The 72,089-nt window shown below is 35.8% G+C and overlaps 2 protein-coding genes across 4 annotated transcripts; both read right to left on the minus strand.

The window, feature by feature from the left end:
- Positions 1-12,881: 12,881 nt before the first annotated feature.
- Positions 12,882-14,852, minus strand: LOC149837564 (small ribosomal subunit protein mS81 (rPPR8)-like). The gene has a single exon (XM_090008062.1). It carries the CDS (start codon positions 14,850-14,852, stop codon positions 12,882-12,884), a length of 1,971 nt encoding a protein of 656 aa, XP_089864188.1.
- A 5,307-nt stretch (positions 14,853-20,159) lies between these two features.
- On the minus strand, positions 20,160-32,056 carry LOC149837565 (zinc finger protein CONSTANS-LIKE 9-like). 3 transcript variants are annotated; one of them, XM_090007423.1, is made up of 5 exons: positions 31,944-32,056; positions 29,285-30,007; positions 24,247-24,474; positions 22,066-22,427; positions 20,160-21,125 (listed from the first exon to the last, which is right to left on the minus strand). In XM_090007423.1, the coding sequence occupies exons 2-5, from the start codon at positions 29,855-29,857 to the stop codon at positions 20,996-20,998; spliced, it is 1,293 nt and encodes a 430-aa protein (XP_089863549.1). In that variant the 5' UTR covers positions 29,858-30,007; positions 31,944-32,056; the 3' UTR covers positions 20,160-20,995. The 3 variants fall into 3 exon arrangements, with proteins under 3 accessions (XP_089863549.1, XP_089863551.1, XP_089863550.1); XM_090007425.1 differs by lacking the exon at positions 31,944-32,056 and adding an exon at positions 30,611-30,954; XM_090007424.1 differs by lacking the exon at positions 31,944-32,056 and adding an exon at positions 30,121-30,954.
- Positions 32,057-72,089: the final 40,033 nt, after the last annotated feature.

Consider the following 72,089-nt stretch of genomic DNA (forward strand, 5'->3'; position numbering starts at 1 on the left):
GCATGACAGATTTAGCAATGTAATGACTAGCTTAAATTTTCGTTCATGTTATACTGACACTGCGTTGTTTGTGAAAAGTGCAGGGTCCTCTGTAGTTATTCTACTACTATATGTTGATGATATGGTCATCATTGGAAGTGATGAGCAAGGAATCCATGATATTAAGAAAATTTTAAAAGAAAATTTTGACATGTCTAACCTTGGTTTCTTAAGATATTTTCTAGGTATTGAAGTTGCCTATTCTCCCCGAGGGTATATTCTCTCTCAGATGAAACTTGCCGCTGACATTTGTTCCAAGTCTGGAATTTCGGATGATAAGAAGACAGAAACCCCTGAGGTTATCAATGCAAAGCTAAGGCTGAAAGATGAGACACTTCTCGAGAATCCTACTCCGTACCGTCAACTCGTTGTGTCTCAGACATACTTATCCATCACTCGACCAGACATAGCTCATGCAGTTCACTCCATCAGTCAGTTTCAACATGCACCCACAACTGTGCACATGAGTGCAGTCTTAAGGATTGTCAGATATATTAAAGACACCATAACTAAGAGAGTTTTTCTTTCCTCTTCATCATCTCTTGATTTAATTGCTTATACAGATGCTGATTGGGGAGGAAATCCCAATGATAGAGTCTCAACCACTGGTTTTTGTGTTTTCTTAGGTGACTCTATGATTTCTTGGAGATGCAAGAAGCAGCACAAAGTGTCATTGTCCTCAACAGAAGCGGAGTATCGTGCAATGGCCACTACAACCATGGAGCTTGTGTAGCTTAGAAGTCTCCTCAGTGATATGGGCATCATCATCTCAGTTCCTTCGAAGATGTGTTGCGATAACAAGAGTGTTATCTATATTGCAAGCAATCACACCTTCCATGAGTGTACTAAACACATAGAGATGGATTGCCACTATGTTCGAGATGAATACCTAAAAGGCACCATAGCACTGCCCTACGTCACATCCGAGTACCAGTTGGCGGACTTCTTCACCAAAGCCCTTGTTGCTCCTCGTTTCATGTTTCTTCTCAACAAGCTTTCGGTTGTATCCCCATAAAGCTTGAGGGAGGGTGTTAAAATATATGTAATCAATATATTTATATATATATATATATGTTTATCACACACTACCCGATAAGAGGTAGTTTTGTAAACTCGCCCAATAGGGGCATTGTAGTCTTTTTTACTTTTCTTCTTTTTCCTTTTTCTTTTTCCTTTTTCTTTTTCCTTTTTTCTTATTTATTTTTTGTTTCTTTTTTTTGTTCTTTTTGTGCATTAAATGCACAACCATTGGGGGGGCCAACAAAGAGTCGTTGGGCCCCCAACGGTCACAATTGTGACCGTTGGGAGCCCAACGACTCCTTGTTGGGACTCCCAATGGTCCCTCTTTCTCTCTTTTCTCTAACTCTCCCTCACTTCTCTCTTGCCTATAAATAAGTGGGGTCTCCCCCTTTGTAAAGTGTGGCTTCTTCAAGCCTCTTTGTGCCTTTATAAGATTTTATGCTTTCTAGCCATTATTGGCTTTTGTGTATGTCCTCTTTTGGACTTGTTCTTTGATTTCTATGTGTGAATGTCCATTGTAGGACATACTTTCCTTTTCCGCATATTTCATTACATTCGTATCTACAATATATGTATATATATAATTTAACACTCCCTCAAACTTACGGCTGAGCAACCGAAAGTTTGCCTAAGAGAAAGTGAAATCTACGGGCAACGAGAGGTTTGGTGAAGAAATCCGTCAACTGATATTCTGAGGTAACATAGGGCAAATCGGTAGTGCCATATAGATACTTATCTCATACATAGTGACAGTCCATCTCAATATGTTTGGTACGCTTGTGAAAGGTCCGGGTGCTGGCAATATAAATGAAACTTTTGTTGTCATAACACATTCGTGATGCTCCATTTATCTAAACTCCTATATCAGCCAGCAATCTTATAAGTCAAACTACCTCCATAGTAGTAGTCATGGCTCGGTATTCAACTTCAATCGAAGAGAGAGACATTTTGTTGCTTCTTACACCGCCATGAGATCAACGATTCACCTAAAAAAATACAAAAACCCGTGGTTGAGTGTCTGTTATTAGGATCACCTCCTCAGTCAGCATCAGTATAAGCAGTTAAATCTAATGTGGAAAAAGCATATAAGAAAAGGTTTTGATAAATAAAAGTCCTAATATATCTAATAATACGCAAAATTTCATATTAACAGAAGTGGATGCATGCTGAAATTGGCTGATTGTGTGAACTTGCATGAGCTATATCAGGTCTCGTAATTGAAAGATAAGAAAGCGCTCAAATCGGATTTTCAAGTGATTCTCCATCATCAATTTTCATCTTAGCATTGGCAACCTCAGGAGTGTCAGCCTTCTTATCATCTGAGATTTCAGACCTAAAAACAATATCTAGAGCAAATTTAGACCGAGTGAATAGATAACCTTTAGGAGAATAAGCAACTTCAATTCCAAGAAAATATTTTAAAAAACTCAAATCAATCATTTCAAAATGTTTCTAGAGGAGTTTCTTAATGTTTTCAATTCCCTATTTGTCTCCTCCGGTGATAATCATATCATCTATATAGAAGAGAGTAATAATAATACATGAATCAAAAATCTTAACAAACAATGTTGTGTCAGTCGAACAAGATTGAAATCCAATATCTAGTATAACTTGAATAAACCTGTCATACCAAGCTTTCAGTACTTGTTTAAGACCATAAAGGGTTTTATCCAAACGAAGAGTTTTTTCTTTAAGAATAGTTACACCATGTGGTGCTTCCATATAAACTTCTTCAACCAAATTTTCATTAAGAAATGCATTATTAACATCCACCTGATATATAGGTCATCTTCTAACAGAGGCTAGGGCTACTAAGGTCCTAACTGTAGTCATTCTAGCAACTAGGGCAAAGGTTTCTTCATAATCTATGTCATATTCTTGGAAGTATCTATTAGCAACTAATCTGACTTTGTATCTTTCAAGAGTTTCATCACTCTTGGTTTTCACCTTATACACCTATCTACAACCTATAGGTTTCTTTTCTTGAGGAATGTCTTGAATAGTTCAAATATTGGCTCTTTCTAATGCTTCTAGCTCTACTCTCATGGCTTCTATCCATTCAGAGTGTTTTTTTGCTTGAGCATATGTTGAGAGTTCTATATAGAAATGTATTAATGCAATGTAAGCTTTGTACTTAGGTGAAAAAGAGTTATAAGACAAATTTCTCAAGGGTTTTTAAGATTCTAGATGACCTTCTAGTTTGTATTTCCAACTAGTTTTCAATATCAGAATATCTTTCAAGTGCACATGGACATTTAGAATCACTATGCGTAGAATATTGTATACAATTTTGATCCTTGCAGGATTGCTCTTCTCTAATCTCATCATCACGTGTTTTTTCTTCATTCACTACATTTTTAAGCTAATGAGTCATGACCTTCATCAAGATCAAAATCACAATCATCATATTTTGAAATTAAATCCAACAAAAAATAATATTCAGTTATTTCTTTAATTTTTTCAAATTCAAATAATTTTTTCTTTTCTAAGGACACATTTCTTGAAATATATAATTTTTTATTTCTAAAATCAAAACATCTATAGACTTTTTGGTTATTTACATACCCTAAAAATACTCAAGGAATAACACGAGGATAAAATTTATCATTCTTGTTAGTAAAGACAAAACATTTATGCCTAAAGACTCAATCTAGAATAATCAAGAATTAATTTGAAAAGTTTTTCAATTGATGACACATTTTGCAAAGAGAAGGATGGCATTTTGTTGATAAGATAAACAACACTGAAAGTAGCTTTAGCCCAAAAATCTTTTGGTACTTGGTTTGCTATAAGAGATTCCTAAAATATGTCTATGTTTCCTTTTGGCGAAACAATTTTGTTGTAGAGTGCAAGCACAAGATTTTTTATGTGTGATGTCATTCAGGTTTAAGTAATCTTTAAATTCTTTTGATAAAAAATCTTCTCCTGAATTAGTGTGAAAGATATAAATATCATTTTAAATTTATTTTTTGACCAAATTGTGAAATATTTAAAAATGTATGAAAACTTCATATTTATGTTTAAGAAAATAGATTCAAGTTTTTCTAGAAAAATCATGAACAAAAATTACATAGTAAGCAAATCCACTATTAGATATTACAAGCATTGAGCCCTAAACATATGAATCTATTAACTAAAGAGGTCTAGAAGAAACAAAAGTTCTTTCTTAAAATGGTAATCTCTTCATTTGCCAAGAATACAATCTTCACAAGGTTTTTAGAATTACAAATTTTTCTAACTTTGAAAAATACTGAATTTTGGATACATTAGGATGACCAAGCATTTTATGACACAAATTCAAATCTAATTTCTTAACATTACAACAAAAAGTATTTTTGGGTATTTCTAAAAAAAATCATATAGTATAATCCTTCTTCTCTATGACCTTCCCCAATCAACTTCCCTGATTGGTGATCCTGCACCCAACAACCATTAGAGGAGAAGGAAACATTATATCCATGGTCAGATATTTGACAACCAAACAAAAGATTTAAATTTAATTTAGGAATATACCTAATTTTTTTAGTATGAAAATCTTTAAACTTTGAGAAATATTTTTGAAATTTCTTATTTCTTTTATCTCAAGAGATATCACATAGGCAGTAAACACATTTGACTTGCTTGAGTTATGACATTCAGATAAAATATCATCATTTGGTGTCATGTAAAATGAAGCACCTAAGTCAAGAAGCCAAAGAGATTTACTTAGATAAGAGAATGATGAAACAACGGCTCCAGTTGATGAAGACGCTCTTTTAAAGAGAGGTTAAAGGGCCCCCACTAGTTGAGTCAAGGACATGTTCCCAATAGATGAATCTTGTATAGTTCTAACATCATTTGACTCTTGTAGAGGTCCAATCGAGGCAACCTTCTTCTCATATGTCCTTTTTAACTTAAGTCAATATGTTTTGATGTGACCTAATTCATGGCAATAATGACAACTAATATTTTTCTTCTCATACTCATTGTCTTGTTTTCCATAATACTCATTGCTTTGCTTTTCATAATGAGGTGGTTTGTAAGTACGAACATAGTTTTTCAGCCTAGATATAGCTAGAAACGAGTCATCATCACTCTTTGTAGTCCGCCTCTTAAGCCTATTTTCTTTCATGCTCAACTCCTCAATTGTGTCATCAATACAAGAAACTTTCCCTCTATGAAGAAAGGTTGATTTTGTGGACTCAAATTCTAGTCTTAGACCAATCACAAATTGATAGAAATGCTTTACATCCATTTGCTTTTGACCAGTTTTGTTAAAAGCATGCCTTGAGCCGCAAAAGGCGGGCCTCACCTTGAGGCGAGGCTCTCTGTGCCTCAAGGCATCGGCCTAAGGTGTGCTTCATCACTAAAGCATTTTTTAGTATTTATTTTAGATTTTCTATTTCTTATTACTTGCTACTTCATCAATAAAGCATTTTTTATTTATTTGTATTTTTAGATATTTTTTATAGTTTAATCCTTAATTTTTTTTTCCAAGTTATATAATCAGTTTCATGTTAATCTCTCATATTTTTAATATTTATTTTAGATTTTTATTATTTTATTTTAGATTTTCTATTTCTTATTGCTTGTTGCTTTATCAATAAAATATTTTATTTATTTATTTGTATTTTTAGATATTTTTTATGGTTTTTTTAAGTTTTCAAAAAAAAATGAGGCTTATGCTTTACGATCAATTTCTTAGTTACTTTTACATGTTAATCTCATATTTTTTAGTATTTATTTTAGATTTTCTATTTCTTATTGCTTTTGCTTCATCAATAAAGCATTTTTTTATTTATTTGTATTTCTAGATATGATTTTATATTTCTTTTAAGTTTTCAAAAGCAAATTTTAAGGCTTACACCTCACCTCAGTTTTTGGTGGAGTGCCTCGCTATGCCTACGCTTTTCACAACATTGCTTTTAACAGAGTTCTATATCCTTAGGGCAATGTCATCTTAGCTTAAGAAGAGCACCAAAGATCGAATAATTCACTATAAAATTCTCTAACGCTTCTATCCCCTTGAGTCATAGTCTGAACTCTATCTTGTAAGTTGCACACATGTGCAATATCCTTAAGATAATATATTTTCTTGAGGTATTCCCAAGTTTTATTTGCATACTCAAATTTTGCAAGACTAGAACATTTCTTGATATCAACACTATTAATGAGTCAATACATGATCTTTGCATGTCTCATCCTTCATTCCTTTCATTTTTTCTCATAAGTAGCAAGGGATTTAGTTTTTTCACCCTCCGTAAGAAGAAACTTCTCGTTCTCTACCTTAGTGAAAATTAATTTAGGCTCCGGGTCAGATCCATCCACTAGTCCCCACAACCCTTTCCCCCAAATATAGCGTTTCATGATTGAAGACCATGTTACATTGTTAGAATCATTAAGTTTCACATGCATAATAGTGACACTTTTTGTCATCCATTTTTGTAACATCTCATATTTTTCCATGATTTTAAAGTAAAAAAATATAAATTTTAAATTATATATTTATTTAAAACTGATAAAATCGTGGGAAAATGTTTAAAATTAAGGTGATATCAGTAGGATTTGGGTATGGCCCAGAGTCCACTGAAATGACCCAAATGAGTTGATTATAAGTTGTTAAATTTTTAGTTTTTCACTTTTAAATTCGAGCAAAATTCAGGTTAAATTCAAGCAAAATTCGGGTATGACCACCGTTAGATCCGCCTCAGAATGTAGATTACATTGGCGACCTGTTTTTCCAAAAATCAAACTACGGTTGGCCCGAAAAATGCATTTTTAAGAAATGACCGACCTCTATTTTGGAACTTTTTCTGGATTGGATCGGATTAGATCCGCTCCATTTGATCTAAGTTAATATAGATCTGGACCCAATCTAGGATCCATATTGACTAGGATTTGGTCTAGGTTGGATCCATTTAGATTTGGATATGAATTTGGATCTCGGATCCAAATCTGGATCCAAAATCCATCCATGGCAATTTTAAAGCTACTTTGAATTTAAAGTTAAAAAAAACTTTTAATTAAAGTAAGGATGAGGTAAAGTTCAAACTAGGGTAGAACTCTACCCCATGGGGACTTCAAGAAGGGGACATCCCCCTCTAGAATATTCCTTAAGGATATTAAATAATATAAATGATAATATCTAAAAAGATAAGGGAGTAGAGTTCTACACTGGAACTCTACTCAGGTGAGAGGTCTCTAGAGGGGACGTCACCCTCCCTTTAGAACCATTAGGAAAATAATATAAAAAGAGGTTTTAAGAGCCTCTCTCTAGAACTCGAGTTCTAGAGAGAGAAAGTGTGATAGATAGAGAGAGTTGAGGTGAGAGGAAAACAAGAAAAGCTAAAAAAAATCATGTGAGGGTTAGAAAGAAAGAAATAAAAGAAGAAGGAGAAGAAGAAAAGAAAAACATCATCATACATCGATTTTTTTATCTTTTTCATGCTATGAATCAAGGTACGGGGTTCTCTCTAATTTCTCATGGGAATGAATACCCATAAATCAACTTTGGTATAAGTTTAGAGGGAAAAAGGAAAATCGAATTTCATATATATATATATATATATATATATATATATATATATATATATATATATATATATATATATATATATTTTTTTTTTTTTTTTTTTTACTTTATGTGATTGTCGATTTTTCCTGTGTATAGAAACTGAAATATATATATGAACATATTTCAGATTTGTCGATTTTAATTATTTTACACATGAGAAAATGCATGTAGTTAGATTATCAATTTTTCATGCTCATGCATTTGAGAATATACATGTAAATCAGATTATCGATTTTCTTGATCATGCATCTAATTATGTGCACATAGTTTATGTTATTAGATATATTTAAGCCCGTCCCTGAAAATAAATGTGTTTTAGATTTGCTTATTTCCCTATGCTCATGCCTATTGTGTGTGTGTGTGTGTGTGTATATATATATATATATGTTCAGGCCTGTCGACTTTTTTAGGCATGCATATAAACTGTATGCATGGTCTAGATTTAGTTTATTCCGAGGTTTATGCATTCGAAAATAAAGAAACCTTTATTTTCAAATTGGACGACCTCCTTGAGCATGCACCCGAATATATATATTTTTCTTGTTTCAGACCTATCGAGTTTGAAAAGCATGCGCCTGAATATATCGTGTTTTCTAACTGGTTGATTTAAGTACTCATGCATCTAAAATTTTATATGCAGCTCATGTTTGTTTTCCCTGCTCATGTACTTAAATTATACATGGGTTTCAAATGGTTGTTTTCATTGTTCATCAAGATATAAGTATTTTTTTCAGCCTGTTGTTCATTATAGAAATGAGTAAATCATGTCCTCAGCTGTTACAGTGTATACATAGGTTTGGCCGACCCATGTACATGATTATGATCATGTACATGGATCAGCCAGCATGTTGTATATGTTACATGTTTACTTTTCAGTCTGGCCGACCCATGTACATGATTTTGATCATATACATGGATCAGCCAGCATGTTGTACATGTTGGTACAGGTCTGGCCGACCCATGTACATGGACCAGCCAGCATCTTGTATGCATACTTGCACAAGTTTGGCCGACCCATATACATGATTATGATCATATTACATGGATCAGCCAGCATGTTGTCAACATGTATATTTCAGCCTGGCCGTATCATGTACATGATTTTGATATGAAGATGGATTAGTCTCACCTTTTGGCTTGATAATCAGACCAATTATGATAAGTTTATTGTTGAGTGGTCGATTCATGTACATGAATCTGATCGATGGATTGCATAATAATTGTTGATACATGTACATAATTCTGAGTATGTACATGAATCAGACCAGATGTGAATGGTTTTGTGATGACAGATGTGTATGAAGATGTCCATGTACCTGATTATGATTGAAATATGTATTTTCTTAGTTGATGCATAAATTTGATCCTGAATTGATCAATTTGCAATTGTACATATCATACACATAAATCTTAAAATAATTTGATGTTTGCATGACTATGATCATATGCATATTTGGTTGGTTATATGCATGGAACTGATCATAGTGTATTCTGCAAGCATCGTATTCGCATGCGTATATACTTGGCTTAATATGCAATCATATTTTGTGTTTTGAATATGCATTGTGAATATGTTTGAAAACTGTGTGTATTTGTTGCATGTTCACTGAAATTTTGCAAATTACATAAATTACTTTTGAGATATGTTGGTGGTCAGATGTGAACTACTATGGGTTGTGTAGACTACGAGCATGTGTTGCTCCAACTGTTGTAGATTTTATTTATTCATTGCAAAATTTATTTCTAAAAAATTATTGATTTTTCAAACTTAATTACATTGTTAAATTGTGAGGGTCGGGTCCCGAAATTGTTTGTTTTGCATATGGATTTACAAAACAGTTATTGTATAAAAAACTTGAAATTTGTTTTGAAATGGTAAAAGAGACCAAACTGTGTAATTAATCTCTTCCTTGATGTCCCTTCCGCAGTATGGAATCTTGAATAGCGGTCATGGAAGATCGTGGGGATACTAAAACTCTGTGTGTGATTGTGCTCCTGAACTCGATATGGTGGTTCACCTTCCAGCCAAGATTCTAGGGAGATTTCAGTCACTTTACCTAGAAGTGGTGGTGTTGACTCAGCTGTAGTTATTGGTATACCAAAAAAGTGACATCAATGATTGAGGATTTCCATTGATGTTCCGACATTAAATGAGGATTCCTAATATTCAGATAGAATGTGAGGATTCCTGATATCGGTCAAGAAACAAGTGTAGAACCCAGTAATAAAATACAAATTGTGTGTTAATCTACGACTGAGAACCTAACTTAAACTTCGAAAATTGTAATCGTTTTGAATATTCATGGATTTAAGAAAAAGTGAAAATTAAACTTATATGCATTTAATAGGGACATGCAGGCAAAAGCAACTCTAAGTTATTTATGCATGTTTATTGAATCATGAATATTTTACTGTTCAGCATTAGTTCATGCATTTATGCATATTTGGCTTTGCATAATATTTGTTTCTGCATGATATTTAGTTGAATGCTTGAATGGTAAAGTATTTGTGGTAAGTTATTGCTTGTGATTCCTTTGAAATTTATGCATGAATTTTGTTTATGCTATTTCCTTTACTGTTTGAATTTTTAGAGGAATTCGTATGAGGACTTCGGTTCTTACCCGTTTTCTTAAAATTGTTTTACAGGCACAGATGCTCAGTGATGTCTCAGACTGGCAAGCTAAAGATTACGAGAGTTGGGACTGTGTTTTGGGTTCTGACAGGATGACTTGATTTGATATAGTCGACTATTATGTTCTTAGACTATTTGACTTTTTGATATAAATGAATAAAGTTTGATTATTACTTCAAGTTGATTCAATGCACGGTATGGTTTGTGATTTGGTATATTAAATCTATGATGTGCCTCGAATTCTTGAGAGTGTCTTTTGTAATTGTTTTTAAAAAAATAAAATAAAATTTTTACTATTTTTACAAGGATCAGTTGGGATCATTACAATTTCATAAGGGTGAGAGAGAGAGAGAGATATAAAGAGAATGACTGAGAAAAGATATAGAGAGGGAATAACAAAATGAAACAAGCACAATCACTCCAAAAAAAATTGAAGTAGAGGCAACACTGGTCTAGCACCACCAATGGATCACACGAACACTTGGATTTGAGTCTACAAGTGTGCAACCACGATCCCACAAACATCAACAAGAAGCTTAGAACCATCAAGTTTTGATATCATGAAAGGAAATGAGGGCCTCCAACAAAGTCCACCAAATCACCAAAGTGGAAACACGAAAGAACCACAAAAGGACTCATTAACAAAACCCACAACAGATGCTCACAAAATGTAAAAAATAATATTTTATTGATGTTCAAAATATGCAAGAAGCATTACATAGAGAAGGGTTCACCCTTATTTATATACAGTATGGGAACACCATAGAAACGTTGGGGTTGGTCCAACGGACCTAAATAGAGTTGTTGGACCTGCTCCAACGTCTCTATTGACTAATCAACTTTAAGTTCACTTGTTCAGTAAGAACTAAAAAGAAAGAAAAAAGAAAACTAAATCAAAACTTATGTCACATAGGTGCGGGTGTAGATGCGGATGCGGATACGGTTGCGGATGTGGGGAGGGTATATATATATATATATATATATATATATATATATATATATATATATATATATATATATAACTGGACTTGGTTAGGGTTAATTGAATCTACTTCTGGACAGAAATGGACCTCAGTGTGGTTGACTTCACCTGACACAAAGAAAGCCGTGTCCAAGTGTCACACTCCATGTGTGGTGCCCCGTTATTTAGACTAAAACTATAGTTACAATAATATATATATATAGTACACATGTCTATTTACATATGTATATATGTACATAATACATATACATACATACCTATCTACAATATATGTATATATACAATTTAATAACCGGAAGTACCCAAGTATCAATGCTAATAGGACATGGGTACAAGGGGCTGGTAGAAGTACCCATGTTACATAGCTTCCAAGAAAAGAGAAGGAAGCAGCAAGATCCACAACTTTCAGTTTTATGATACATTAACATTCAACTGTTTACTAGGTTGTTTGGACAGATATTGCTCCAACTAGGCACAAGGGGTTGGTAGAAGTACCCATGTTACATAGCTTCTAAGAAAAGAGAAGGAAGCAGAAAGATCCACAACTTTCAGTTTTATGATACATCAACATGCAACTGTTTTCTAGGCTGTTTGGACAGATATTGCTCCAACTAGGCACAAGGGGCTGGTAGATGTACCCATGTTACATGGCTTCGAAGAAAAGAGGAGAAGGAAGCAGAAAGATCCACAACTTTCAGTTTTATGATACATCAACATTCAACTGTTTTCTAGGCTGTTTGGACAGATATTGCTCCAACTAGGTTCAAAGTGTCGGTTCTCTTGGTGCCTGTTGTGCCACTTCCAGTCTCCTACAACATAACATGCCAGGTGATGACATGTCTGAAATGTAGAGAAAATGGCAAACTTGCTATTTTGGATAAGGCATGAGGATTATCAGCGATAAAAATTGCATTTATTGATATAAAGTCACAAAAATGTAAATTCATAACAGATTACTAGAAACGCAACTTAGCATCTTTGTTTAATTTATCATAATTTTAACAAGTAGAGATTTTGCCAAAAAGAAAAAAGAAATATCCAAAGATACATTTGGTGAATACGGAAATAATCTGCGCAAGTCCTACAAGAACTTTAGTATTTACTCATTATATGTAAATAAGACTTTTTGTGCTTGATGCTTTTGATCCTTCAAAAACTAAACGTCTTTTGGATTAAATAAATTTCATGTGGTTACTACATCAACCTGTAATTATACACTATTAATTAGAATCGTCTCTAGGAAAGAAAGAAAATCAGTCCCACCGAGCACATATTTCATTAAGAGATTACACGAAGGGTATATTTCTCCTTGAGCACTAATATCTTCAAGTACTAAAATCAGAGGGTCCCTGACTTTAACTTCAATTACATCAAGATGTTACCATATCACCAGATAGATAATAGAAGATCATGTATAAAGAAAAATAGGTGGAAGGCTCCTTCCCACTGTTCAGTAACTAATCATGACAAAGTTATTTACTATCCTTCTGGAAAGAGCCGAAAACCACAACATTACATTAAATTCAAACGCTGATCACCTTGGACATTCAGACAAGCAAGAATCCGTTTGAGCCTAGTGCAAGTGAACATATAGTGCCAGAGAAACATTAGTTCCTCACAGAAAGGAAAGAACATTGACCTGCAGTAAGTCTAATCTAAGCAGCTGCAAGCTCATGCTTCATAGAAGAAAAGAGATCCAAAACATCTGCGTGATTACGTATATAACTTGGAGATTTGTAAAGCAAGTCCTGAGCCACTTGGTGCCTGCCTGCATCAGAAAAAGCTTTGAACATGTGTAGAAACACTGAATTAGCAGGGTAGTCTTTCACTGTCATTGCTTTCAAAATGCCTAACGCATCATCTGCTGTCCCAGACTTGGAAACATATTCAACAAGCGGATCCAAGAAAGGTGGAAAACCCTGGCTCTTCATCAAGATCAGTACCTTTGATGCCTCTTCCAGATTTCCTTGACAAGCTAACCTTTGTATGAGGACTTTAAACGTATTATGGTTTGGTCTCAGTTTTCCCTTGTTCACAACCTCAGAAACATATGGCAACACGTCAACAGCCTTACCCTTGACACAAAACCCATTCACTAATACTTCTAAAGCATCAGGATACATGACTCCATTTCTTTCCATCATGTTCTGAAAAATGGATGATGCCTTATTTAGTTTGCCAGAAAGGCAGTATTTTTGGATAGCAGATTTCAATGTTATCAAATCAGGTGTGCAACCCAAATCCACCAATTCATCAAACAATTTACATGCTTCATCCAACTTACCAGCCTCACAAAGAGCAGAAATAGCTCTACCGCATAAACTACTACCAAGTACCAATCCACCCTCTTCCATGGACTTTATTACTTGATCTGTCTCACCCAATTTTCCAGCGCTGGTCAAGGACTTCAGAATGCCATCAAACGCTGTCTTCGTCAGTGACAGCCCGGATGAACTCATAATCTTCACAACTCTAGAGAACAAATCCCAATCCGGTATATTGGAGACAACAATTCTCCGCAAAAGAAAGATGCTGTCTTGAACAGGAGGTTTGCGTGGACCCGCAACCATGATGTCGTACAGATCAACAGCTTCCTTCAACATTTTTCTCCTCTGGAACCGCCTCGAAAGGTTCTCATAGGTGGCAAGCTCCATCTCAAACCCTGAATCCCTCATTTCTTTCACAATAACCCAAAACCAATCAATGCAGTCTCTTCGGCCCAATACACTGATCACTGAATTGTACGTAACTGCACTGTGTTTGTAATTCAACTTCTCATCAAGCCCTCTGAAAAACATCAATGCTTTCATGGGATCCCTCTTGAGCCCCCTCAATACACTAACAACCAACCCGTCCGATAGACTGGAAGATACGGAACCCAATTTTTGGCCCATTTCTGCATCCCATTCCTCTCTTCTTCCAACTAGCTTGACTATCTCATCCCGCAGCTCCGAATCTCCTTCATCAAATTTCTCCGAATCCCCTCTAACTTTAAAGCCGAAGAACTCGTCCAATCTCGCTGAACTGTCCACCATGTTCTCATCCTCAAACTTCTTCCTGATCTTTCTACGCGTGCCCTTATACATTCTGAGTCCCGCCTTCTTCATCCGCTCGGCGAGATCCCAGAATTCCTCCATGAGATCATTCAGAACCAACATCTGAAGCATCATACTGTGCGCAGCGGAATCCAATCCGCCGTCGATTTTCGTCGATACCCAATTGAAGAAACTCAAAGCCGTCATCGGATTGGCATCAAGCCTTCTCAATACCCTCGATGTCATCTCATTGCTCCATGAATAGTCAAGGGATTCCAAGTGGTTTACCGTTTCTTCGCACCATTCCTTACTAGAAAGGGACTCGATCAAAGAGTCCACATCATCACCACCCTTTGTTTGAGATGCCGGTTGGGAAGAAAAATTGGAGATTTGGGTTCTTATTTTTGTGCCCAAAAGGTTGGAGGAAACAATAGTTTGATGGAGAGAGCGCGAGGGAGACGAAGGAAAACATGGAGATCTCTGAGGTTCCGGTTCGCTCACCTGGTAACGGAGAAACCCCACATTTCGGCATTGGTACAGACGAGTGCAGAACCTGTCGGAGATGAGCTTCCTTCCTGCCCGCTGCATCATTCTTCTGGCTCGGTCGAGAGATGAAGAGTGCGTGGGTTGGGGAGAGACTCTGCCGTTGCCCTGCCCTTGTGGTGAATGAATCCCAAGGTTTATGTTGTACCGTAGTAGGGTTTTAGACTCCGTGTCGCAAAATGTCTGCGTTATTTTTTATAATATCGTTACTTTTCTGAGGCTCATACATTCCAGAGAAAAACGAGATGTTATGAAAATAGGCGCCCCTTTTGGAAAGACAATATATCTTTTTACTTACTTTTAATGCGGTAACAACGCTCATCTTTAATCCTATAATATAGTTTTATATAACTTTTTTGACATATTTCTATATTTTCCTGAAAGCTTTCTGAGAACAAAAAACTTCAATTTATCGGTCCATATTCCTTGCCGCGATTTTTTGAGAGCGAGATTTCTGATATTGTTGGCGTTTGACGCAGTGGTTTATACTTTATAGTGACTACTGATGAAAAAGAACTCGACAAAGGGCTGCAAATGGGTCAGATATGGGCCGGGTAAGGTTGACCCATCATTAGATTCAACTTTCAATGAGTGGGTCGAGTTTAAGATCCAGATCTGTCCCAGAATACGTGGTAGAAATATGGATCCAGATATGTTCAGACCCGCTCTGAAATTGATGAGTCAGAAGCAAACGGGTAAAGTATGTTGTTTTTCATCTGAGATAGATGAAACAATTCGGATAAGATCTGATTCTGACCTGGATCTAACTAAACCTGACATTATTGCTTCAAATCTGACCCATCGAGACGTGTTCTGGGGGTATCTTGAGAAGTAGTAGGCTTGCAAACTGACCAGATGTGGGTCGGACCCTGGTTGGTCCAATTTTTAAGCAATCTGTGAATTCGTATCTGAATATAAGATAGATCCAATAGAGTATATCTAAATCTGGAATCCAAATTCATGTGGTATTATAGGATCCTGCAAAAATAAGTTGAGATGGTATATTTTACATGTAAGAGATAAAAAGAGATTGGATTTATCATAGAGTTGAAAATAAATTATAAGAGTAGATAAACTCCGCCTGTGTATAACTGTTTAGTTATACACTGCCCGTCCCAAGCCCGGATAAAGGAGGAGGGTTGCGGTAGGCCTGTGACAGCCAGCATAAAAATTTAGTCATACTTTATGATTATGAACCAATATGAGAATTTTGTTGGGGCGTTCCCTACTGAGCAACGCGTTGTATTCTATAGGCCCGGAGGCAATGATAAATGGGCAAGGGTTGTTAGGTCGTCGCCCGGAAGCGATGCGTCACACCGGCGCTCGGGTGTGGTGTCAAATAGGCAAGGATTCCCTCACTTTGTTGGACGGGTGAGGGTAAAGAAGTTAGTCCAAGACCATAAAATTAGGTTAGCCACTTGGAACATAGGATCTTTAACTGGTAAGTTGGTAGAGTTAGTAGATGTTATGTGTAGGAGAAAGATTGATATTTTATGTCTGCAAGAGACCAAATTTGTAGGTGAGAAAGCAAAAGTGATAGAACCTTGGGGATATAAGATTTGGTATACAGGAATAAATAGGAATAGGAATGGAGTAGGGATTGTTATGAGTCGTGAGTTTATAGATAATGTAGTTGAGGTCCGTAGGAAGGGTGATAGGATTTTACTTATTAAATTAGTATTAGGTTCAGATATTATTAATATTATTAGTGTTTATGCACCTCAAGTAGGTTTAGATGATTCCATTAAGCATCAATTTTGGGAAGATTTAGATGGAGTAATACAAGGGATATCTTATGGAGAAAGGCTTTTCATCGGCGGTGACCTTAATGGGCATGTAGGCATTAGTAGGGATGGATTTGAGAGTATCCATAGAGGCTATAACATAGAAGAAAGAAACGAAAGTGGAGAAAGGATTTTAGATTTTGGTTTGTCCTATGATATAATCTTAGCAAATACTTGGTTTAGGAAGAGGGAGTCTCACCTAGTAACATTTAAAAGTGGGGTTAATACGAGTCAGATAGATTTTTCCTACTTAGAAAGAGAGATAGGGGTTGTTGCATCGATTGTAAGGTTATACCGGGAGAAAGTGTAGCTACACAACATAGAGTCTTAATTTTAGATCTTAGAATTAGACAATGTCGCAAAAGGGATAGACATAGGATAGATCCTAGAATTAAGCGATGGGCACTGAAAGGAGCTAAACAAGGAATATTTGTAGAGCAGGTAGTTAAGGAAGTTGATTGGTGTCTCGAGGAGGATTCAGAATCAATGTGGAATAAGATAGCAGGTGTCATGAGAAAGGTGGCTAATGAGGTATTGGGTGTGTCTAAAGGCGGTGCACCACTAGGTAAGGATACATCGTGGTGAAACGAGGATGCCAAATTAGCTATTAAGGTTAAAAGAGAGTGCTATAGAAATCTAAGTAAGAGTTGTGATAATGAGAATTTGGAGAAGTATATGATAGCAAAGAAGGAAGCTAAAAAAGTAGTTCAGAACGCGAGGGATAAGGTATATAAGAAGGTTTATGACAAGTTGGATACCAAAGAGGGCGAGAAGGATATTTATAGGCTTGCAAAGATGAGAGATAGGAAATCGAGGGATCTGGGTATGGTTAGATGTGTCAAAGATGAAATGCAAAGGGTTTTAGTCAAAGATGAGAAGATTAAAGAGAGATGGAAAGATTATTTTGATAAGCTATTTAATGAAAGTCATGCTCAAGATCTTGGAGACTTTTTTATTCCTTTTTATGAGATGAATCGTGACTTCATGCGTAAGATTCAAAAGAAAGAAATTGCAGAGGCTTTGAAGAAAATGAAATCAATAAGGGCATTTGGCCCAGATGGTATACCTATCGAGGCTTGAAAATGCTTGGGAGAGAAAGGTTTAGAATGATTGACAAATCTTTTTAACAAGATTTGGCGGAAAAATAAGATGTCTAATGAGTGGAGGAAGAGTACTTTGGTGCCTCTATATAAGAATAAGGGTGATATACAATATTGCACAAACTATTGTGGTATAAAACTCATGAGTCATACTATGAAACTTTGGGAGAGAGTGATTGAGTCTAGGTTGAGGAAGGTTATCATGATATCGGAGAATCAATTTGGTTTTATGCCTGGAAGATCAACTATGGAAGCTATACATCTTCTTAGACAACTTATTGAGAGAAATAGAGAGAGGAACAAAGATTTACATATGGTTTTTATTGATTTGGAGAAAGCATACGATAGAGTACTTAGGGACGTTCTCTGGTGGACAATGATGAAGAAAGGTGTGTCTCTCAAGTACATTGGTATAATTAAGGATATGTATGAAGGAGTAGTAACCAATGTCCGCACTTGTGGAGGGGTGACAACCAATTTTCCTATAACGGTTGGGTTACATCAAGGATATGCTTTAAGCCCTTTCCTATTTGCTATAATGATGGATGAGCTTACGAGATCAATTCAAGAAAATGCGTCGTGGTGTATGTTGTTTGCTGATGATATTGTTTTGATTGATGAGTCTAGAGCTGTGGTTAATGCTAAGTTAGAATTATGGAGACAGACATTAGAAGCAAGAGGTTTTAAGTTGAGTAAGAGTAAGACAGAATACATGAAATGTCGGTTTAGTAAGCAACGAAATAGTCCTGGGAGTGTAGTGAAGCTTGGTGAGCAAGAAATAACGGTGGATAATTGTTTCGAATATTTGGGATCTATCATTCAAAAGTATGGAGAAATTGATGGAGATGTAAATCATAGGATAAAGGTTGGTTGGATGAAATGGAAAAGTGCAACTGGAGTGTTGTGCGATCGTACAATGCCATTGCGGTTGAAGGGAAAGTTTTATAGGACGACTATTAAGCCCGCTTTACCATATGGTACGGAATGTTGGGCTGCCAAGAGACATCATATTCGAAAAATGAGTGTAGCTGAGATGCGTATGCTGAGATGGATGTGTGAAAATACAATAAAAGATAAGATTTGGAACAAGAAGATACGTAAGAAAGTAGGTGTTGCACCCATTGAAAATAAGATGAGAGAGAATCGTTTACAGTGGTTTGGACATATTCGGCGAAGGCCTAATGATGCTCCAGTTAGAAGGATGGAGAAATGGGAAAATATATTAGTTAAAAGAGGTCGGGGTAAGCCTAGAAAGACATGGATGGAGGTGATAGGAAAGGATATGAATGCTTTGGACCTCACCGAGGACATGACATTGGATAGAAATGATTGGAGGAGAAGGATTCATGTGGAAGACCCAGAATGATTTTCTTTTTTGGTTCATATCGCCGACCCCAATTGTTTTGGGATGAAGGCGTAGTTGTTGTTGTTGTTGTAGTAGAGTTAGCCATCACCTACTCAGGCCCCAATGGAGCCAAATATTATTGTGATCCATTACACGATGGCTGGAATGCAGCAGCTTAGGTTCTCATCATGAACGACTGGATAAAGGGACCATACCAGCATTCTCGAGTCCAATTAAGGATGGATATGGACCAGTTACCCATCAGAACTATATGGGTACTAATTACTATTCAAATAAGTGGGTAAAAGATGGATGTTTGATGTAGTACTAGTAGTCAGCTGGGCATGGATATGATATGATTATTCAAGGCACTAATTATAATCCATACGAGTTCATATTTCAGTCATATCCAGCTCACAGCTTTGCATTGTAACACACATGCACATAGACGCCCCAGACTTGGGGCACCTTTGCTTCCACATCTGTAAGAACCATTCTTCAGTTTTTGAGAGTGATTCTCAGGAGGGCCATTTTTCCCGAAGCAGATCAGGTCATGCTGAACATGAGCGTTTTTGCTCACATCCTGGCCATCTAATTTGCATTTTAAAAAGCTAAAAAGTCAACAAAACCACGTGGCATTCATCCAAAATGCAAACAGACGGCCACGATGACGGCATGAGCAAAAACGCTCATGCTCAGCATGACCTGATCTGCTTCCCATTTTTCCAGGGCATCAAACATGAAAGAATTGTGCCTTGAGAAAGTAGACGCCTATCCTTTTGAGAAAGGGAAACACAAAGTCCGACCTTGTGACTTCTTTTCCTTCTCTTAGCTTGACGGTGCATGCAAACGTGCTCTCAAGCTCAACTGTTTCTCATGAACAAACAACAGAAACGTCATGCTGCTAAGTTCAAGGTTTGATAATGAAACCAGACAGTGTTTGATTTCCTGTGGTTCAAAATTTGAAATTGTCAAATCCAGATTCCATTGATAACCTGCCCTTTACAAAATGAAAAGGAAAGATCAATGCACCATCCAATTTCGCTTTGCATCTTTTTTGTGTAATGCAAAAGCCCAAGAACACTATGAAAACAACAGCATAATATAGCAATTTACAACCACTTCGTCAAAAATGTAGATACAAAGCAAAAGTATTCTGTATATTATACATACATTGAGATCCTCACAATAGTCGGATACTCCCTCGCAGTTCTTGCTATAGCACCTGGCATTATGGCAAAGCGGTAAGAGCCATAAACACTGATATGAGTTTTTCCACCAAATCAGTGCCTAATAATTCAAAATCCTTAGCAATGAAAATATTTACAATATTGAGTGAATAACATCACAATTTGTTGAGATTTCAAGAAATCAACTGTCTTCAAGCAACTGAAAACTGCGTCCTCCAGTAATTCCCTGTGGTCCATTTGCTTTTTCTGTTTCTGAACTTCCATTTTGAGCTTACAAAAAAAGGAGATCCAAACTTAATTCAGGAGAAAATGCCCCTGAAAATGCAAATATTTTGAACTTAAGAATTACATCAGCTACAACACTTATAAGGACCCCTTGAACATTAATCATTTATTTTTTGTTTATTTTGCTTTTCACGGTCAGCCGGCATCAGAATAGCACTCAGTTTTCTTTCATAGGTTGCTGCTGTCATATTTTCTCTTCATTCTTGGCACATAGTGAAAAGAACGAACACCAGTAACGTTTTAACTGTGAATAAGGTAAAGGTGTGTCATCCGCATCAGTTTTATGCATAGACCTCGTACAGATCCTAAATGGCTGCCATTTTTTATTAAGGTGGTAGAACAATTATGGTGGCAGTTCTGTGGTGAAGTTCTGGACCCAGGGAATTCCAAGCTAGCAATATACAGGAGTGGCATGTATTTCTATCAAACTTCAATATACCAGTTTGCCAGCTTCATTATGAAATTAGTTGAGGACGCTGTGCTCCTTTCAGAAGCTTCTTGTCTGACATAATGGGTCATAGTCGTAGGCCTCACCAGCCTTGACAAACCGCCCTTTCACACGTTTTCTGATGTCGGCCCTTGCTTTACGAGAAGCGTATTGTATCTTTTTCTCAAACCTGTTCAAAGATTAGATAAATATATAAAATTCAGGAAAGAAAAAATCAAAAACTGAATAACCTGGATCCCACCTAGGCAGCTTCTACAGTCCAACTTGGCATAATGGGAGCCTGAGTCAGTCACATTCATCAGAAGGTTCACAGACTCAGTACCTTGCCAACCCAAGTTCATTAAATTTTGCTAATAATTTAGTACTGAAGCCAAATGAGATTGGTGCAAACAATTATTCTCATTAGCATCTCAAACCATGCCCTAAGTCAGCATCTTGTACCAAGCTGCGTAAAGACCACCTAGAGGTTGTTAGAATCAATTGATTATATGGAGGAAAAAGAAATGGACTGGGCTATTGTCTCAGGCCCATTGATTGATGCAGGAGTAAGCATAGGCAATCTTAAGAGCATAATTTGAACTTTTATTTGCTGAGAAGGATATACCCACCCTCCACGAACCCACCCCACCCAGCCACATGCAGAGGACACAAAAAAGTAAATACCAAAAACCTATGATATAAGGATATTATTAGAACTTCTAAATTACTAATATGGAAAAGAACAAAAATCAAGTATTCATTAGAAATTCCTGGAAGCTACTGCAAGTTATTTTCCAAACAAAGGACATTTTGTACCCACTTATTTTTACTGCTCCCATGTCAAACCCAAAGCACAACCATGTTCCACCTTTTAAATGCTTTCTGTGCATTTCAATTGCAAAACATGTTTGTCATTTGCAAAAGTTAGTAGGCATCTAATTTAAAACACAAACACACACGAATTACACCTAAATACCAAGAACTCTGGGGATGACCAACCATTACAATCCCGAAAAAACACCTTGCTAACCTATTTAACCTAGAATTGTTAATCAGCTAGCAGTTTTCTCCAATCAAAACAATTAACTAGTTCAAATTTTAGACTCATTACTTTAAACAGAAACACTTACTTGCGAGTCTTTTTCTTTTCTTTATAACGCCTGACAGCACTATCCCTGCTAGCTTGAGGATGTGAGTTCTCTGGACCACTGGGAAACCAAGGAGGAGTTTCTCCCATGAGAAGCATGGATGATATCCCACAATCTTGATAATCTCCAGCACTGCTTTCACCACTTAGTCCCGAAAATGGAAGTGACAGACTCGAGCAAGCTTGCCTTGGTGGAAAATGTAGACTGGTGTCAGTGTCAAGGCCAGGATTTGACATAACTGAATCAGCAGAAACCACACTTCTGCATGTAGCTTGCATTTTTTTTGTCGGGCCAGCAGCAAGGGACTCTTCAATTGTTGCATGTTCTGGTACTGAAGAAGATGCCTAACAAAGAAAACAGAATAACGAATGGGTAAATGGTGGTTGACTGGTCGTTCAGAATAAGATCAGGATTTAAATCAAATTATTGAAAATATCCATTTGAGTTAATAAACAAATATCACACGATAATCTGAAACATCTTCTTCTATGTCCAAGTGTATTTTGACTAGTCGTTGCATAGAAGTTGGAGAGGAAATTCTGTTAAGCAACAACAAAGAAATATATTAAAGTTGAATTTTACTTAATTGGCCTTGAACCTTTTTTGTGAATAGTCCAGCAATTTATCTTATTTCATAGGAGAGATTAGTAGATTGTGGAAGGGTCCACGTTCAACCAGTGTTCCTATCATCAGGCCAGGGTATACCCAGTTCTATAATCTGGCCTATGTACTAGAATACATATCACATGCAAAACTGAGTCAGGATCTGATATATTTAAAGCTATGCACTGTAAAAGTTCACTTCCTAGCTTCTAAAAGGATAGAATAATATTAGCTGTTCCTAGAAGTGAGTAGAATAGTGAACCGCTAATATAAAGTGTATAATTTCATCGCGACAGGTCTTCAAATTGCACAATTTAGTGCAAATGTCTTGGCACAAAAGATACTCTACCTTTTCCAAATAATGGATAATTTTTATTAAATGTTTTAAAAGGAAACTACACTGTATAAATGATTTGGTTTTTCCATCAATTTTTTATTTCCATGATTTTATAAGCCCTTTAAATATAAGGGCTCTTATTGTGCATGCCCTGGGATCCATTGCCTGATGAAACTATCTGTATTCATAATGGCGTCCTTGAGTAAAATTGAATATGTCAAGTCGTATTATGATGTTCAAAATCATAACTGATGGGTCTCCAGTTTGAAACTCTTGAGGGCTATCCCCCAGCTTGACCATCAAAGAAAACAAGTTTTAGTATTATGTATGATGATATTGTTGTAATTAGTATCAACTTTAAGTTTTGAAGTTCAAGTCTATTTAGTTAGGAATGGGCAATAATCACTAATTATGTTGTTCTGGATGATCTTTGAAAGAATATCTGAACAAAGTTGACAATAGGATAAGCATCTATGTGGATTAAGTGAACTAACCAAAAGTCAAGAACATTATGTTCAGAAAAAGGTGAAGCATGAATCCCGTGGCCTAGAAAGAAAAATGAATGCATGACAATAGAGTGTGTTGGCATATGGCAACACTGAAATAGCATTGCATCTCAAGTTGAAGAATCAAAAAAGGATTTTGAAAGATCATAGCAAACACTGTCATCTTGTAACTAACCTATTTCTCTTGATTATCACAAAGATCTTCATTCAAAATGCCCCTTTAGTTCCATGCAGGAAAGGGGAGTAACTATGAGAAGCATAGCTAACTTGCAACAAATCATTATTTGTCCTGGTGGCTATGCAAATGAAGAGTCGCCTCATCCAAATGGATCTAGCATGATGTGAAAAGCATGCAATTATAGAGCATTCCTATGGTTAAACAAGAGGAATTTCATGGTTAAAAGAACATTAGAACAAAAATACTTATTTGCCATGTTTTGTGAACTAAATACATTTATGGCTGATAAAACTCAAATTTCTAAAATCAATAAATAATCCTCCCTAGAAACATAGAATGACCATTAGGCATATCTGACAAGCTCTTCATTGACATTCATTTAGTCATATGCTGATCCAGTATGATCTTCACTGTGATTTGTGGTGCACAAGAGTGAGAGATAAATGCTCTTTTTGGTGGATGATCGAGACATAAATGTTCTTAACATGGTTAAATTTTTCAAAATAAAACAGCAGAAAGAAGGAAACAGTGAAAAAAACCTCCAAGACAATCTCATTTCGACCATGTGAATCAGCAGCAGAGACATTCTTTCCCCAAAACAGGCTATCAGCATCACCATCCTCAAAAGGAAGTTCAGAGTCATTACGAGAATTGCCGAAGAGTTCTTCGTAGTTCTCAAAGCTTAAGTCTACATCATCCATATTAAAACCTTCATATAGTTCAGCATCCTCACAAATTCCAAGGTCTTTCATTCCATCACAAGATAACTGCATACAGCATCAGCAAAATTTTTTGAAGTTCTTTGAAAATAACAAACTGTAACCGAGCTCAAACAGTCACAAGAATGTCAGTTGAAATTTGAACTAATAGGCATGCAATTATACATAGCTGCAATTCAGTTGTCCTAATATCAAAGCCAATCAATACAAGTATTTCATTTTCAGAAAGAAACTGCCACGATCAAGAATGAGTACTGCTTTAAATAAATCTGAAAATAGTTTTAAAAGCCAAACAAATCCACAGGATAGACAAGCTTAAAAAGCAATACTTGGAAGGGATTAGTGCGGAGAGACAGAGAGAGCATACCAAAAGAAGAAAAATGAATATGATACAATAAAATTATGAAAAGAACACCACATAACAAATATCTTTTCCTATCAGAAATGAAAGGGTCAAAACAAGCCAACCTATATAAAAAGCTAAGAGAGACCAAGGTACACACCATAATACACAAGTATGAGGAAAAAACAAAAACGACCTTGAGCATATAAAGAGTATCACAAGAGGATAAAACATACAAGGTGACCAGGTACATCTTAACACACAAGACATATCAAACACTCCTATCAAAAGTAACTATATGCTACTGACCTACTGTCTCAGTTGCTGACCCACCAGATCTCTATCAGAACATCTAACACCACCAACTCAAGGGATAGCACACAATAATCACCCTACACCTCCAGGATTACTGTCATTAGTGTAACCTGTAACTCCAAACTTGTCCATCGAATAGTTTCAGCGCATGCTTTCCTGCATTCCCTCTAATTACTGTTTGCTTTTGATTATTCAGCAGCTTCACATCATAGGATAGATACATTGTTAGATTAATCAACCAGATTCTGTAATTTGGTACCATTAAAACTGGTTATGGTGCATCTGATTTCATAAGATTGGGCCCATTGCCATGTCCAGATGGTTGAATATGCATTTCTTTCCTATGTATAATGCACTACTGATATGAAGTATGGAACTTTTATCTTCTTGTGAACAGAAGTTCTAGTTGGCATATCATATCCATGTTTTCTCAGGCCTTGAAGGATCAGGTGCTGAATCACAGATAGTGACACCAAACATAGAAGAGAGGCACCTTTAATATATCCAAAAGTATATTTATTACCATCATCCATACCTACTATTGCTGAAACCACTTCAGCAAGTAGTTTATTATTCACTGCAATGTTTTAAAACAGGATGAGTCAACCCAGTGACTCACCCACGTAAACCTGGGTCAGCACCTAACTGTTAAAATAGTATGTATATATATATATATATATATATATATATATATATATATATATATATATATATATACTATTTATGCCATGTAATTTGCTTTTTGAGTCAGAGATATTTTGGTCCTTTTCCCATTGTAATCAATAATCTTTAGGGACTGCGTGTAGCCCCTTTTTTATTTTTTATTTTTTTATTTTTTCTTTTTCTTTTTTGTCCTTGACCAAAAGGCCAAGGCTGTTTGGTCTTTGACCAAAGAGCTGTTGGGAGCTCCCAACGGTCATAAGTATGACCGTTGGGCAGCCTCCCAACAGCTCTTTGGAGCTCCCAAGCGGTCTCCCCTAAAAGGGGGTTTTTGTGTATAAATAGGGGTCGACCCCCTCTTGCTTTTTCAATGCTTGTATTAAGCATTTAATCAATAAAGGCTTATATTTTTACTTTCTTGTGTATTTTCTTTTTGCCTTTTTTAATTTTTGTATTGTCCCATAGTAGACTTGTGCATGTGCACTTGTGTGATTGTGATCTTGTAAGCCCTTAATGGCTAGTGTTTCGTGCTTCTGCATATTTCCTTACACTAACCTGGTAAACCCAATACCTTGACCCGGTTTCTGTCAAGACTCAGTCAACTTGACTTGGCCAAGAATAAAGTTAGCATGACCCACCTACGTCAAGCATGTCTGGCTCTAGTCCTGAGTCTCCAGGTTTTTAAACCTTGATCAGTGTTTGCAGTATGTGTGTCACTGTCATTTATAATGCATGTGTTCATCTTATCTGTTCTTGAAAGTCAAAAGAAAATGTTATTTTCTTCCATCACACTAAGTGCTTCTGATGGAAAAACCATTTTGATTAGTGTATATATCGCATTTAAGAGCTGCCGTCCTATTGTCAAAAGATGGATCATCACATATAATATATTTTATTGAGGCTGATTTGAATCTTACTAGGATAATATTTTATGAAAACATATTTCAAATGAGCTCGAGTTTTTCCTAATTTCTGTGCACCCATTTTTCACTTATGTTATGCCCTTGCTTTGTCATTATTCTAGTCAATGGTCAAGTTTCCAAGAAATGTTTCTTAAGGCATTTTATACATATCTTATGCAAAACAGCTTAGCTAAAAATAAACATCAACCAAATTATTCTGATCTTTCGTATGGTCTGATTGTATTTCCTGGTTAAAGCTGCCTAGATATATTCTTCTTCCAAAAAAAAAATCCACATATTTCCACTTGATTGGCTTAGTCCTTTCCAACACACTCCAACAAACTTCTCTTAGGGCACATTGGCTTGGCCTTTTGAAGGATTCTAATGAGAATCATTCTCTCACAAGAACAACTTTCATGAGAGAATTCTCTTGAGAAATGAGTCATGAGCTCCAACCCATGACTCCAACTCTTACAGCCCCATTTTCTCACGTCTGCAATGACATGAGAAAGTAGGGCTTGTGAGAATCATTCTCTAAAAAATGTAAGAGAATGATTCTTGCAAGTGGCGAAGCCCTCGCAAATGTGAGAGAAAGATTCTCAGCAAGTGACCAAGCCAACGTTCCCTTACTAGCCATAACTTTTCTTATGTTTGAGTGTTTTACTTGTAGTTACCAAAGCTTCTTAAAATCCGAAAGCTCGGTTTGGAAGCAGGAAACCACAAACTTCTGAAGCTTTAGGAAAAATACTCTTCTAGATAATGGAATCCTAACATTCTACAATATGAAAATCAAACTTCATTGACATAGAATGTGCTTTTCTTGCTAGAGTAATTGTTCTTCCCTTTTAAAAATTGTACTGTTCTTATAAAATAGATGTATCTACGGGTATTTTATTCATAAAACAAGCTAAATAAAATGCAGTTTATGCAAAAGAGATATTTTAGCAACTCTTTTATGTGTCTTCTTACTCATTTCCATTGTCATTTCTTGCTTGTTTTCCCTAATGCTTCCTACATGCTTCATGCTTCATGCTTTATGCTTCATGCTTCATGCTTCATGCATCTTTTAAATACTCACTTATCCTGGGAACTATGCTTCACTTACAGGTGCACTGTGTTCCAACATGCAATTGTAGGTGGCAAAATCTCTAATCAACAATTGCTGCTTTCAGTGTCACCAGATTCATGAAAGAGTATCAACTTTACCCTTATCAATTCATTTGTTTATCACCGTGCTGCCATTTCTGAGTACCTATTATAGCACTCTTTTCTCTCATCATTCTTTTCTGATGCTTTCTTTCTGGCGTCCTTCCATTGGCTTATAAAACCTTCATCTGTGTCTTCTCTAGGCCTTCCTAGTATAGAAATAAAATATTGCCAGATATTGAAAAGCAAAAGAGACATAAGTAGAGCATTGCAAGATACTAACATGCCTGGGTCCACCCCTTATGACCATACACCTCTTACAAACATCTAAAGTTGCCAATCCATGTCCTTTATGGTGCTAGACATCCTGAATCAATTTTTGCATCTCAAGTATGCCACATTTCTCAAACTTCTGTCCTCCCACTCATTTTATCTCTCGTTTATGCTCAATAAAAACCTCCCAAATGGCAACTTGTCATGGCAGAAACACTTTGATGGCCTCACAATTCTCAAACATACTGCTTCCAATTTGTGAACCCAACTGAATGTTGATGGGTTTATTAAGTAAAAGCATGCAGTTACAGTTCATTGAAGGATTTATTAGGTGAAAATAGGTAGTTACACTTCCATCTTCACTTACAAGGCCATGTAGATAGGCCAGGGATATTGATATCATAAAATTCTATACTAGTTATTAGTGTGGCTACTGTTCAAAAACCTCCTTTACAATTTGGCACCATAATGGGTATCTTCATGATTTTTTTAGTGAAGAGGCACATGTAAGAATTTGTCCTAGTGTTTTTCATTAGCACAACCAGAATTTCAGCATGTGTTATGCCCTTTGGTCTTAAAAAACATTATAGATATTGATATGAAAATTTCAGTCCCATCATTACCATTCCTTTTATCACTGGCATCATTATGTAGCCTTTTTCTTTTGCAAAACAACCCTCAATCATGAAATCCTGTTCTTATATGTTGACATGATTCTCATCAAGAATGACGATTCTGTCAAATAACTTGAAAACAACTAGGCTAAATTTCTTAATAAAGGAATTTCATGTTTCAATTCTCAAAATGAAGAGAAAAAATTAATGCAGCCATCCTATAGGCAGTGATACTTCTCATTTGACAGCTGGCCGCTAGCAACATTCCCATAGGTTAATTTCCAAAAACAAAGAGCAGATGGTTAAGGTCCAGGTGAAAGGTGCAAGGAAAGAGTACTAGAATTCCCAGAAGTTCACTCCCTAGGAGGAGCTTCATGCTTGGCATAGCTTACTTCCACTTTTCCAGATGAGACTAGTGCTGTACTTAGCTCTGAAATTTGGTTAGATTTTATTGCGTTGCAACCTGAGATGCACAATGCTATTATTGAATAAGAGTGATTAACATGGAAAACACAAATTTATCGATGAATAAGAGTGATTACTATGGAAAGCAGAAACATAACTCTCTCTATGCACAGAACAGAAATAACATGACGATAGCTCACCTTGGTTATATCTGGGTCCACTATTCCAACTTGTTGATCCACAGTGAATGACATAGAGTTCAAAGGAGGCAACGAAGAAGATCCTATCCAAAAGTTGATCTTATCTGCAGTTTCCAGCTCACCTAGTCTGCTAGGCATAGTTAGCACCATAGTGTTGCTGCTTGAAGGTTCCCAACAGTTACTAACACTGTTCTCATCAATGGTCATCAAGCCCACGCCTTCCTCACACTTGGAATCTCCAGAAGGCAAGTCCAAAACAAAGGACCAAAGTTCTGCAGCAGAAGGGCAACCAGCATAAGAGTTTAGTGCCTGTCTCTGGTGTCCTGTAGTTGTTGCTGAACTACCATGCCTGTTCCAGTCACAATTTTGACACAGCGACATCTTTTCTTCAATACACCTGATTCTAGCTGGTTGTGAATTGCATCCATCACATAAGAGAGTTCGAGAATGACGCTGAGCAAGTGCATTTGCTGAATGAACATTGTGGTCACAAGAAAGACATAGGCAAGCAACATCTGATTTGCAGTACACTACAGACCTTTGCTCCCCACAAAAGTCACAAATGATGCCCATTTTTCTCAAGTATTCTGAGGAATCAGACTGCAACTGAAATTAGAAATCTTTCTATTAACCACCAGATTATGGACTTGTCACCAACCTCAATCACGTTGCAGTTTCTTCATTAACCAAGAACAGCCATCATAACCTTGAAATTTTCATAACCTGAAAAAGCCAAATAGAGAGTTTCTAAGTATTGATTAGTTTCTCCCTTAAAACCACAAAACTGACAGAACTATAGGCATCTTATGTATTAGTTGCAAACATTTAATTCCTACCAATTCATCTCAGCAATCATTATGGGGAAAAGATTCACATTCTTCTTTGCATAATGATTACATTGTCATTTTCTTTTCATTTTTGCATAAGCTAGGGGACTACATGTTCTGGAAGGATAAACCTCCAGACTGGACCCTGTCCACGGAGCATTGAAATGTATGGTTAGTATTTTTTAACACTATAGAATGAGGGCGAGGGGTCATAATCCCCTAGCTTGCTGATCAAAATAAAAGAGGAGAAAAAACCAGAATGAGGCCACTAACAAGTTTAGTTCAGACTCCAGAGTGAATATGCAAGATCCTTGCAACTTCAAGATAAAAAGCAGTGGCAGTATAATAGGCAGCCAAAGATCAACTAGAAAATGAATATCTTAAAAAACTGAAATATAAAGTAAGATAGCAGAAGAATAGAAACTATTCCTCAGTTAGAACTGGCTACTTTCATGTAGGACTTCTCTCTAAGAGAATGAAAAGACTTGAAATTTTGCACCTTATAAGGAAGACTCAGCATCACAATTTTCAGTCAATATTCCACCAACTTTTCTGTGCTTCATTAGCTGATAATTCAAGAAATTATCAGAAATTCCCAACCAGAAGTTCAATCCCCATTCCTCATCATTACAGGAAAGCAAGAAGTCAACAAAGCACCTTCCATGAAAGAAAAAATATGAAAGACATAGTTTTCAATCCAACAATGACAAGTTACAGGTTGCCTTGAAAGTTTCATTTCCCAAAACTAAATACATGACAAAGGCCCAAGTTTCATTGTGATGAAAGATTAACCGAGCTTAGGAAGAAAAATACCCAGAAATTGGAATATTTCTAGCTGCTAACAAATTACCTGAAGAGTTCAGTATCGAGACTTAAGATCTTCAATTATAGAAAATAACTTTATTACAATAAATATGCATATTAACTCGAGTATTATTACAGAACAATAACACATCTCATCTCCATGATCTTTGATAGATCGTGTTAATAAAGAAAGATAAAGGCAATATTTAGCTTAGAAATACAAAAATACCACTTGATCACAATTTTATTAAAAAATATAATGGCTAAAACAGAAATAAAGTCATTAAAACATCAAATTAAAGCAAAAAATCATCAATTATCAAATGTCAAATAAATTTTCACACAGTTCATCATAAAGCCACGTAATTCAAAAGTTTTCAAACGTTAATTCATCTAAAAATCATATCTTTTGCAAATTCAACAACTACAATAACAATAAACTACCGCCTATTTTCCACAACAAGCACCACCAATCGACAGAATTCAACTGATTGAGGCAGATCATTAACTACAAACTCTTTGAAGAAAAAAAAACATAAATTCACCCACAATTTCACGCAACATGCACCGCGATTCCGTGAAATTCACATATTCAAAGACAAAAACACAAACACTCTCAGCTAAACTCACTTCTCCCCTGCAAATTCCACACATAAACTCTACTTTCCGCCATCGAACGCAAACTCACGTGGAGCCACTCGTATCCGAAAACGAAAAACCGAGAAAAAAGGAAAATTTCACGGAAATTCCATCGGAGTTAGACCGATTCTTACTGAATAAAAAACGAAAACAAAAATTCCACATTAAACGCAAAAAACAAAACAAAAAAACACCGGAAAAAATGAAAAGAATAGTCATTAAACAACCGAAATACGAGCTAAGACGCATCAAGGAAAAAAGAAACTCACAAGAAAGAGATCGTACCAAAAAGGAGGGAAAAAAATCAGCAAGTCGTCGGAATTCTCGTGCAGTGAAAAAAAGGAAGAAAAATAAATTGGAGGATGAGAAAAGTGGGTCAATCTCTGTACCTTTTTCGCCTTTCGCCTTTCTCTTTTCAAGCAAAAACATAATTAATTAATAAAAAGATTAAACTGAAGAGAGAGAGAGTGTGGGGAAGGGGAAGGGGAAGGGCGGAAACGAAGTGAAGGGGGGTGGTGGAGGGTGCGGGCCCCACCTTTTTAGTGCTATCTGAAAAGGGGAGGTGGGCGTGAAAGAGTGTGATAAAATGGTACACGAGAGATTCGGATAATTACGGTAGTGACCCCGTTCCGTTCGTACAACCCCCGCGTCTTCAGCCGACGGGGAAAGAGCGTTTCCGTTGTACGGGTGACGTAGGCAAGCTTGATGCTGTACGGTTCGGACCCGCGCGACCGGGTCCTGCGGGAGAGGGAGAGGGTGCGGTTAACTCGGAACCGTGCCTGTTGGAGCTCTGTCCAACGTGGGTTTGGGTATGGGCCAAGGCTGGGCTGTTGCTAGGTCCATAGCGACAAATATCCAGATATTCTTTCTTTTTTTAAGATATTATGAGAAAAAATGAGATATTAAGTTGGACACTAGACATAATAAAATCGTGCCTTTTAAAAAATATAGCGACAATGTATTATAAATTAATTAATATATTGCACCAAACATTGTCACATATCTCGTTGTTGGATTTGAAAAAATTTCAGGAAAATATAAGAAAAAAATATACAAGACAAAAAATATACAGACAAAAATTCTTTTTCATTTTTCAAAATTTTCAAGCATATCAAAAGAACTCGAGAAAATGGAAATTTTGAAATTGAGGATATATTTCATTACCAATGAATGACATTCGTTTTCCATGATCCAAATTAACGAAATCCTAGTGGTTCAGATATGGATCGCATGCTAGATTTGATCCTTATTTGAACTACATTTGAATTAATATGCAAGTGTGCATGACTGTATTATGTGCAAATTAAAGTTATATATCCAACTTGCTCTTCTATCGGTTCATATCCAGCAAGATCCGTTACGTCTGTGTATGTTTTAATTTTTTTGTTTTGTTTTTTTGGAGTTGTGATTTTGCAAGAGTGCATATGCATGGTAATGAATCATATTATGAATATCAGTCGGATAAAGACTGATTTTCACATGTAGCTTCATATTGTAACCCATGTGCATTGTTACAAATTCACAAAATATTGTTTTTTTGGGTATGGCCCGGGTCTGATTCATGTAGTTTTTATTGGGTCTGGATATGATTTCTCTTATAGTGGGTTCAATTAGACCCAAATCCGGACCCGATACCATACCTGAAAATCGAAGCCAAGTCTGGTTCTACCTGGGTTCGGAACCAAACCTGACCCTTTGACACCGCTAGGTGTGAGTGACTGCTTGCAACTGGAAACCTCCACCACTGGGACGGCTGTCTCTTTCAGTTCATTGTGTGGTGTAGAATCAACGGAGAATTGAGATTTGCTTTTGGCAAAAGCGCAGGATGGGATAGTTGGTGAGAAAACTCAGAGAAAGTGACCTATAATGGAATTGTTGGCATTTGATGGGTGATGCTTTGGAGCCTAATGTGATGGTTGAATATCATTCAGACAGACGTGATGTGGTGTGTTTGTTTTCAAGAGCATTGGTAGGGTGATTGAATGCACAGGGGGTGTTGGATAATAGACATGGAATTTTTTATGCAATTCTCTAGACTTGGTTGTGTTTGGATTCCTGAGGAGTGCAATCACCTTACAAGGAGCTTAGCGGAATCAGAAGGCCTTAATTATGATCGTGTTTGGAAGGTATCTTTTGGCGAATTCCATTTGATTGTAATGAATTTTTTATAATATGGTAAGGAACCGACTAACCCCAGCTTTCTGGTCCAAAAAAAAAAAGTGTACAGTGTTAAAAATATCATGTTGTACAACGAAACTGCTTACTCCAAAGTGTGACAGCTAATAAGAGAACCATGTTAAAAATATCAATAGAATGCATCGTACAATCAAATGTTTCAAATTTTGCTTTTTTGTGTGTGTGTGTGTCAGGTGTGCTAATCACATGGAAAACATTTGCTGCTGACAGATGCACAGAATTATCAATTACAAACTATACCAGTCTCCATAATTGTGTTCAACATGGTTTATTTGGTATAGGTCACGTCTTGGATCATGTTTTCCAAGATAAATACTAAACTTTTAAGTTATAACATGCTGATATATTCTGAGCCGGCCTATTGCTCACCCTTTGTCAGTTTTAACAGATTAATTTAACCCCATGGATAAGCTCATCATGGTTAGTTTACTAGGAATCACATTTTAAGTGGCTTTGATGTAAAAACATTTACTTTTTCAATTACACAATTTTAATTCATTGCTGAATTTAAAATAAAAAATGATCGTACTATCCTTTCAAGAATGACATGTTTCTCAAAATGCCCCCACAATTTGCATTATCCACAATCAGCGGTGCCCCATTATTTTAGGATATTTTTACCCTCCGTGTGAGCAAATCTCCTGAGGTTTGCATGCTACCATGCCAATGTCCTCATGTCACTTACGATATTTGTTATTTTCTTTATCTGACAAAATAAGAACCCAAACTCAAATCCCCAAGCTAGTTATTTAGATGAGTTAATTGATTATACCCATGATGGGCTGACAACCCTAATATTAAATATCAATTAATATGCTATTACCATGAAATTTCTCTATACACTACCTACCTGTGGTAAAAAATGAAACACCAGTTGCAACCTAGTTGCATGTCCATAAATGAACTAGTAATTATATATGTATATATATATATATATATATATATATATATATATATATATATATATATATATATATATATATATATATATATACATTCAAACATTTAGAATCAAAACTTGTAACATTCACATGTGTGCACTTCCTTGACGATTTGATCTACATAAAGAACATTAGCATGATAGCTCACAAATGTCATCACACATTTACGGATCTCCTTAACAATCGGATCTACTTAAAGGAGATTCACATAGCAGCTCGCGAATGTCATACTATATATGTGAATTTTGCAACACATTTATGGACCTCATTGACGATCTAATCTACTTAAAAGAGATTCACATAGTAGCTTGTGAATGCCATACTATATATATGTGAATGTCGCCACACATACACAAATCTCTTTGATGATTCGATCTACTTAAAGAAGATTCATATGGTAGCTCGCAAATATTGTACAATATATATGTAAATGCCAACACATATTTGTAGACCTCCTTGACCATTTGATCTATTTAAAAAAGATTCACATGGTAGCTCATGAATGTTGTACTATATATATGTGAACATCACCACATAATTTTGGACCTCCTTGACGATCTAATCTACTTAAAGGATAGTCACATGGTAGCTCATAAATGTCATACTATATATATGTGAATGTCATCACACATTTGTGGACCTCCTTGACAATTTGATTTACTTGAAGGGGATTCACATTGTAGCTTGCAAATGTCATACTATATATATGCGAATGTTGCCACACATTTACAAGCCTACTTGACGATCTGATCTACTTAAAGGAGATTCGCATGGTAGCTTGCGAATGTCGTATTATATATATGTGAATGTCACCACACATTTGCTGACCTCCTTAAAGATCTAATCTACTTAAAGAAGATTCACATGGTAGCATGTGAATGTCGTACTATATATATGTGAATGTCGTACTATATATATGAATCTTGCTACACATTTACAAACATCCTTGATGATATAATCTACTTAAAGGAGATTCACATGGTAGCTTATGAATCTCGTAGTCGCCACATATTTGCTAACCTCCTTGACAATCTGATCTGCTTAAACTCATGGTAACTCGTGAATGTTGTACTATATATATGTGAATGTTTGTCACACATTTGTGAACCTCCTTCATGATCTAATCTACTTAAAGAAGATTTGTGTGATAGCTCATGAATGTCATATTATATATATATATATATATATGTGTGTGTGTGTGTGTGTGTGTGTGTGTGTGAATATCGTCACACATTTGATCTACTTAAAGTAGATTTACATGATAGCTCACGAATATCATACTATATATATGTGAATGTCATCACACATTTGCGGACTTTTTTAATGATTTGATCTACTTAAAGGGGATTCACATGGTAGCTCATGAATGCCATACTATATATATGTGAATGTTATCACACATTTGTAGACCTCCTTGATGATCTGATCTACTTAAATGAGATTCACATGGTAACTAGAGAATGTCTTATTATATATATATGTGTGTGTGTGTGTGGTCTGAAATCGGCCCCCATTTATTTTGATGTTCTTTTGATTTTAGTAAAATTTGATGTCTTAATGTTCTGTTTCAATGAAGTGGGACATTGAGTTTTGATATTAGTTTGTGATTCATTAATTTATAAAGTAGTGAGTCAGGTGTATGCAAGTCAAGATTTATGAGTCATCCTCAATATAATACCCAAGATTTTTTAATAATAAATTGAAGATTTTTACGTAAGTTCGGATTTGGGAGCAACCCAAACTTATTAAGTTCGGGTTCGATATGGATTAGAATGAACTAGACCCGATATATGATCTGAACTAGAGATAGAGCGATGCAGACTCCATAGGATCGATTCATGCGAGATTCGGATAAATCGAGAATCCAAAAACCTTGTGTGATCGAAGAGGGTCAGGTACGTATGTGGGGTTTAGATCAAGATCGAAACGACCCGAGCCGATAAGAGAAAGTATGAAAAAAAAATTAGAGTGAGAGGCAAAAAGAGAAAAAGTTCATAATTATGGGAATTACGAGGTTGTGGAGGGGCATGGAGGTAAATTTTCATGGAGGGTACCCCCATTGAATGGGGAGTTGCCAAGTGGCAACCCCCCTCTCTCTCCTCGTACCTTCTCTCTCTCTCTCTTTAATATCTCACTCTCTCTTCCTCTTATGATGCACTCCCTCTCTTGAACCCTCCTCTCTCTCATCCTCACCACCATCCCTCTTCCTCTCTCCCATTTTCTTCTTTTCGACACCCACCTCCCTTATTTTTCTCTCTCCTCTATTCATGACACCATTCGCCCATCACCGATTACTCCACTCTGGCTGCCCATCACCACCGACGGACCCCTATGCTCTGGTCTGCTCCCTCCCTCTCTCTCTGTTTTGTTTGGTCAGCCACACTCGTCGGTCATCACCTCAGTCAACCTACCACAAACGCTGACCAATTTCTGCTGTCAGTCAACCACCATTCTGCCAGCTGAGGCCACCTCCTGCCACCGGCCACATGAGCTCTAGTTGACCACCACCACTCTCTTTTCTTTGTTTGCTCTCTCTCTCTCTCTCTCTCCCTACGGTTTGTTCGTGGAGGAGAAGAAGGGAAGAAGAAGAAGAAGAGAGGAAGAAAAAGGGAGAAAAAGGAAGAAGGAAAAAGAAAGAAAGGAAAAGAAAAGAAGAAAAAGAAGTTGTCCAAGCACGCCACTGCCACTAGGCCAAGTGGGGCCCACTGACAAACATTATTTGAAATACACACTGGTCTATAACTATTAGTGTGTCCATATGGTTCAGTTCTAGAACTAGAACATGTCCAACTGGTCCTCTATTGGAACCAAAATACATGTATCACAAGAGTTCCAATTCAGAACTATGGGGATTGAATTTTATCAATCGGTGTATATTTCATCACGGTTAGATTAGTGAGTAAAAATCTGAAATTTTTACAATAGATATACGGTTCTGATAGGTAAATATAGCCATAAAACTTGCCTCAATTAGAGTTTGGAGCAGGGAGAAATAAATGATTTACCAAGACTAGTTTTTTGTTCATCGAACAAACCTGACTGGTTGAGTCGCTTCGAAGAAGCATCAATCCAACAACTTTACAGAAGGAGGTAAAAATTATTGTACATAGATGAACATGTGCCCGTGAAAATAAGACATGTTATAACCATGTATAATTAATAATTTTTATAAAATAAAGCATATAAACATGATGTTCATGATTTGATTCATCATAATACCAACAATATCAGTTTAGCCATGCATAAACATAATTTTATGTTGCATACAAAATAATCCAACACATGGAATCAAATCTGAAACACACAAGAAATAGTTTTATTCAAACCAAACACTCGTACACTAAAATACATATTAGAAAATTGAATTTAGTTTTGAATCGAATATGAATCATGCACATGTGTATTAGATCTAACACAATGAATAAATCATGGGCTGATCATGAATTAATCAAACACAAAACACAAATAAATTATATAAATCATATTTTTCTAAAGAAGGCTCTTATAAACCCTAATCGATACGACCTATATGAATTTATTTATGATATTTAATTTTAGTTTTACATAAATCATGCATCTAACATGAGTATGGTTCAAATCATATAATACATGAATCATAATAGGAAACATAAAAATAATAAATCCTTGAAACCTATTTTTCCCAAAAAGAAACCCTGAATCCCCAAAATGATTTTCACTATTTGGGTTCTTTTTTTTTTTGTTTAATTTTGATTTTACACCATGAATATTTATTTAAATGGGGTTTACGCATGCTGGTCACATCAAATACACATTCATCATGTTTAGAAATATCGAACAAGACTTTTACGAAGAATGAATATGATTCAGGGTTTTTTCAGAAATTTTGGATATATAAAATAATAATTTTTGGTACGTATCCTACTTGAAATAAAATAATCATAATTTAAATAAAATAATATATTTTGTATATACCATACTTTGGGAAAAATGATTATATCTCAAATAAAATAATAAAATAGTAGTTTTTGGTACATATTATACTCTAAATAAAATATTATAAAGATGTATGCATATATTTTGAATAAAATAATATTTTTGCTTATATTTCGCTTTGCAAAAATAAAATATTGGAAGCATGCATAGAACAATATGCATATCTGCTTTGCTCAAGACTAGAGCTTTGGGTTCAGAGAACCCTACTGACAATAGAATAGTCCACTCCAAATAAAAAAAAGGGAAAGACCAAGGTCCAAGAGTCATTTCCCGTACACAGTAGTATGTAGGGCATACTTTTATTTTGTGATTGGCTCGTGTAAAAGCTTGAATTAAATTAACTGCTAAAGTGCAAAACAAAGCACTATTTGGTAAATAAAGCATGCCTACACACAAAACTTAAGATATTGATCTGCTATATTGGCAAAATGCTCGTATATTCAGAGCAAGTACTGATTGGGTCGGGTACACATACATGATTCTAGTTATTACCCAAAAAATGAGTACTTGAATTATTGAACCCCTATTCTCGGTTACATATGTTAGGCACTTAAAATAATACTTGTAATAAAGATAACTCTTCTGACCCATTCTGTTTCGATCTCTACCTTAGAGAAGGTAGATGGTACAACCTCGAGTGTTTTTGTTCTGATTTTTGGGAGTGAGGCATCCTAGTGGTCTCCACTCACTCGTAGGTCTACGAAGGCCAGGACTATCTATGTGTTCTAGGTGATAGATCCCCAACTACTGCAGTAGTCCAAGATGCATCCTACTTTCTGTTTTACCTTAACGGTGATTCTCTCAGTGACAAACCAACCACTTTGGGTATGCTTAAGTCAGGTACCCGCGGGATTAAAACATTTATGAATAATACACCCCCGGAATGCCTTGGTTGTTTGCGATGGTCTTCCCCCAAATATGCCCTAATTATGCAAACAATTATGTTTTGTATTTTGTCTTACCTTTTAGTAAAAATGCTTTATCTGAATTGACTAAATATGTTTAATATTCTGAATTACCAGAATTGTTATAGACTTGACAGACTGCCAAAAGTCTGACCCTTTAATGGGTTTTTGCTCAGGTACAGGTCAGTGAATGCAACAGAGCATGAGTGGTATCGAGGAACTAGTACTCTCTGGAGGATCCAGGGACCAACTTAGGACTTTTGTTTATAATATTTTGTATTCCCAAGTTTTGAACTATCTGTACATTTTGTCAAAAATGATGTAAATAATATTTTGGCTTTCACTCTCATAATAACTTTTTCTTATTTCACCCTATGGCTCGCTCAGAATTTTTAAAGTCGAACTCAATGTTAAATCGTTTTCTGTTGACAATATTTAAAAAGAAAAATTTTCAAAATTTTTTGGTAAAATTTTGGGTTTTAAATTTTGGGGCGTCACAAGATCGATAAGTATGTCTACAAATGTGTGGCGATATTCACATATATATAATACGATATTCGCGAGCTACCATGCAAATTTTCTTTAAGTAGATCAGATTATTGAGGAGGTCCGCAAATGTGTGACAACATTCTCATATATATACTATGACATTCACAAGCTACAATGTGAATCTCTTTTAAGTAGATCATATCATAAAGGAGAAACACAAATGTGTGCCGACATTCACATATATAGTACAATATTCATGAGCTACCATGAAAATCTCCTTTAATAAGATTAGATCGTCAAGTTGGTTCCACTACAAGAAAAATGTTATTTAGCGACAAAATATTGCGACGAAAATAATCTGTCGCAAAGTTGCGACAGATTAGTGAGAGAAAACTATTCATCCCTAAAATTGGAATTAGTTGCAAAATTAGCGAAAGAAAAATTTCATCGCAAACGTCGTCGCAAATTTATGATGGATTAGCAATAGAAAAATTTTGTCTCACACTCCGTCGCAACTTCGCGACGAATGAGTGACATCGTTTTTCTGTCGCTACTCCGTCGCAAATTTGTGATGGCGTTTGCGACTTAATTTGGTCGTCGCTAATCCATCGTTAAATTTCTCGTAAAACCCTAATACGAGCCCCTTTTCTTTTTCATTAATCCCCCCCCCCACCCTTTCTCTCACTCCGTTGCTCGCCCTCTCTTCTCCCCCTTTCGGCGACCACCTCCCTCTTCGTCGGCACCACCTCGTTGGTCATCCGACCTTTCTCTCGCCCCCTCTTGCTCATCTCCTCTCTCCTCCCCTCTTGCTCATCTGCCGATGCTGACGCCGACATCGACGACCTCCTCCCCCAAGTACATCTCCTCCCTTCCCTTCTTCTTTCCCCTCATCTCTCTCTCTCTCTCTCTCTCTCTTTCTCTCTCTCTCTCTCTCTCTTTCTCTCTCTCTCTCTCTCTCTCTCTCTCTCTCTTTCTCTCTCTCTCTCTCGTTCTGCCCTCTGTCACCCAGCGGAAGGGGTCGGGACCCCCCCCCCCCTTCTGCCTGTTTTGGAGATTTTGGTAGGGGGCTTTGGCCCCTACTTCATTTTTCAGAATCCGGCAGGGGCCAATGGCCCCTGCCCCGATTTTCTTTTGAAGTCGGTAGGGGCCATTGGCCCCTGCCTTTTCCTTTTCAAGAGTCGCATGGGCCTTTGCCTCCCCCCTGCACCCTTTTTTTTCTTCTTGATCCGGCAGGGGGCGATGCCCTTGCCCCTCTTTTATTTCAGGCAGGGGCCGATGCCCTTGCCCCTCTCTCACCCTCGCCCTTTCTCACCTTGCTCGATGTAACCCCAGCCTCTGCCTCCTGATTTGAACAGGAGGGGTGTCGCTCCTCCCTGCTCGCTCGCTCTATGTCGTCTCTTTTCGACAGGAAAGGGGGAGGCCCTCCCTGCTTCCTGCTCTCCCTCTCTCTATTCTGACAGGGTCGGGCTTGACCAGGTATCTGAGTCTGCCTCTCTCTTGTATATAAATGTGCTTTGAAGGTGCGTAGCTGAGCTAATTACGCGATGCTTAGTGATAAGCATCACATGCGGCTAAAAATGCAATGCAAAAAGAAATAAGAAAAAAATGTAAAGGCAATAGCATGCAAATCGGGTAAATACCCGTGGTGAATAAGTGATGCAAGCGCATCACAAGTTATTTAATTTATTTGATGCAACACTTTTCTGTTCACACACTCACTTAGTTGTGGATATCTAGGACTGCTTTGATGGAGTTTGGGGATCATGCTGAGCATGATTTGAATGTATAAAAATAGAAGTGCTCTTATTTTTGGAGTTTGGATTCCACCCTAGTCATGGTAGTAATTAGCAGGATATTAGAGTGTGTTTGCTGCAGGTACATGTTTGACATTGTTTTGATATGAATGATTTGAATGATTTGAATGTATTGTAATGTTTGATGTGACTGTATCCATGCTTGCATGAAGTTATTTTCAATTTGATTATGCCTTTCATGTGAAATTGTATCATGAAAACATGCTTCGAATGAATCTATCATGTTATGAATGGGTTTGCACATAAAAATGAACAATAAGTTATCAATGCTTCAAATATGCTTCAAACGAATGGTTTTGCACATAAAAATATTAAGTTATCGATGCATGCATCATAGTTCTTGTGATTGAAAGACATCATATATATATATATGTGTGTGTGTGTGTGTGTGTGTGTGTGTGTGTGTGTGATATATATCAAATCATTACAAGTCGCTCTGCTACTTTCCTCTCACCCCTAGATTGCAACGATTATATATGTCTTCGAGGACAACTAAACACATGAGATGACATGCAAATAAAGTTCGACATGATGAAGACAAGATCACACATCTTGTTGACGCAGAAGCTTGGAAGCACTTTGATTCTACTCATCAAACCTTCACAATGAAAGTGAGAAATGTTAAGCTCAGTTTATGTACAAATGAATTTAATCCATTTGGGGGTAGATCAACTCCATACTCGTGTTGGCCAGTATTTGTCACTCTATACAACCTTCCTTCAAGCTTATGTATGAAGCGTCAAAATCTTTTCTTGTCTCTATTGATCCCTGGTTCGACCTCTTCGGGCCAAAATCTTGATGTATGTTTTAAGTCATTGATTGATGAACTGAAAATACTGTGGGATGACAGTGTTCTCACGTACGATGCCCATAAAATTTTTTCGTTATACAATTTATATATCCTATGTATAAAAAATAAAGTAAACATAAAAAATATATATATAAAGTAGGTAAAATAAATTTAACACAAGTTACAAGGGGAAACAATATATCCATCTACTATAATCTTCGCCAAGTTCTAATTATTTACAAGTGAACATATACAAAAAGTTCCGTTTGAAACAACAAGAAAGTGCAACAAATTCAACACATGAATCTAATCATCGCCAAGATTCTGAGCATCATCTTCTTCATTGTTTCGATCTGCCCCTTCATCCATGCCTCCATCAGCTCTTCTACGCTGATCATCTCCAACATCCTACAAGAGAATCAAAATATTAGTATTGATAAACAAAACATAATGAAATAAATTATATGCAATGCACATAATCTAAGGCAATCAAAGTAACATGGATGAATGCCACATATACTAGCTATCAATAAAGTGAAGGACATTAACAGAATTCAGATATGTGTTTTAAGGCTGACAAAAAAAAATTATAGTGATTCAATCATGCACATATGTGTTCTAAGGTTGTCAAAAAAATGTCATAGTGATTCAAGCATGCATATATGGTTTATGAGGCTGTCAAATAAATGTGTTATGTATCACAATCATGCATATATGTGTTATAAGGTAGTAAAAAACGTTTATAGTGATGAAATCATGCTTATATGTGTTTTAAGGTTGTCCAAAAACTCTCATAGTGATTCAATCATGCATATATGTGTTATAAGCCAGTCAAACAATTTCATAGTGATGAAAGCATGCTTATATATGTGCTTTAAGGCAGTCAAAAAACTTTCATAGCGATTCAAGCATGCATATATGTGTTCTAAGGCAGTAAAAAATCTTTCCTAATGATGAGATCATGCTCATATGTGTTCTAAGGTTGTCAAAAACTTTCATAGTGATTCAATCATGCATATATGTATTATAAGGCAGTCAAACAATTTTAGAGTGATGAAAGCATGCTTATATATGTGTTCTAAGGCAGTAAAAAAACTTTCATAGTGATTCAAGCATGCATATATGTGTTCTAAGGCAGTCAAAAAACTTTCATAGTGATTCAAGCATGCATATATGTGTTCTAGGGTAGTCAAAAAACTTTCATAATGATGAAATCATGCTCATATGTGTTCTAAGGTTGTCAAAAAACTTTTATAGTGATTCAATCATGCACATATATGTTATAAGGCAGTAAAAAAACTTTCATAATGATGAAATCATGCTCATATATGATGAAATGATGCATATACTAACTTGAAATTTAACGACATGAAACTTTCATATCTGACAGGCACCTACAGACGAAGTTTTCTTGTCTCAAAAAAAGCTGCACAACTCATTACGGACAACGTCGGAAATGACTTCATGTAAAAAATCACGCATTGTGTCCTTAACAAGCTGGAGGACACCATCCCAAGAATTAGCAGAGTCAATCAGATGCTAGGAGTCGGTGCTCGGGGGTCGGCAGCAGCGGCACACGACGACGTCGGATTATCAGGGGTCGTCGACTGCGGCATACGACATAGGGCGGCGTCGGTGCTCGAGGGTCGTCGGTGGTGGCACACGATAGCTATAGATGAAGTAAGGGAAGAAGGAAGAGGTGAAGGAGAGGGCGACAGAAAGAAACAGAAAGGGAAAAGAAAGGGACCCACATTAGGGTTTTACGGAAAATTTAGCGATAGACAAATTCTGTTGCAAACGTCGTCGTAAATTGGCGATGAAGTAGCGATAAAAAAATGGTGTGGCTCATCCGTCGAGAAGTTGCAACAGAGTGTGAGACAAAATTTGTCCATCGCAAATTTGCAACGTCGTTTGTGATGAAATTTTTTCGTCGCAAATTCTACAACTAATTTCATTTTTGGGGACAAATAGTTTTCTCTCGCTAATCCATCGCAACATTGCAACGGATTATTTCCGTCATAAATTTCCATCGCTAAATAACAATTTTCTTGTAGTGAGCCCATTGTCGATATACTCAAGCTCATCCAAACAACTAGTGGGATTTAAGCTTGGGTTCTTGTTTTGTTGAATGAAGAAAATAACAAACATTGCAAGTGACATAAGGACATTCATATATGGTGGCTTATGACCCTCAAGAGATTCATGTGCATGAAGGGTAAAAATATCTTTAAAAGGTAAGGCACCCAGGATTGTGGATATAGGGGGATAATGCAAATTGTGAGGCATTTAAGGAAACATGTCATTTTGCAAGAACAAAAAGATATTTTTTTGAATTTTAAATAGCTCTTGGAAACCCACTTGTGCAACATGATTGGATGATCTAAAACATGTTTTTTGTCTAAATCAACCATGTAAATCATATCCATAGGGTTCACAAAAAATCAAAAAATTATATATATATATATATATATATATATATATATATATATATATATATATTGGTAATGATAGGGTGCTCAGAGAGAAATTACTCTCACCTAATAAAAGCTTTAGATTTTCAAATTTTTTAAACTTTTTTTTGTTGATTAGACCCTATAAATATGATCTATAAGCACTATTTAGTAGAAAACAAGTTTTGGATTATGTGATCATAGCATATATGTATGTTTTTTAAGACCTTTAAAAATCAATGGATCACAATGTATTAAAATTTTATGTCTTAAAAAATCATACTTTTATCTAAAAAAAATATGATCCAAAGCATGATTTTTATCAAATAAACTAAGATAAGTACATCCATATGGTTTAATTGAGAATATACAACCTACAACCATGATTTCTAGTATGTGGGAGTAGGTACTCTCGGAACATCTTAGCATTACCTCTCTCTCTCTCTCTCTCTCTCTATATATATATATATATATATATATATATATATATATATATATATATATATACACTAACTTGATTCGACCCTGTAGTGAATGAGGAATATTCGGCTATCTTGTACAGAAGGGTTATAATCCTTGCCTTAAGCCCATTGTGACACATAATGTCGATATTTTGAAAATACTGTAATGTGTTCAAAATATCGTGATATTATCGTATCAAATAAAACATTGTTATTTAATCAGGATATTAGATTTTCATTGGTTACATAAAGAAAACAGGTTAATTCAATGTTTATATATTTTTATTTTGTTGTTTTTCTTTATAGATTTATATCCATGTGCTTACAATACAGTTGAAATCTCATGATGTGATCATGTGAGTTGCTTTGACACAATCTCAACTCATAAACTCATAGATGTGTTGAAAGTGGATACAGGGACGGAGATGAGTAGTTTTCAACTACATCCTCAAAAGGATGTAGTCATCTCCCATTTTCATCTCCACTCCCTTTACCCTTCTCATCTCCTCAAAAGGATGTAGATTTATATCCGATTCAACAAATAAACCAACCAAATAAACAAATTTGGCCGGTAATTTTGGAAGTCAGCAGGGATTCTATTGTCTATTCGCCTAAGTCAGGTGTTCATGCCTACGTAATTTTAGGTAATGGCAAGGGGAAATCAGTCATTTCGTGCTCCCACACGGTTTGCCCATCCGATGGGCTAGGGCTGACCTGTCGCTGAGTCAGCAGCAGCAGCCGAAAAGTTCCAAGTCTAAACCGCCTCCAACGTGGCAGATCAGACCGACCCCATTGAAACCCGAGGAGGAGATTGATGACGTCATGATTACCAGGTTATCAAAAAGTTCGTCCCTAACTCTCCACGTGGGGAAGAGGGGAGGATGCACTTTTGGTTGGGCATAAAGGTCGAAAAAGTTTGTCCAACACAAATGACTTAAATTGTCCACGGTTTTGGAGATAAGACGAAAACGGCTATTGGTCAATGTAGTTGGTGCACTTGGGGTAGGGGTGTCAACGGGTCGGGTTTGGTTCGGACTCAGGACCTATCATAAGAGAAACCATACCTGAACCCGATAAGAACTACATGAACCAGACCCGAGTCATACCCAGTAAAACAAGGGCCCAGGTATGGTAAAAAATTTCACAAACTATACCCGAGTTCATGTATTAATCAGGCTTTCCGGTCTGGATTTGGGTGTTCTAATTTATCACCATATTAAACATGCCCTAAAAGAAATTGTTGCATGCGGAGCAGATCTGAACCATATCCAGGTACGTATCTGACATAAAATAACTGATCCGAATCTTAAAAAAAAAAAGGCGTGGTCACGTGTGTCCAAATCCAATACGATCGAATACTCGTTTGGATTTTATTGTAAATTGATACTGGAAAATAATGCACCAGATTCGAATCGGGTATGTAACCAAATTGGTGCATTTACTACCCTACAAATAGACTCACCACTTTGCTTCTTGTAATTAAAGTCTATTCCAACCTGCACAATCTATGGAATCTCTTCGTTTGTTTCTTTACTCAAACAGCTTATTTCCTCAAGGACGCGTTCTCTTCAAAGAGAAAAGTATTTCGTTCTTTTTTTCCTTTTGTGACAGTTGAAAAAGGCCTTTGGTATGAAAAAGCACACGCGTCGGAAAAGTCCACACACGAGGGTGGGAAAATACTACCTGAAGAGGGAGGTATTTAGGTATGGATAGGTTCTTCCTAGAAAAATAGGCGTGTTTCTTATGGTAATGGGGCCCACATGAATAGGTGTTTGTTTCACCTGTAGTGAGAAAAAAACACATTTTCATACAAAAAACGAGCCCTTTTTCCCAGTCTTTCGCCGAAAGAGAAAAAATCATGCCACCAAATCAAGGGTTCTCGACCACTGATTCTTGGATACTGTTAGATCTTGTCATCAGCGTCAGATTTGACTCGGGCCAGATGCATTTGGTAGATGGACCTCTCTCAACATTTCAAATGCCCCAAAAAAGTTTGGGCCTACTTTATGGGCACACCAAACTTTTCAGAGTTTGCAAATGTCCACCAAAGTTTGCACTTGGGTTAATCAAACTAACATAACCAACTCATGTTTTAAGTTACCGTTTTACCCCTTTAAGGGGCAAAATAAAATTATTTTTTGTCCTTATTTTAGAAGTATTAACAAAGTAAGTTTGATCGTTTGTAATGTGATCAATTGAATGTTTTGAGTAAAAAAAAAAATATTGAACTCTTGACCTTCTTAATAAAAAACAAGACACTAACCACTTCTCTATAAAATTCATTGTTAATTATTTAAAAAAATTATATAAAGCTTAAATTACAATAAGCTAATCAACCCAACAATCACTCGAACCACCAATATCATAATTGGGTTTGTTTGGTTCCTGATAAATATCCCAACTAATTTAAACTAAATGCATTTTCAATTAACCCAAAAGTCAATCTAGTTATAATTAACAAAAAATTTATTATTTAAGAATTAAAATCAATTAGTTATTGCCATGATGATGACTTTGCAAACTCTAAACCCAACTAGGTCGGTTTGGTTCCTCAATAGCTGACCCGATAAATATCAGAACTGAAACTAATTGCATTTTCATTTCACCCAAAAGCCAATCTGGTTATAGTTCACAAAAGTTTTACTATTTCAAGAATCAAGATCAATTAGCTATTGTCAGATTATGTAAGTTACAAAAGCAACGGGGTCCGTTTGGTTTCTCATGAGAGAGAGATACTCAAGACTTGTGATAAGTGAAAAATAAGTTTTCTAAAAAAAAGAAATTTTATTAAAAACTAGGCATTTTCACGTGCCAAGACATATGAGTAGCATGGTCATTTTAAAAAAATTATAACTGAATTAATTAAATTAAGATGATCTGATTAATCCAAGTAAAAACTTTTGGTGGGCATTTGCAAACTCTAAAAGGTTTGGTATGCGCATGAATCAGGCCGAAACTTTTGTTGGGTATTTGAAAATTTCTCAAAGAAAAAACCAATGAGGCAAGTGCAATAAAATTGCATACTTTTGAGTATGCGGTTGCATGTAGGGATGACAGTGGGGCGGGCCGGGGGACAAGGTCTCCACCCCCGCCCTGCCTCAAAATTTTATCCTCCACCCCCACCCCGCCTCCGCGGCAGGGATGGATTTTATCCTCCACCCCCGCCTTCATCCCCGTTTCATGTCCTCCATCCCCGGTTCAAACGGGGATGAGGCGGGGCGGGGATATTGCGGGGAAAAGTGGTCGGGGAGGGGCGGGGAAAAGTGCATGTCCATCCCCGCCTCCACCCCCGGACGGGGATGGATTTTAACCTTCGTCCCCGCCTCCATCCCCGTTTCATACCCTTCATCCCCAGTCCAAACGGGGCGAGGCGGGGCGGGCCCCGCTTTCCCCCGGTCCACTGCCATCCCTAGTTGCATGTGGCTGCCCTCCACCTGCTGTTGGGCCCCCACAACTAACAGCAGCACACTCAAAGTATTCCATGTGATTGCACCTGATCCGCCCTCATGTATAAGAGGGTGCTGAAGAGGCATTGATTAGAGAAAGTCCAAACTTCACTTTTTGCAAGAAGTGAAGTGGCCATCCTTATTGCAGTCCTCTACTTCTAGGTGCTAGAATGGATATTTCTAGGTTAACTTAAAAAAACAATTTTATTACGTGGAGAAACCCTAGTCCTAGTGGCAGGTAGATCATAGGATTGACACTCCTCCGATACTAGGGCTTATGGTGAGTATGGGCTTACTGAAATTAAAGGGATATGATGCCCACAAGATTCGAACCTCAGCCGCCCGTCTGATGGTCTTGGCCCGTTCCCACTACGTTAACCCCCTTGGGACTACTAGGATTAATGTTAAAACACCTAACTTTTATGCAAGAAGCGTTTGCTTTCCGGACGTGAACACTTGTTTATGAACCAACAGCCTGAGGCACCTTATCGTTGCACCAAGCAGTGACCATCAATTAAGCCTGACAGCATTGCAATGTATTAGGTTTTCCACCCGCTAAAATATGTTCTATAAGTTAATCAGCGTAGACCAAAAGGATCCATGAATTAAACTTAGATATAGTTTGGAGGGTTATAGACTACAAGTTAGTACAAACCAAGATTCACTACAACAAAAAACGTTTTCCTGGCGTGTCTTTCTTCTTGCCCCAGTAAAAGAGCATTTTCATTGGAGTTGTTTTAAGTAGTGCCAGTGAAAAAGTGAATTATACCGGCAGCAACTCTACTACGCATGTATAATATTTTTTTTTTGGCCATTTTTTTTTTCTATCACAACAAATATATGCACTTGTAAAAAGACACAAGATTTAAAAAAAAAATCGAATAGGTCTCTCTCTCGTTCTCTCCCCCTCTTTCTTTCGTTGTCATTGTGTTCACCCACCACTACTGTTGGTCACCACCGGCTACCACCACACTCTCTCTGTGTCGATCGGATTTCTCTCAACCTCGTCTCTCTCTCTCTCTCTCTCTCTTTGTGTTCACCCATCACAATTGTCAGTCAACACCGTACTCTCTCTGTGTCGGTCAGAATTCTCTCTCCCTCGTCTCCCTGACAGTCAAATTTCTCTCTCCCCCCCCTCTCTCTCGTTCTCTCTCCCTCTTTCTCTCTGTGTTCACCCACCACTACTGCCGGTCACCACCATCCACCTCCGCACCCTCTCTCTGTTGGTCATATTTCTCTCCCCTCTCTCTCACTCTCTCCCTCTTTCTCTTATTCTCTCATGAGTGTTTGCTGGCCACCATCAGACCTCCCTCTCTCTCTCTCTCTCCTCCACAATTGCCAGCAATCTCTATGTTCACCGATGCCTTATATGACTGCTTGCCACCAATGCTTCAACCAAGGTATATTTTTTTTTAATTTATAATTTTAAGCCTTTTTTATTTTAATTGCTAATTTTATAATCTATTTAATCAATGCATGCTAAATTTGATTCTTTTACTCATGTATGATTTAGATTCAAGGGATTTTATATTTTAATTACTAATTTTACAGTTTATTAGTGAATACATGGTAAATCCGATTTTTTTATTTATTATTTAGATTTTAGGGGTTTTGCATTTTTATTTCTAATTTTTTTATTTATTAAGTAAATACATGCTAAATCTCTTTATTTTTCTCATACATGATTTATATTTTAGGGGGTTTATATTTTAATTCTTAATTATGTAATTTATTCAATGAATGCATGCTAAATTTGTGGTCTATTTTCTTATATATGATTTAGATTTTAGGAGTTTTATATATTAATTTTTAATTTTGTTATTTATTGAGTGAATGTATGCTAAATATAATTTTTTTCTTATATATGATTTAAATTTTAAGGTTTTTGTCTTTTAATTCTTAACTTTGTTATTTATTGAGTGAATACATGTTAAATCTATTTTTTTCTCATATATAATTTAAATTTTAGATATTTTGTATTTTAATTCATAATTATATAATTTATTTAATGAATGCAAGCTAAATGTTTATTATTTCTTATATATAATTCAGATTTTAGAAGTTTTTTATTTTAATTCATAATTTTGTTATTTATTGAGTGAATGCATGTTAAATCTGATTTTTTCTCATATATGATTTAAATTTTAAGGGTTTTTTTATTTTAATTCCTAGTTTTGTTATTTTTTAAGTGAATACATGATAAATCTAATTTTTTTTCATATATGATTTATATTTTACGTGATTTAGATTTTAGGGGGTTTATATTTTAATTCTTAATTGTGTAATTTATTCAATGAATGCATATTAAATTTGTTGTCTATTTTCTTATATATGATTTAGATTTTAGGAGTTTTATATATTAATTCTTAATTTTGTTATTTATTGAGTGAATGTATGCTAAATATAATTTTTTTCTTATATATGATTTAGATTTTAACGTTTTTGTCTTTTAATTCTTAACTTTGTTATTTATTGAGTGAATGCATGTTAAATTTAATTTTTTTCTCATATATGATTTAATTTTTAGATATTTTGTATTTTAATTCAAAATTATATAATTTATTTAATGAATGCATGCTAAATATTTATTATATATATATATAATTTAGATTTTAGAAGTTTTTTTATTTTAATTCATAATTTTGTTATTTATTAAGTGAATGCATGTTAAATCTGATTTTTTCTCATATATGATTTAGATTTTTAAGGGTTTTTTTATTTTAATTCCTAGTTTTGTTACTTTTTAAGTGAATATATGATAAATCTAATTTTTTTATCATATATGATTTATATTTTAGGGGTTTTGTATTTTAATTATTAATTATCTAATTTATTCAGTTAATGCATGCCAAATCTGTATTTTTTTTCTTATATATGATATAGATTTTAGGGTTTTTTTATTTTAATTCTTAATCTTGTTATTTATAGAGTGAATTCATGTTAAATCTAATTTTTTCTTATATATAATTTAGATTTTAAGGGTTTTGTATTTTAATTTCTAATTTCATAATCTATTTAGTGAATGTATGCTAAATCTATTTTTTTCTTAAATATGATTTAGATTTTAGGGGTTTTACATTTTAATTCTTAATTTTGTAATCTATTCAGTAAATGCATGTTAAATCTGTATTTTTTTCTTATATATGATTTAGATGTTAGGGGTTTTGCATTTTAATTCTTAATTTTATTATTTATTTAATAAATGCATGCTAAATCTGATTTTTTTTCTCATATATGATTTAGATTTTAAAGGTTTTTGTATTTTAATTCCTAATGTTGTTATTTATTCAGTGAATGCATGCTAAATCTGTTTTTTTTTTCTCATATATAATTTATACTTTATAGGTTTTGTAGTTTAATTCTTAATTATATAATTTATTAAATGTATGCATGTTAAATCTATATTTTTTTTTCTTATATATGATTTAGATTTTAGAAATTTTGTATTTTAATTCCTATTTTTGTTATTTGTTCAGTGTGAATGCATGCTATATCTGAGTTTTTTCTTATATATGATTTAAATTTTATGGGTTTTGCATTTTAATTTTTAATCTTGTAATCTATTTAGTGAATGTCATGTTAAATCTGTTTTTTCTTGTATATTATTTTGATTTTAAGGGTTTTGCATTTTAATTCTTAATTTTATAATCTATTTATTGAATCATATTAAATCTAACTTTTTTCTTATATATGATTTATATTTTAGGGGTTTTGCATTTTAATTTTTAATTTTGTTAGTTATTGAGTGAATGCATGCTAAATCTTATTTTTTTCTTATAGATGATTTAGATTTTACGGGATCTGTATTTTAATTCTTAATTTTGTTATTTAATGAGTGAATGTTTGATAAATTTTTTTTTCTTATATATGATTTAGATTTTAACTTATTATTCAATTTTCAATAGATGAAAAATTCTAGATTAGTATAATCACAAGCATTAATGTATAAATAAAAAACTCCTGTTGAGTCATTAGATATTTGCTATGTCATACTGACAATGCAATGTTATTTATGATAACTAACAAATTATCAATGCAGTAGTTAGGAGGACAAGAGTGCATTCACGTGTTTTTACTAGTATAGTCCTTCACCATAACAAAAACATGAGGTTATCATTAATCAGTATGGACAACCCTTAGGCCAAGAGACACGATACCTTAGTAGCTTCATATGAACCATCACACGAGATGCTTGCCAAACACCTTTCTATTTTTTTAATTGGTATGCATTACCGAATTCTTACAAAAAGGATATTTGGGCTTCAGTTCTGGTATATATATTTCTTATATATATTTTATAATTGATTTGATCTTCACCATTTATTCTTTCAATAATAGGTAAGATACATATATTGTTAATGCAAGAAAAATATAAAATTTTAAAGATGATGAAAGGCTGGGTGTTGAAGGAATACACTAGAGCCTGAAGAAACTTTAGGTTTAAGTTTAGGATGATCTACAAGTAGCATAGTACTCTCGAGAAGCGCCTCGTTGCACATTCACCTTATATCTCTGACCATCAGCGAGAATGTTTGATGCATCATTTTGATTTTCATCAATCGAAGGTTTGCATTTTTTATTATATGTTAATGTTAATACATTCATTATATCTGATTATAAGTATATATATTTCACTTTATATCTTTGTAGGCACCAAATACAAAAAACACAACCAATCGTGCCCAACAATTTTTTTCACTGTACAGGCATAAGAAGTTTTGCACGATATCGAGAAGAGAATGCATATATGATAGTTTGCATGGTTGTCATTCATGTATAGGACTTTACACTTTTAATTATATTGTATTTATTTATAGGTTGGCGATGACGAGTGTAAAACCTATACATTTTTTTTAGTTTTATAAATGAATAAGAAGAAAATTCTTTTCTAGGTTTTATGTGTATTTATTTGATGTATTTCATGATGATTTGCTCATTTCTGGCTAATAAGTGTAAAATTGGTATTTTTAAAACTATTTTAGATATTTAACAATAACTTATATTACTTTTTGATCAAGAACATATTTTTAGGAGGGTTGTAATATATTGGTGTAATATCATCTAATTTTGGAATTTACTAGATGAATTTAGCCAGTTAAAATCTTAATTTTTAACCAAAGGAAATTTTGGTCATTTTAACAAAATAGTTATTTTTATTTCATCAAAATACTTAACGAATTATTGTTAATATAAATATCTTTAAAGGATTTTATAGGTCTTAAATACATTTTGAGGTTTTAAAAATGAAATTAAGATTTTTGTTGGAACACGTTTTATAAGAGGGTTCAAACCTAAATGAATCGACCCAAATTAGGTTTTTTGGGTTTTAAATATAAATACATAAAATCACATTTAACACCAAATTTGAACGTTTAGACAATATTCCTATAAAAATAACTTTTATTAGTTGTTTTAGATTTAGTTTTATTCTTTATAAATCAATTTTTTGGGTTTTATTTCATTTTGAACCCAAACCAGATGCACTATGGACCCGTTTGGTTTTGGTACACAATGGGGGCTGGGTGGGGCCCACTACGGCACCCCAATCCCCATAACCTCCTTTTCTTTTCTCCCGAAGGATGTCGAAATCCTCTCCTTTCTTCATTTCTCTCCAAACTGTAAGCCATCCCCTCTCTTCATTTTCTATCTTCGTCTACCATTTTCTTGGAAACCATGCCAACCTTGGGATTTGTGCCATTACTGCAGTAGTATCTCTAGCCTCTACGACCCCTATCTTAGTGAGTTCGATCTCTTCTTCTCCTACTTTGGTGATCATCTCCTTCTTCGATTTGTTTTAGAGAGTTAATCTTTCTTTTCTTTTGTTTTTGCTTTGGGTTTTTGCACAAACCCTAGCTGATCCCTTGCCTAGGAATTTGCACCATTTTTTAGGGGTTTGTGCCCTTATACAACCCTCTATTGATGCCGTGAGGTGAGCCTTCATCCCTTACATCTACTTTTTCATCTTTCCTTTTGGTTTTTATGGTTTTTCTTCATGTTGATTTTCCCTAATGAAGGTTTCTTGGGATATGTGCCTCATTCCCAATATTGGGATTTGTGCACAGTAGATTTATGTTGTTTCCCCTGTTCAGCCATCACCAATAGCATCATCCCCATCATCTCCACTTGATTCTTTTTCCATTTCATCTTTTGTGGATTGATTTCTCCAATGAAATTGATTTCTCTTTGAGAATCAAGCCTAGGGAACTGTGCAACTGCCGTCAAAGAACATGTAGAATAGTGGAGACACCCAACACAGTAGTTCAGCCCAGCTCTCGCTGTTTTTGGTATTGCTTGGATCAATTTCTTTGAAAAATTGATTTATTGATTTATGTTTTGTATTGGTTTTTGTGCAAAATGATTCTCTATGTTTTTCTCGTTATTTGTGTTGTGTTGTAGTACTCTTCATTAGTGAGAGAGCAGCCTAGCTAAGTGTAAATTGCTGTTATCACTTGGTGGTGCACACGTGTAAGGTCCATGATACTTTTGAAGTAATAATGTATTGATGTGCTTCAGTGACGGAAATTTCTCGTGTGATTGCAATAATTTCTCATAAATTATGTATACTTGACTATACGAGACCTTAAATCGCGTAAGTATAATGTTTGAGATAGAATGGCACAATTTTTGGATGAATTAAGTTCTGAAAATTTCAAGGTAAGTTTATAATATATATATTTAGTTTATCCCCGAATTTGAGACCCAAATGAGGAAAAAACCTTGTTATTTCATGTGAAACATTGAAAATGCATAACGACAGAACGAGAGTCAAAACAAGAGCAATTTCTGTAAGAGATGAAATTTTTTTGAGATGAGCTTTAAAAACACTACAAGAAAAATGCTAATTAGCGACGAAACTTTGCGACAGATTTTTTTTGTCGTAAAGTTGTGACGGACTAGCGAGAGAAAACCATCCATCGTAAACACTCAAAATATTTACGAACTTAGGGACGAAAAAAATTCTATCGCCAAATCCGTCACTAATTAGCGATGGATTCACGACGAAAAAATTATGTCGCAAAACCTATCGCACGTAGCAATAAATGTGGTGACAGAATTTTTCTGTCGCTAGTTAGCGACGGCATTTGCGATGAAAATATTTTGTCGCTAATTGCGCTTGCTAGGTAGCAACGGAGTAGCCACAAAATGTTTCTATCGCCTATCCGTTGCTAAATGTCGATGTAAAATGCCCATCTAGGACACAAAATCGATCTTTTCCTCTCTTACCCGTGCAGCTCTCCATCGACCACCCCCTCCCTCCAGCTCTCCGGTGATTTCCCCCTCCCTCTAGCTCTCCGACGACCACCCCCCTCCTGCTTTCTGTCGATCGCCCCCTCCCTCTCTTTGGCTGCCGCCCCCTCCCTCCCTCTCTCCGGCCGTTGACCGCCACCTCCCTCCCTCTCTCCGGCCGTTGACCGCCCCCTCCTCTGCTCTGCCTCTCATCTCCGGCCCCCTTCCTTGCGGAAGCCGGCGACTGAAGCCGCCTGTGGCCTCCGAGCTCGGCGACCCATCTCCTCCTCCCCTGTCCCCTCCCTCTCTCCGACGACCGCCCCCTTCTTGTCTGGCATTCTTGCGCACGCCGGCGGGAGCTCCTTTCACCTTTTTTTTCCTGCAACAGGCCCAGCGGGAGCTCCTTTCACCGTTTCTCTCTGATATTTTTTGCTGACATAAATGTTGCTGCTTATACATGGATGGGAAGGTCACATAACAGAACCTTGCCTATGTTTTGATTCTTGGATTGTGAATTTGGTTTCTTCTAATTTTGTTGTTTGGTTGGTTTGAAAAGGTGTTCACTTGATGAATATTTGTTTTTTGGGCTTCTTAGTCTTAAAAGAGAAAATAGCATTCCTACACATTCGTTGTTTGATGCTTGATGGTTGTTATTTGATATTCGATACATTTTTTTATCAAAATTGATGCTCTCAAATAGTAGAATATAATGAACACTCAAATGTTATTAGCTTTAATTAGTTTTCATTTAATTACTAGCTTAAATTAGAAATCGGTAGTAGAAATCTTTATTTATTTTAATTCTTTTAATTTAGCTGAATAGATTAGAGTTATTTATTGTTCTTATTAGTTAGTTAAAATTTATATTGATTTCCAGAAATTACTTTTTATCAATCAAATTAGAAATAGTTGTTTTAATTCAATTATCATTTTTAGTTAAGTAGTTTAATTTAGTCGATTTAGGAATAGCGAGCTATCATTTTTTTAAAATTTCTAATTAGTTAGTTTTAATTACTGCCAATTCTGATTTTCACATCAGTTAGATTAGAGTAAGTAGTTAGAAATTAATTTAGATCAATTTCTGTAGAAATCATTTAATTAATTCAGCCAAATTTCCATTTATTGCAATTGTCATTTGTTAGAATAGTATAAAATATTTTCCTTAATTAGTAAATTGTTGTGGCTTTCAAATTAGTTCCAGGTTTATCTAGTTAATTAGTTTTAATCTGATATACGTAGTTAGTTTTAGTTTTAATGCAGAGTTGATTTTTCTTTGCCTTGCATAGTCGTTAATTAATGCATAGTTGCCGAGTTTCTTGTTTTCATCCGTAGTTGCATAATTTATTAGATTAGGTAGATTAAGTATTTAGTTTACTTAGTTTTTCAGTTGCTATTAGTTACCTTGTATGTTCGTATAACATGTTAAGGAGTAATGGTTAGATATTATGCTAGTTAATTTATTAATTTTTTATTTTTTTGAAGTTAGTATTCATAATTCTTGAATTTCGATTAGCCCTTTCTTGATAGTGAGTTTTCTTTAGTTGTTAATTCTTAAATCCGTACAACATGTGTATTGTTAGTTGTTAGTTTGTTCAATTCTTGTATACGGTTAGCATATTTTGTCTTCTTCTAACTAGTTAGTTTGTTATATAATTTGTTAATGAGTTTGTTTTGTTTGTTTCCAGTATAGTTAAATTGATTCATAGTTGTTGTTAAGTTAGTTCATAATTAGTTTCATAATTAGTTTCATAATTTGTTAGTAGTTTATTATATTAGTTAGTTTCTTTAGTGTTATTCTGTTAGTTAGTTTGTTATAGTTTTTTAGATTAGTTTCTTGCTTTTCTTGATTAAAATATTAGATTTTGGTATTGTTTCTTTTGCGTTGTTCTGCTCGGTTGTTCCAGCCTTAGGATTGCTTTGCTGGAGTACTGAAACGAAAGGCAAAATACATGCTTGGACAAGATCAAGTAAAGCAGGTATGTCAGTGGTTGAGACAGTTGAGATTTCCAGAAGGATACACCTCTAATATTGCTCGGGCTGTGAAGATAGACGATGAACAATTATATGGGTTAAAGAGCCATGATTGTCATGTCATTATGCAACAGTTGATTCCCCTAGCATTCCATGATATGTTAGACAAACCTATATGAAGGGCATTATCCAATTTGAATAGTTTTTTTAGAACATTGTGTGCATCGGAAGTTGTATTAACTAAGGTAAAGAATCTCGAGGATTCTGTCAACACTACTATTTGTCATCGCAAGGTGAAGTCTAAACTATACCCCGAGTACGATCAGTTACAGGAAGACAAGGTTGCTGAAGAGGATGATTACTATCAGTCAGATGATATGTATGACTTCTCTTATGGTCACGATGTCACACAAGGTCTGCATGACATATCTCCATTGTCCGATGACACACGTATGGAAGAATGTGATCCAAATGATATACCAAGTGGATGGGCGCCCCATGAAGAAGACAAAGAGGATGAAGAGAAAGAGGAGGAAGAGGAAGAATATGAAAGTCAAACAAATGATGATGAAGCATACTCGAGCTAGGGTACATAAAAAGTTTTTTTACTGCCTTAGAACACATATAAGCATGATAGAATCACATATAAAGTTTTTTTGACTGACTTAGAACACATATGAGCATAAATGAATCAATATACAAGTTTTTTTACTGCCTTAGAACACATATGAGCATGATATAATCACATATAAAGTTTTTTGATTGCCTTAGAACACATATGAGCATGGTTGAATCACATATAAAGTTCTTTGACTCCTTAGAACACATATGAGCATGATTGAATCACATATAAAGTTTTTTGACTGCCTTAGAACAAATATGAGCATGATAGAATCACATATAAAGTTTTTTGACTGCATTAGAACACATATGAGCATGAATGAATCAATATACAAGTTTTTTGACTGCCTTAGAACACATATGAGCATGATAGAATCACATATAAAGTTTTTTTACTACCTTAGAACACATATGAGCATGATTGAATCACATATAAAGTTTTTTGACTGCCTTAAAACAGATATGAGCATGATAAAATCACATATAAAGTTTTTTTACTGCCTTAGAACATATATGAGCATGAATGAATCAATATACAAGTTTTCTGACTGCTTTAGAACACATATGAGCGTGATAGAATCACATATAAAGTTTTTTTACTGCCTTAGAACATATATAAGCATGATTAAATTACATATAAAGTTTTTTTAATACCTAAGAACACATATGAGCATGATTGAATTAGTATGCAAGTTTTGTTACTGCCTTACAACACATATGAGCATGAATGAATCAATATACAAGTTTTTTTATTGCCTTAGAACACATATGAGCATGATAGAATCACATATAAAGTTTTTTGACTGCCTTAGAACACATATGAGCATAACTGAATCACTTATAATGTTCTTTTACTGCCTTAGGACATATATGAGCATGATTGAATCACATATAAAGTTTTTTGACTGCCTTAGAACACATATGAGCATGATTGAATCACGTATAAAGTTTTTTGACTGCCTTAGAACACATATGAGCATGATAGAATCACATATAAAGTTTTTTGACTGCCTTAGAACATATATGAGCATGAATGAATCAATATACAAGTTTTTTGACTACCTTAGAACACATATGAGCATGATAGAATTACATATAAAGTTTTTTTACTGCCTTAGAACACATATGAGCATGATTAAATCACATATACAGTTTTTTGACTGCCTTAGAACACATATGAGCATGATTGAATCAATATACAAGTTTTTTTACTGCCTTAGAATACATATGAGCATAATTGAATTAATAAGCAAGTTTTTGACTGTTTTATAACACATATGAGCATTTTGTTTATATTTTGTTTATAAATATTAACAATTTGGTTCTCTTGTAAGATGGTGGAGATGATCAACGTAGAGGAGCTGACGGAGGTATGGAGGGAAGGGTAGATCGCGAAAATGAAGAGGTTGATGCCCCAAATTTTGACGATGATTAGTTTCATGTATTTAATTTGTTTGACATACTTGTAATTAATTACAACTTGGCAAAAACTACATTTTATTGTTTAACTTAGAACCTGTGTTAATTTTGTTTCACCTATATATGTATTTTGTTTTCTATAAGTAGGTTATATGAATTGTATTACGAGAAATTTTTCTCGAGTTTCATAATTCAATTTTTTTAACATTAGCGACAGATTATTTCCGTCGCCAATTTCTCTCAGACGATGGTTTGCGATGGACTGTGATCCATTGCTAACTTGCCGACCAAAAGGTAGCGGCGGTTTATATCCGGATATAATCCATCATGAGTCTATCGTAAATTAGCGACAGACTAGCGACGAACATAAGTTGTCACTAATCCGTCGCTAATTAGCGACAGACTGATGACAAATAAATTCCATCGCAATTTATCGACTAGGAATATGCGACGGCTTATATCCATCGCTAAGCCGTTACTAATCTGTCACTAAACACGTTAGCGACATAATTTGCGATGGCTTAGCGACGGATAGCGGCCGTCGCTAATACACATTTTTTTGTAGTGAAATGTAATTATAATTGGGAATTAAAAAAAAAATAATATAATATGTCATGAGATTTTAATATAAATTAAGGATTTAAATAAACTTTGTAAAAATTGTTTTGAGATAGTTAGTCAAGGGGTCGACCAAGCCCTTGGTCAACCACTTTTGGTCATTATGGGACGTTGGAAGCCATGGTGACCAGCTGGGACAATGGCAATCTCGTAAAAGATGGAGTAAGATCCAAATGGAAGGTCGCGATTGGCCCAACCCATAGGGTAGATCTCATAATGGTGCATGGGGCATCATTATGAGAGTGGGGCGCCTTCCAAAGAGCTTTCCAGGTGTCAGCCGCACCTGAGCACCTTGTCGTTTGGGCGCCATTTTGGTGGCTGCCACCCTTGTCAGCCCCCTGGTCTGACCATAAGGCTCAGACCAGGGTCGTGAATTAATTTGGGGGTTTGATCCAAAGAACCAGACCGCAACCCATTGGGTTGCATTGGTCGGTTTAAGGAACCGGGTGATGGCGCACCCGGGAGGCCCCACCGAGCATTCAAGTATGCTCCCTGAACCATGTGGTACACTAGGCATAGACCTAGTGGTCTGATGTGACCCAATGTTCCAGCTATAATAATAATACATCAAGGGTTTAAAAAAAAGATATATGTATAGTAAAAGCAAAATGAGTTCCGCAACTAAGCGTTGCATTGAATCTAGAGCTTGCCATTTTTGGAGGTTTCGGGTTCGCTGTCCGACAACCCCGTTTAGTCACATGGCAGCAGAGTAGGTGTGCGTCCAGAGTGGCCCTTGGGGCCACAATTGGTGTTTTGGGCATATCGACACCCTGTGCCTTGAGTTTGACGCATTCAGGTGGGCGAAGGAAAGGTGATCCCAAATGGTTTTTTTTTTGTGGGCTCTTCGTTGCCCTGTTTTAGATGGACTCTAGGTGGGCCTTTAGTGAGCGGTGCAATGCCACCAATGTGTATGATTTTCCCATCGATTAAGGTTTTGGTCATTTTTATCAAAAACCATCATTTTTGCGTCGGTTGTCTTCGCATAGTACGACAACCCATACCAGGGTAATGCTAATGTAATTCCCATACGTATGGGAATGTTTGAAATTCATTCAACACTGTTGGAGATGTCATATCGTGGGTTCCTAATGCGAATAGTCATATTTCACAATTTGTCGATAGGATGCTTGTATCGGCTCAAACTTGGGAAAATTTTAATAATCATTAACCGTTGTTGTGTTCGATGTTGATAGACGAGCTTTGAGTTGTACACCTCATAAAAATATGGAATGACACACACACCTGTTACATGTTTTGTTTGACTAAAACACGGTATGGGTGAGTCTGGCATAATCTACGTGGAAATACTAATTTTATTCCCATACGTGTGGTAACCTCGCACTTGCACATCATATCACCCGTGTACGTGAGTATGAGAATGATTTTTCCATGATGTAATACACTTATGCTTTCAGTACATGCTTGCCACTTGTCACTCGCACATTGTTACTTGTTGAATTGTGTTCTCGTAGAATTTCTAATGAAACTATGCCTCTGCTTTGTTACTGGTGCGATAAACTTGAGTTCTGTGACTTTGGCTTCACTTGTGCATGTAGCACGTCTTGACACTTGTACCATTAGGTACGTACCTCAAGAGGTACACCTTAGTTTTATACTTGAGGCATAGATGAGTGCACATTATACTTGTGATGTAAAGAATGACAAAACTTGAACACCATAGGGTATAAGTAGTATACTGTTGTGGCTTTTCGACTCGGCTAGAGTCTTTGGGCGGTAGCCCCATACTTGTGAGTGAGCTCACTATGACTATACCCTAGAATGAAAAGAAAGTAATAATATGGTGTTATATCATCTTCACAGACGATGTGCTCGTCTATGGCTGTGTGAGGCTGAGCAAGTGGATGGGCAGGCTAAGTCCTCGTCTGCGTACCTCGCGGGGACCACGAGGCATAAATACCTCGAAAGGAGGTATGACCTGTTAAATAAGCCTAAGAAAGATAAACCCGCCGCGCCCCATTCACAAAAAGGTTCACTTTAGAGAGGGTGGATGATACAACCCTGAGTGACAGGTCGTTACTACGACACATGTTTCAGAGCTAAGACATCATTTGACCTCCAGTCACTCAGACTTAGGGAGGTCTAGGTGATCTTTTACGATACCTCACTACTGCAGTAGTATGGATTGCAATCCTTAACCTATGCGTGGGTTTCTCTCAGCTACGACTGCCCGCATAAGGTTTACTCGATCTATAGCATCCCCAGTTACCAAATTAGAACATGAATAACAGATGTCGGGTACATGTCTCATATAATACAAGGTTTCTTCGAGTACCCAAATGAGTAATTAGAAGAACATAAATAGTAACCAAACACAGCTGCCTTACTTACTTAGTTGCTCAGTTCTTTACTTGTTGTTCTCGTTCAAGCCCTTTGTTGTTCCTAGATACTTGTATATAGTTGCTGGTGCAATTTTTGCTTTTACTGTTACGACTTGTTGCACTTATTATTATTGTCGTTATCTAGTTCTGTATCACGTGCACTTACCTGACACATGGACATATAATTGTTGTTACATGTTCCTTGCTATATGCTTTTTCCTTTGAGATGATGGAGATATGATGTTGTTGATTCTTCACCACCTCGCAAGAGTGTTGACCCTGTTTCATGGGGATGCAGGTGATGAGTAGACACAGTTGTGGTGCGACGAAGCATGACTTGAAGGCTTGAGGACCCACACTTAGCTGCAGATCCTGGTCCCTTTTTGGGTTTTGGGATGTTGAAGAGATTTTTTTCCTTGTTTTGAGAGACCGTGAGAGTTGTTGTATTTAGTCTCATTTTGTATATGAAAATTCTGGTTGTATACTTTGGACTTAATTATGTATGATTTCACATACTGTGGCCCGCTCAGACTTGCGGCCTTTTCCTTTTGTTACCCCTTTCTCTTTGATTTCCGCTGTTGTTATAAAAACAATTTCAAAAAAAAAAATCCTCAAAAATCAAAGGATTTATCAAAGGTCGGGGTTTGAGGCGCCACAACACGCATGCCAAGTGTTCGGTAAATTGCCAAAGTGGTAATTCGTATCATTTTTTGTAAAATACCTCAATTTTTTGGGTTTCACCATACGTGTTATTTCAATTTACGAAGGTAGGAACCCTGAACTAAATTTTTAGAATATGTATCTTGCTTGCTTTTTTACAATCTAACATGTTTTAACATTAAGTTAGTTTATTCATATAGTGTAATAACATGTTAGCGAAATTAGGTTATAAATTGCTTAATGTCATGATTATGATAGTTCTTAGCTAATTAGCGTAAAGAGCATGCAATTAGGATTGCATGTTTTAAATCTAGAAAATTTAGTTCATGGCTTGGAAGTTGTGCCACACACGAGATGCTCAGTAAAATGCCTAAGATAGAGAAAATTTCAAATTTGTATATGATTTTGAATGAGTTTCAAAAATAGTTTTCAAAGATGAATTATGTGCATCTTAAACTCAGTTTTGAGGTGGTTTAAATCATGTTTAGAAAATGGTATGGATTGTGTCATATTCTCTTGATATAAATGCCTATGCACACATGAGTCTGTGCATAGTTATGAAAATTTACATGCATATCGTATTTGTAGAATGAAATAGGTATGCATGAGTAGTGTATTTACAAAAAAAAGATATAGATGCCTACACGTATAATTCCATGATTAATTGCACATATTTGAATCCATGTTTGTGCCATACATGTCATGCAAATTGGCTTGCGGGTATGCAATAAAATGTGATGCTTTTGCTATGCATTAAGCGGCTAAAAAGCCAAGCGCATAAAAATGCATAGCGTGCAAAATGGCAAAGAGCCTTAGCAAAAATGCACACGATAAAATAAATTGTGCAATATATATTAAAAGAAGCTGAAGATCATGCAATGCATTATTTGAATGTATGAGAATTGAAGTGTGATTACTTTAAATGTTTACTCGTAATGCTAATGCAAGTTACACACATATTACTTAATTGTGGATATCTAGGACTATTATGATTGTAGTTCAGAGATCATGCTGAGCCTGATTTGAATGTATGAGAATATAATTGTTCTTTTGTTGTGGTTTATGAGTTCATACTTGACATGATTTTATATAGCAGAATATGAAATGCTTTTGCAGGTATATGTGTGCATATGCATGATTGAATTGAATGTTACATGATTGATATGACTGCATGGCTACAATTGAATGTTTATGCAAATGTTGCATGTGAAGTATGCTATGTATGCAATGAATGCATCATGCATATGAGTTTGAATTGAATTATTCATGCTTAGGGGCATGGATGAATCATGCATGTACCATACATCAAAATATATTTGTAGGAGTCATGCATATGAGCATGAATTGTTTAGTCATGCATGAAGGAATAGACTACTAAATCATGCATGAGAGCATGAGAGGGTTATCTTGTGAGATAATAACACTAGAATGTGACCTATGACTTAATAATAAAGATAACCCTAGGATCACGGGTCCAATTGAGGCGTTGGTGAAGCCGGGCTCTCAGAGATAGCTAGGTACATCCCAATCTCAATGAGATGACTGGGTTCATCTTGATCACAACAACATGACTGGATCCATTCTGATCTCATGTCTTCCTTGGAGAGGAAAAGACAATACAAACCTCACGAGGTATTTTGATAGTTAGAAGACTATGTATGCCTTGTCCCTGCCCCACAGAGGTTAAGGCGACAGGCCTACCTGGGAGATCCATAAGTTTGAAACAAAAAACTCTACAGAGTAAGGAAAAATATATTCTTTTATTTTTAACTCAGGTGGCGTATGCGGGCATAGGTCGATACGAGAACTTTGTGTCCATCTCCCAATTGGTGCATTGTAGGATTGACTGTTTAAGATAGTCCTAGTTAAGCTATATGAGAAAAAAAAATATATAGAATAATAAATATTTCTATGATTATCTCTAGGTGGCATACCCCCTTTTGTACAAGATGAGTCTGAATAATTAAGAAAAATAATGCATTAGATTTATAGAATCATTGGTCATGTGCACATATATAGACATCTAGAGCGTTTAATGTTTACTTATGTCATTGCATATAAATATACATATAAATAAAGAAGATATGTATAGGGTCATGTGATTGACCTGTTGTTTTCAAGTCACAGACTTAATTGTTGCATGTGAGATGCATGTGTGTGTGTGACACATGAGAAAAGTCGAGAGTAAGGGCCCATTTTTCATTTGTTTAAATGCAAACGTGCATTAAATGTCTTAAGAATGTACCTGATGATTTGATAAATATAAGAATGAATATCATAGTCATGAGATAGACATGTTTATGTGCTTTTTGAGAAAAAGAATATAAATGCTTACATTTTTTATAGACTGGTACCACTACAAGAAAAATGCAGATTAGCGACGGATGCTATCCATCACTAATCCGTCGCAAATTCGTTTAGCGATGGATTGGCGATGGATTAGCGATGAATATCGTCTGTCACAATTTCTTGGTCGCTAATTAGCGACAAAGCTGATCTATCACTAATTTGTGATGGATTAGCGAATGCCATGATCTGTCGCAAGTTCATCGCTAAATAAGTATGGATTTGGTTTTACGACAGATACATATCCATCGCTAATTCGCCGCTATGTTAGCGATGGATTAGCAATGAATTACATTCCATCGCAAAACCAAATGTTAGAGACGGATAATATTTGTCGCTAATCCATCGCAATTTTTTTTTTTTTAAAATGAGTTATTAAACATAAACATACCCTTCTGCAGTGGTAACACGATTGTGCTCCATCAAACCAGCGTTATTAACCTGAAGTTAAATTTAACCCATCAACCCTCCAGCCTCTTAGTACTTCAAATCCATTTGAAAGAAACAAAAACACTATTATAGGCAACAAAATTCATAAAAGTCCCTTGTCAAAATAACCAACAGAGATTTAACCAAAATAATAACACATCATAATAACCATGTGTCATTGGGTTATTTAATTTGTGATGATACCAGACAATCTGTTGGCACCCGTAAGTTACGATAAGTGGTCAGATTTTCAAAGCGACAAAACAAAATCCAAAATATTCATGCATCACAACTAATATATGAAAACGAACAAGGCCCAAGAGATTTATCATACCAAGATGTGAAGCGACTGATCATTTGAAGAAAACCTAAATGCAAATGACTTTATTTCACTGATTGAGGAAAGGTCACAAATCTGCAAACAAACATTTTTTATTGGTTGGAGCGAGCATCTTCCAAAGAAATTATGATGCAAGATTGCCAGCAGCCATATATACATCTAAGACCAGTGTCATTCAAGCTTCCAAAATACCGACTGCATTTCTTTTCTTTCATGAACTGATATGCAACAGTAAAAGTGTCTTATAGACGCAGCTCCAAGTTATGTGTCTTAGTCCACAGATTATTTGCCCATAAGGTGACTTGCAATTGATCCAGAGCATCAATGCCCTCTTATGCAGGGACAAATCCAAGGAGAAAAAAGAGCAAAGTCAATCCAAATAACAAAGCGATGATAAAGAGAGCAAATGATCATGCCACTCAAGACTTACAAATAACTCTAAATTCCACATTCTATGGTCGGCTTGTTGTCACCCAGTGTGGACATCAAAATGTAGATATTTCTCAATCATTGCAATAAATCCTCAATATCAATACAACAACAACATAGCCACAAGAAAAACCTTGAAATTTGAAGGAGAAGATCAGAAGAAAAATGTCATCTTCAAAAACCCAAATTCAGTGGAAGCATTCTTGGGCAGAGGAATCATCATGATAAACTGTGATTGCTTAGCAGCATTAAAAACATCTTCTGAGTGTGTCCTTGTAAACAACCCAAATTTTGCTCATCCATTCTCAAATAACCCTCCTCGTATAGTGCCAACCCTGTCAGGTCAGTGTAGGAGTCAAAGTCCGAGTCAGTTTCAGAAAATCACCATTTTACCCATTTTCATTAGGAAAATTACCATTTTACCCCTAGGTCATCCCAGACCCCAGTCAGTCGGAGTCAACCAAGCTCATTGGTCAGTTCAAGACAATTAGAATATCAGTCATCTCAAGCTCATTTGAGCTCACAATGAACAAACCATTTCCATTTCTGACCATTCCTGTCAAGATGGGATCATTTCTTCAGAAATGAGCTTATTTCTCACTCAAATCCAAACCAATTGTCTCTGAGTCAGTCATTCATAGTCAGTCATACTCTCCAGAGTCTAACTTGAGCTCACCACGAGTTTGAGTGCTCCAGTTTCAGTTCAAAACCATTTTCAAATGTCTAGGAGCCCATTTTAGTCCATTTTAGCTCTTTCAGCTGAAATTGAGTTGAGTTCAGTCAATTGAGCTAGTGTTCAAGCTTTGATTTTAGTTCATATCAGTATTACTGACCTTTGTTCTAGCTCAAACCTAGCTCAGGTTCGTAATTCACTTCACTCTAGTGATCATTCCGTACCATTTCTCTAAAAATGGCAGCTTTTCTTGAAAATTCAGTCGGAAAGGTCAGTTGAGTCAGTGCCTGGTCTGTTCATTTGAGTTCTGAAACTCTAAAACCCAGCTCAATCCAGTTCATTTCAGTTGAATCCAGCTCAAACCCTAATTTTCAGTGTCACTCTAACCCAATAGAGTCTCGAAAACCATTTCTTAAGCTATTTTGCAAATTTTATCAATTTTAATGCTTTTTGAACTGATACAAGTGTCAATCGGGGTCTGACATCCAAAATTCTTCATTCAGGATCTGCATTTTGCATAGCATTTCATGTCATTTCATATCATTTCTCAGCATTTCATAACATTTCATCACATTTCATTTCATTTTCGAAGTCCAGAACTCCAGTTTTATAAATTTCAATCCAGATCGAGTTTTAAAAGCTTTTAGAAATCAATTTCAAACTTTGGGTTTCCAAAATTGACATTTTACCCCCAAGAGTCTAAATTTGGAAATATTTTCTCAAGAAAAATAATCTGGATTTATTTCAAACTCAATTTTTTTGAATTCTACACTGCATTTGCTTCGCAACAGGGTATTGAACTTCAAAATCTGAGCTCGTTTCAAAAACTGCCAAAAATAGCTCGTTTCGGTTGGAAGCATTTTCTCGAGAAAAACAATCTAGATTTCTTTCAAAATTACATTTTAAATTCTACTCTGGATTTGCTTCGCAACGGGGTATTGAACTTCAAAATCCAAGCTCGTTTAAAAAACTGCCAAAAATAGCTCGTTTCGTCTAGAAACTTTCTGAAAAGACTATTTTACCCCTCTAATCTTCAAAATGAATTTCAAAATTGAAATTTGGACCCGCTCTGAGATGGCCCATTCATTTGCGCTTCTATTTTATTAAAAAAAAAAAAGATGCTTCTTTTTATTTGTTTATTTTTGTTTTTATTGATTTTTATTTTAGAGAGGTGGGACCCACAAGGTGGTCGCCCAAACCTCCAGCCCCTCTTTTTCTCTATTTCCTTTCTCTCCTCCTCTCTTTTCCCTTTCCTCCTTCCTTTCTTTCCTTCTTTCTTTCTTTTCTTTCTTTCTTCTTCCTTTTTCTTTTCTTTCTTTCTTTATTTCCTCCTTTCTTTCCTCTCCTAGCCACTCACGTATGGGATTTTCCAGCTTCCTTCTCTTCCTCTTTCCCTCTCCTTTCTTTCTTTCTTTCCTTTCCCTTCTTCCCCTCTTCTTTCCTTTTCTTTCCCTTCCTTCTTTCCCCTTTCTTCCTTACTTCCTTTCCATCTTTTTCAAAGCAAAAGCTGCGGCCATAGCCATTCACGTATGGCTTATTAGATAACAATGAAAACTTAGGTTTGGATAAGAAATCAAAACCTAAGTTCAATAAAAAAAAAAAAAAAGAAGAAAGAGACGGATGGAATTTTTCGACTGACGTCTCTCTCTCTCTCTCTCTCTCTTTTAGCTGCAGCTATCCTTGGCTGCAACTCCCAGCCATTGAAGCCACCTCCAGAGTTCCTTCCTCCAGCCAACAGCCGGCCTCCACTTTGAAGCACCATCAACGTCTTCACCTCCAGCCCAGCCAGCTTCACCAGGGATCCACGACAGCTTTTTCTTCAGCCACCACAGCAACCAGCAACCTCCAGCCAGCAGCAAGAACACCCAGCCATCCACTTTCAGCAGCCACTCCAGCACAACTGAAGCCCACCTTCAAACTTGTGGCGGCAACCTCCTCCATCACGCCATCTCCACGGCTACCTTTTGGTCCCCAAGCCACAACACTATTTCCTTCAACGTATGACCAGAAGGCCCCTCCTTGGTGTAATCCCTCCAGTGGATGCAGTCATACACCACCAGTTGTGGCCCCCAGCCTCTGCAACTTTGAAGCCTCTCCGGTTGGTGCCTATTAACACTCCTTCAAATAAAACTCAGCCAAATCCTAAGGTAAGACCCCTTTGCTTGGTAGATTTTTAATATTTGCATTATTTTGCCATGCTTCTTTCTATGCGATTTTTCCCTTTTGTCGCATATTGACATGAGCACTCCAAGATTTATCTTCATGAGGGTGATGTGCAGTTAAGCTCGATCGGATCCAAGAGTATATAAAGAGTTTCTTCCATGGTCGTGAATAAAAAAAAAAAAACACATATCACATGTGTAGGCTATGTGAAGGGTGAGATCCATCCATTACATGAATTGGATCTTTCCTTTGAGAGCCAACAACAAAATTGATCATACCCCTGTCATTTATCTTTTTATTTTTGTTATCATGTAGTTTTTATGTTGTATTTAGAAAAAAAAAATTCAATTTCATAAGCATTTAATGTAGTTTTATTGATATTTAATTTAGGTTTGATTTATGCATCATGTCCAATTATGATCTTATGTGTAATTTCCTATTAAAAAATCCAAAAAAATGCATAGTAGTCTTAGTAATATGTTTTTGTTCTACTGCCGAAAATTTGATTCAATTCGGGTTTTGGAACCCTATCAAACAAATCAAACCCTAAATCGGGTTTTCTGTCATCCAGAAATTTCAATTCCTGCTTTAGCAGACAAGAACCTCCGACACCACCCTTGTGGGAGATTCAAATCGTTCTCCAAAAATCACAGTAGATTTATGATTGAATCTACTAATGATCTGGAAATTTTGAGGTTTTCCCAGTCAGTTTTGACCTCTGTAAAAAATCAGATTTCTTAGACCCCTGGGAAAATCTCGATTTTCTTTTGTCAGGATATAGACATATCTTAATGCACCGATTCCTCCAAATCTGTAGTCCGTCTGCAAAAACTTTCAATATGAAAGTTGTTCCTAACATGATTTCCTGTCATATCCAAAATTTGGGAATTTTTGGATCTGTTTCATTATTTCTCCCGGATTTTCTCTTTCTGTCTAACAGATTCCAATGTCCAGAAATTCCAGAGATTTAGGTCTCTGATAACAGTTTGACTTTTTCCAAACCGTAACCCGAATCCCAATAGTGTCAAAAGATAAAATTTTTATACGTTTGTCAGGGACATTTTCCCACAATTTCAGCCATTTTTCCATCAGTCTGCTATTTTTACCACATTTTCTACCGAAACCTGTCTGTTTCCTTCATTTACTAGAGTCGCCGGATTCCGATCCGACTTGCCGGAGTAATACAGATCCGACCATAGGTCAAAACCAGAAAGTGTAAAAGTAAAAAATCTTTTCCTTACTGTCCTCTGTCATCCCATAAAATTTGGGAGATTTTTATGGAAGTTTGATATCCTAAATCTCCTTTAGAATCAATATTTTAGGCAAAAATCATGAAATTTAGGGTTTTTATTTGAATTTTCATATTTAAAAATACAAAAAAAATATATTTTCGAGCTTCATTCTGTTTTTAGGGTTATTTTAGGTGTCTATGCCAAATTTGGTTTAATTCCAAGTTCATTTGCTCTATGTGTTAGTTTATCTTTAAATTCAGAAGCGAAAATCAAGCGAAAATCAGGTTAAATTTTATATTTATGATATTTTCGCCATTTTAGGGTTTTTATCATGTACATAAGCATGTAGAATCATATTAGGGTTAATTTCAATGTCATTTTCATTTCATATTTTTCAATTTTACAAAATTTATTTCAGAAAACCTTGGTTTCAAGGCCATAGTCTTGTTATCGGGGGTATTTTGGTCATTTTGACCTAAATTTCGAAATTTCAATTTCTAATTCTCCAAAATTTCATGCATATCATCATATTTTATCATATTATGCTTGATTTATTTCATTTGATTTTCAAAATTCCAAAATTTATAAAAATTCTTTCAAA

This window comes from Nuphar pumila, chromosome 5 (genome assembly GCF_984573655.1).
Source record: "Nuphar pumila chromosome 5, dmNupPumi1.hap1.1, whole genome shotgun sequence".
Taxonomy (NCBI): domain Eukaryota; kingdom Viridiplantae; phylum Streptophyta; class Magnoliopsida; order Nymphaeales; family Nymphaeaceae; genus Nuphar; species Nuphar pumila.

Bases quoted from the DNA above. Each gene is read 5' to 3' on its own strand.
- LOC149837565 (XM_090007423.1), bottom strand. From the start codon at position 29,857: ATGGGCATCATTTGTGACTTTTGTGGGGAGCAAAGGTCTGTAGTGTAC. The intron at 24,475-29,284 runs GTGAGCTATCGT...TGCTGTATGCAG, and splicing joins TGGACCCAGATATAACCAAG to TTATCTTGTGATGGAATGAA. The intron at 21,126-22,065 runs GTAAGTGTTTCT...ATCTTTGAACAG, and splicing joins GAAAAGAAAAAGACTCGCAA to GTTTGAGAAAAAGATACAAT.
- LOC149837564 (XM_090008062.1), bottom strand. From the start codon at position 14,852: ATGATGCAGCGGGCAGGAAGGAAGCTCATCTCCGACAGGTTCTGCACT.